At 39.2% G+C, this 71,678-nt stretch overlaps 5 protein-coding genes across 6 annotated transcripts in view; 4 read left to right on the forward strand and 1 right to left on the reverse strand.

Moving 5' to 3' along the window:
* The first annotated feature begins 2,594 nt into the window (after window positions 1–2,594).
* On the forward strand, window positions 2,595–21,529 carry LOC121960207 (calsenilin-like). Of its 2 annotated transcripts, XM_042509825.1 has the most exons (11): window positions 2,595–2,681; window positions 2,814–2,905; window positions 8,455–8,629; window positions 9,511–9,513; window positions 16,357–16,481; window positions 17,591–17,660; window positions 17,962–18,032; window positions 18,141–18,248; window positions 18,342–18,446; window positions 18,600–18,662; window positions 19,736–21,529. In XM_042509825.1, exons 2-11 carry the CDS (start codon window positions 2,900–2,902, stop codon window positions 19,781–19,783), a joined length of 774 nt encoding a protein of 257 aa, XP_042365759.1. In that variant the 5' UTR covers window positions 2,595–2,681; window positions 2,814–2,899; the 3' UTR covers window positions 19,784–21,529. The 2 variants fall into 2 exon arrangements, with proteins under 2 accessions (XP_042365759.1, XP_042365760.1); XM_042509826.1 differs by lacking the exon at window positions 9,511–9,513.
* Window positions 21,530–28,233: 6,704 nt separating this feature from the next.
* Window positions 28,234–30,804, reverse strand: LOC121959836 (calcium-binding protein P-like). The gene is made up of 2 exons (XM_042509348.1): window positions 30,714–30,804; window positions 28,234–29,837 (listed from the first exon to the last, which is right to left on the reverse strand). Exon 2 carries the CDS (start codon window positions 29,831–29,833, stop codon window positions 28,328–28,330), a length of 1,506 nt encoding a protein of 501 aa, XP_042365282.1. The 5' UTR covers window positions 29,834–29,837; window positions 30,714–30,804; the 3' UTR covers window positions 28,234–28,327.
* A 1,600-nt stretch (window positions 30,805–32,404) lies between these two features.
* On the forward strand, window positions 32,405–42,908 carry LOC121960006 (protein phosphatase PTC7 homolog). The gene is made up of 6 exons (XM_042509591.1): window positions 32,405–32,902; window positions 35,307–35,486; window positions 37,431–37,629; window positions 39,445–39,568; window positions 39,687–39,816; window positions 41,019–42,908. Exons 1-6 carry the CDS (start codon window positions 32,701–32,703, stop codon window positions 41,075–41,077), a joined length of 894 nt encoding a protein of 297 aa, XP_042365525.1. The 5' UTR covers window positions 32,405–32,700; the 3' UTR covers window positions 41,078–42,908.
* Window positions 42,909–44,845: 1,937 nt separating this feature from the next.
* LOC121959736 (TBC1 domain family member 10A-like) lies at window positions 44,846–56,916 on the forward strand. Its single transcript, XM_042509208.1, has 9 exons — window positions 44,846–45,470; window positions 47,295–47,394; window positions 48,040–48,147; window positions 48,533–48,639; window positions 48,740–48,854; window positions 49,947–50,012; window positions 50,607–50,796; window positions 52,216–52,370; window positions 52,574–56,916. The coding sequence occupies exons 1-9, from the start codon at window positions 45,292–45,294 to the stop codon at window positions 52,970–52,972; spliced, it is 1,419 nt and encodes a 472-aa protein (XP_042365142.1). The 5' UTR covers window positions 44,846–45,291; the 3' UTR covers window positions 52,973–56,916.
* A 14,397-nt stretch (window positions 56,917–71,313) lies between these two features.
* Window positions 71,314–71,678, forward strand: part of LOC121959990 (apelin receptor B-like) — a 1,917-nt gene continuing 1,552 nt past the window's right edge. The window contains exon 1 of the mRNA XM_042509570.1: window positions 71,314–71,678. This exon is cut by the window's right edge and continues 1,552 nt beyond it. Within this exon, the coding sequence (XP_042365504.1) occupies window positions 71,382–71,678 (297 nt within the window). The 5' untranslated portion in view covers window positions 71,314–71,381.

Genomic DNA, 71,678 nt, shown 5'->3' on the forward strand with positions numbered 1-71,678 from the left:
CAAGTGAGGTGGTGCAAATTGGTGCAGCTCCCTTCTTAAACTTGAAATAAAGACAATGAGAAACTTGGAAAGAAATGTTCTACAAATTAAAAGATTTGGATGGGTTTTTGTTTGTTTGTTTTTTAAAGAAAAAAATAAAAGCTGGATAAAAGTGAATAGGGGAAAAAAGAAAAAAGCTAGAGAAAAACTATATTTATAATTACCATAATAGCATATTTAAATTATGTTACAAAATTATTATAATTTTCTAGACACTTTTCACAGATAATTTTCTCTTTTTTTCCCCATTTGTTTTGTTTTTGTTTTTTACTCTTCCCTTTTTTCTTTTTTTTTCTTGTACTTTTACTAATTTCTTGCTGATTTAGTGTCATTCTTCTTTAGTCGCTCATTACCTTCTTTCCATATTTTTGAAAGAAATCAAGACAACTTGACCAGGTTGTTGTTGGAGAGAAATTTGATAGATGTGGTCAACAGCATACCTGCTCAGCATCTGCATGTACACATTTTATTATTAACGTGCTTATATTACACACAGCCTCTCAGTTCCTCAAACATTGTTGCAGACTCTTATTGACGGCTTGCTTCTTAGAGAAAAAATATAACAGTACATTACTGTATAGTTTTGTTCATTGAGGTAGCTGTGGAGATTTTAGTTTTGGTTTTTATATACTTCTGCTTTGTGTTTTGACCTTTGGAGAAAGACTTATAACCGTAGAGTGTAAACAACCAGAAAGCATGTCCTCTTTGCTATGAGGCTATTTATCCTCATCTGCCCCTTCATATGAACACCTCTTTATCTTGACTCATAATCGGGCTTTAATGGTACATTTCAAGGCTGTGGTCGTGTCTTTATCATACAAAGGGGATGAGAAGCAGTGGGTAGTTGTGTCACAGCTGGAGACAAAGTGTGAATGTGTGCACAAATGTGTGCAGCCATGCGTGTGAGTGTTTGTGGCAAATTCAGAAAGAAAATGCAACATTCATGAGGACGGAGAGAAAATAAAAGAAACTCACTCTCACAAACACACACACACACACACACACACACACAAAGGAGGCACATCTGCACCGAACACACACACACACCCTCAATTAAACCCTGAGCTGATGTGTAAGGCACCGGGGAAACTGGAGGCTCTCTGGAACTTGTGAGGCTAAAAATAACCTCAGTGTCTGCAGGAGTGAGAGAGACCTGTAGGAAGATAAGAGGCACAAGGACGAACGGTACAAAATATTGAATTTCTGCAGTTATGATGATGGTGGTAACAGTGCAACAAATATTATTTTAATTAATGTATACCCTGAAAATGGAAAATTCTTATGCAAATTGGATAGCACACATTTAATGATCTAATTGCACTTTCAAAAAGCTTTAATTTTCACGCAAGCCCTGTCATTTCGCAATAAACTCTCTACCACCCAACCACAATTTATTTATCCTTAGCAAACACTGAAAAACATTTCTTACTGTAGCAAACACATACTGAATAAAGTATAGAACATTTTAATTCATGTGAATCTTAACATGGCAATTTTTTGACCAATATAGATAACATGTTAAGAATAAAACAATATATTCTCTACATTAGAATAAAGTAAGACTTCGGTATGCCCAAAAATCTATATCTAATTACTTCCATGCTTCCAACCCATCTTTCTTCCCTCCTCTCACTTCCCTTCATCTCTGTTTTTTTATTTTTCATATTCCCACTGACGATAAAAAGCCCTCCTCCTTTTCCTCACAACTTTCATAGAATTTGAGAGGAGGCACTTAAACAGATGCAGAGGCAATGTCAGGGAATATTTTGGGCACAGGATGCATCTTCCTGTACTCGTATTCATTTACCTTTCAAGTTCATGTGAAACCATGGACAGAAGCAGGTGCACAGTACAAAGTGTGCTCTAACTGAGGTATAATGTCTCATTGCAAAGGCACATGATGCAGTCTGTTTATTCAATGCTGATAGGATGTTTAGTTGGTGTTTGTGGTTGGAGGACATTTGGCGATTTTTAATATATTAATTCTGTGTTGTTAAAATGAAGAGTACATTATGTTTTTACTCCAAACTCAAAGTTGAGGACTTGGGACTTGACTTGGGACCTGAGTTTGGGCCAATGCTGGACCAGGTCATTTTGGCTTCCCAGTTATGATTGTTTTTACCTAATGTTGTCATTTTTATCCTGCGATTTAAGCATGACCTTTTCAGCAAAAAAAAAGAAAGTGACACAATTCACTTTTCCCCCCAAAATAACAAACTGTGAGATTGTTACAACAATCCTGTAAGATTGTCGTGTCTGTTGTGAAGACAGTAAATCTAATAATACTCTTTCTGTTATTATTATGATGATATCTGAGCAGCATCACAGAGCTATAAAATCAAATCTGTTTGGACAGCATGTGAGTATGAAACACAGCAATCCTCTTTAATTTCCTCAGAGAGTCCGGCTGTTAGCGCCTGTCTGGACTCACACACCATCACTGCAGGTTATAATATGTCTGGCACTTCTAATAATATGTGTCACGATGTGAGCACCTCATCAACACCTCGCTCTTTCTGTCGCCCTATAAATTGTTTGCCTCACTTGTTGAGAGCAGCTCCTGCTTTGATGCTCATTTGAAGGATCACGACATCTCCTGCAGATCACTCACTGACTCATCTTTTAATCCTCTGAATCTTCAGGTTTGTTCATCTGTAGCTGTGCTGATTGTAGTTCTGTAGCGTTTGTCCTCAGCCTGGAGTGTGAGCTCAGCACTCTGCTCTGCTCCTCCTTCATATAGCTGTTGTCTCTCTGTGTCTCTGCTGCTGCTGCAGATCACTCCAGGGTCGTTGGAGGAGCGCGAGCTGAAGAGGATTGCAGCGTTTTTTTCCTGAAAAACAGCTACTCAAATCGAGACGCAATGCAGGTACAATGAACACCGATTACTGTGTGCTTTTATTCACTTATTACTTAGATAGACTGGCAGAACAATTAATGGTAATATTCCTTTAATGTGCTTATAGTGTGGGCTACCTGTGATACTTTGTAGCTAACTTGTTATGATGTTAGTACTTTCTAATTAATCAGCTGCAGAAACTTGAAACTTAAGTGAACATAAGAGCGAAAAAGCATTGGATCCACACATTTTAGTGAGGCATGCATTGTGATTTCCAATGTTGGAGGAAGTATCTGCATATATTTGATACATATATGAAACAGAGGGGTTTGGGTGTCCGATGCCAGAAGATTTTGAGCGTCAAATACTTAATTTCCTTCATTTTGGTGGTTTTTATACTCCACTTTGTGTTTTTTTCTGCATCATTAATTCATATAAATGACTCATTTTGTCAAAATAAAAGTCCTCTGCTACTTTCATGGTTTGATTGAGGAGGACAAAAGCACGTTTTAAATAATGAGGGGGACCCCTGCACCCCCTCTGAAATCTACGCCTATGTTCTTAGGTATATACAGAAGTATTATTAGTAAAACTAATTAAAAGTTTAAAAAAATGATAATAATCTTGCAGTGTGATATACTATATTGTACCATGGGGTTGTATTATTGCATTACCGGCATAAGTGGCATTTTTATGTTGGTATGCTGGTTAGTAACTTTAAGTACTTTATAATATTAATGATAATAATAATAGCTTAACTTTTTAACACTTACTAACCACGGTTTCAAAGACTGTCATGAATTGCATATAAATAAAACAATTGAAAAATTCTGTTATATGTTGATGGGTAATTTGATCAATATTAAATAATAATATATAATTTATTGATCATATGTTTTATATCTAAAATCTGTATAATGGAGTGGTTTTACAAGTACAGTATTTCCCTCCAGAGAAGTGAAAGTAGGTGCTATGAAAAAAAATCAAATATGATTTCTGACATGGATATTGATATTGTAATGATATTGTAGGGTACATCAATAAAATATTAACATAATATTATAATAATAAATATCATCAGCAATGTGGATATAATGACGAGTTGGGTGAAGGCAGATAATAGATCACCTAGAACAGTTTGGTAAGTTCAGAAAATTACACCACTTCACTGTAATGCATCCTTTAAAACCAGAAAAAGACAACAATTACAATATTATGATATCCAAAATCTAAGATGATATCAAGTTTCAAAGCCTTACGTGGAAGTATGAAATAGCAGAAAAATGAAATTTGCAATACAAGTACCTCAAAATTGGAAGTACAATACTAAGTAAATTGGTGATCTCAACCTTTAAATATAATTGTAAAGGGCACATTTATTGAACATCAAGCTAACCTCAAGGCACAATATTCTGAATTTGATCAGTAGCTTCAAGCCAAAACATCAGAGCCATATGGCAAACAGGGATAAATGCAGGTTAGGAGCATCGCAAGTGGTAAAGAGTTGTGTTGGGCTGTGCAGGCGGCAGAACTGGAAGCCAGGATACAAGCAAAGGCAACATATGTGATGATCAGTGGAGGATGGTCGCTCACAGCATTCATGATGACGTAGATGATCACAGGCAGCATCTCGCTACCCAGCACACGCAGCTTCAGTGAATAATGCAGCGCTTTGGATGTTAAGACCCAAATCACCTAACTAAAACACTTCTGAAGATTGTGTGAATTTTGTGGTTGCATGTGTGTGTTCAGCATGTGTGCGTTTGTTAATGTGGCTTTGGGGGGTCCATAAAGTCTTGCCGTTTCACTCGTAGTCATCTTTCACCTCACTGTGGCAGCCAACTCTGATCTTTTATTGATGCAGTTTTAAGGAGTGTGAATTATTGAGTGAAAGTCTTGATGCTCTGTGTGCTTTGGCATCCTTTCATATTCAAATAGGGGACTGGGGGGACAGACAAGCTCCCCAGACAGTAGTTCTATCTACTTTCTCTGCAAACTGTTTACAATACAGCCTCTGAAAGCCTTTTTACACAGGCGAGTAAAAGACTTTGCAGAGACAAAGGATTAAGAAAGGAGACAAAAAGCCAAAAGAAATGTCAAACTTGCTCTAAAGAGCCAAATGACAAAAGGAAGGAGGGAGCCTCTAAAAAGCTGAGTATGTCGTGCTGGGCAGATCAGTATCGTGTGCAATAACAATGACGATGACAGTAACAATGACTCAACACATACTCTTAAGGGACTGAAAAACACAGTCCAACAAAGATGGTGCCCAAGAAAACAACATATTCAGAATGGAAACACAAAAGCATCATCCCTAGATTATTTCGCAATAGATGAGTTTTACTATTTAAATACACACCTTGAAGCTTCATTTTCACTAAAATATTATGAATATAGAAACACTGAGTGTGCATCCAGTATGAGATGAGAAGATGTAATGTGGTGATCAAAATACCTGGAAACTACAGACTATCGTGCAATCTTCCCATTAAAAAGAAGTGACGGTCTTTCCTTCTTTCTATGCCCCTACTTCCAGCACCCTTGCGTGGACCACACCTATCTTCAAACCAGGCCTTCACTTTGATCTGAACCACACGTCTGTAAAGTTTCATGACTGCCCCTTGTACGATTATGATGCTATCGCCCTAACAAAATCTGTTGAGACAGACGGAAAGACTGAAACTCAAAACTCTTTCTGTTTTAGATCCCGCTAGGTGTCTAGAGGATCACATTTTGGCCACGATGACACACACAGACTCACAAGGTGAAAACAATACCAGCCAATCTTTTCCCGACTGGTAACAAGAGAATTAATTTTTTTTGTGAACCAACTGAACTGAAACACTTCTTGAAATGATTCGTTCATTTCTCAGTTCAGTGGAGTTCTCAGACACACTGAGCGATTCAAACCTGAACTGTCTCCAGTCGTGTCACTGCGTGGGAATAGTGAATGTTCAGTGATTCGTTCACTGAATATAGTAAACAGTGAATGTGAGTCCTGAGTGATAGACAGACGCTGAGTCGCTCAAATCCTCACCTCTCCGTCCTTCTCATGTCTTAAAAACCTCAAAGTTGGAAGTAGTACCATTTTTTTGATAATTAGATGTAGCAAATTGTACATACTATGGTTGGACCACAGCTTTTAGTTTTCAAACACCATCTTTATCCAACTGCATTCTCTGTCCTCAGTTCACTAGTTAGTGAGCCAAACTAAACGTTAGGCTTTCATTTCAGTGAGTGGGATACATGTGGTCAGAGCTCCAGTCAAGCATTGACAATTTGGTAAATAAATCTTTTGAACTTTTTTTAACCAACGAAAATCAGCAATTTAAGAAGAAATGGCAAACAAAAAAATAACAAGAAAATTACCTGAAAATAGGCAAAAAACAAAGTAAAAAGACAAAGAGGCAAATCATCTGTGAAAAAAACTAGAAAAAACAGGTTGTTTTTATTTTACTTTTTACTGATTTATTACAATTTGCAGGTCATTTCTTGTTAAGTTGTTTAATTCCTTTTATGATTTTCAAAGGAAACCAATTTTCTGAACTTTTAAAGGTTTAAATGCTTGTGAAAGGCATCTGAACACAACACAAGAATACTGAGGTTTATGAAAGTTTATGAACAGATTCTAATGATTCAGTACACTGAAAAGAACCGCTTTACCTGTATCTGTTTCACAGCCCGGTTCACATGAGTAATCATGTTACAACAATATTTTATTTTCCACAAATATGTATCTCTTTTCTTAAAAATAAGCATATTCAAAACTTCTTTATTTCTTAATAATACACTAGAAAAGAGTATTTCACAGAACTATGTAAACTATTCCCTTTTTAACTGTAATGTTAAAATACTCTTTGCTTGACACAATTGCAGCATTTAAGTACAAAGAGTCTGCAGGACCTGCTATCACACAAACATAAGCAACCCTTCTGTTAGGGTTTGAATATTGTAGTATTGATTACTGAGGTATCGATTTGTTCATCCATACTTACCAGTTGGCTGGATGTCTGAATGTAATTCCAGCTGCAAGGCCAGCTGGCAAACGTTTCATCTTAGAAAGCTTTGAAAGCAGATCAAGCTTGCTAGTGCCAAATCTGCTGTTATGTCATACTATACCACCTTGTGATTAAAAACCTGCATCATTATATAACTTGTCCTTCCTAAGAGGCATTTATGAGAAGTTATGATGGAGGAAAATATGCTTAAATTGTGTTCTGTGTGAGACACCACCTTACATGTAATATGTATCTGTTTCGGGGTCTTCCATTTCAGTAATAAACTCTCTGTAACTATCATCCTATGCCAGAGTGCAGGAGGGAGCCAATAGGAGATGAGCAAAGAGAGAAAAAGAGATGATGTGTAATAAAGGCCAGAGCAACCAGGGAACCAGAGACATTGCAATTACATGGTCAGTTAATTTTCTAAATCAACAAGACTGAGAGTCTACAGCCATGCTAGTGGCTTTGTGAGATTAAATTTAGACACAGTGGTACTTTGACTACTATTCAAGGACAATGCTAACATGTTGTTGCTCAGAGAGTATAAAGTTTGTTATGTTGGCCATCTTAGTTCAGTAAATCCTGTTTTAAATTTAAATTTTCCAACTAGCCACCATCAGCCGAACAACTGCCATTTGCACTTAATTCACAGAGTTAGATGTGAAAATATGTTGTCTTTACATGCTGTTTTCACTCTATCTTTCAGTCGTTGTTGGCTAGTTGTTTGCAGTCCTGTAACATTATCCCCACCACTCTCAGTCGTCATCTTTCTCAGCTCAGTTGCCTGTTCCACCAAAGGAAACTGACCTCTGGTGGCTTGTACTGTGCACTACAATACATTGCCGCAATAGACCATCTCCATATCAGTTTAACATAAAGGGGAGAATATATATTTTCAATGTTATTTAAAAAATAACCTTGGCGGTTTCTAAATATCCATACCAAAATACCACAATACTGCCCAAATTTAATCTTTTCCAAATTATAATTGTTTACGTATTTCAGTCTGAACTCAAGCCTTGGACTGACTGTCAAAAGTCCAACATGGGGTGCCTGGTGGCTGAGTTGGTAGGGCAGGCGCCCCATGTGCAGAGGCTATGTCCTTGCTGCAGCTGCCGTGGGTCTGATTCTGGCCTTGGCCCTTTGCTGTATGTCATCTCATCTCTCTCCCCCTTTCACACTTATGCTGTCCTGTCTGAATAAAGGCAAAAAAGCCCCAAAAACAATATATATAAAAAGAAAATTCCAACATGGTCATCTTGGGAACGACACTTTGCAACACTTTAATCAAATATTTATTCATGAATATGAATTGCACAATGATTACAAAGAAAGAACAAAGGAGGGGAGGAATTTACAGCATCTTTTAAAGTTTAGAAACACATACAAGGAATTTGATAAGGAAAATTAGCTGCCGCAATATGATAGACATGACGTGTGGCTTGTGTGTCTCTTTTTCTAGGCATGGCGCCTTGTTTTATTCTCTCTGCAGGAGGTGTGGTCATGTGAACCCTCTTGTGGGGACTTTGAAAAGTACAGAAGCACAATAAGCAGTCCTTTCATTTCTGTCTTTCTCAGGCGGACGGGAAGGCAGTGGATGGTGGCCTGCTGCCTGATGCTAATGGGAAAGATCCGAACCCGGGTGGACAGACAGATGGCTCCAAGTGGCAGAAACCACGGCTCACACGTAAATCTCTGATGAAGTGTTGTCTCGTCAAGTGGATTATCGCCAGTACCACGCAACAAGGGCCAGGTACAGGCACATAAAGAGGTGCACCACCACTCTAACACAATAAACAGCAACACAGTGTGTTGGATATCTGCATGATTGTGTGTGACAGCAGGGGGAGTGGGACTCAAAGCACAGCAGGCATTCAATTTCCTGCAACTACAGAATATATGAATTTTAAAGCATCTGCTCCATCCACAGTATATATCTGCTGTACATTCTCGCTGTTCTTTTCTTCAATTCACTGTTTACAGCACAAGCTTCTCTCTTCACCAAACGCCACTTCATTTCAGTGGCTAATCTGTCAGCGAATAAACTGCGGATGCTTTTGCTTTCACCTCTTATTCTGCTTCATAGAATTCAGTTTGATCCGCTCTGCTTTTCCTCCCCTTCTAAAACACTTGCTTTCCCTTTCTTTTCTGTCTCTATCACATGCAAACACACACTACCACAGCTTCACCTTCACAGAATTACAAGGAATTATTTCATCTGAAGGTCAAATAAAATAATTTATCATGAAATTAATCAATAATAAAATTAAACAACATAGAGCTTTGTACCACAAAAGAAGTGGCACACTCTTAAGATGCACAATGTCTTCCACTGACTGCCCCTACATGCCCCCCTTTTTTCTTGGTTTATCTAAATTATTGACACCGTCTTCTTGTGCGGGCAGACAGTGCAGACAGTCAGTTGTGTGCACACACTTGACACACAGCACAGACATTCATTTCTGCAGTCTGTTCAAGAAATATCCTATAATTCCTTTAATTTACTGTAAAACAGATTATTGTGATACTTTTATCACAAACACTGTGATGAGTGGACAAAATGTCTCCTGCAGCTTCCAGAAAGCACCTGCTGTTGTCATTTTACTGCTGACTTCTCTCTCTGCCAACTGACAGATGGTTGGCGCCATGAAAAGGACAGTGATGTAAACAGTAACAGGACAAACACTCTGATGGCTGAAAAACCATCAAACAGGCACATTATACAATATAATTAACAATTTATCTAATTTGAACTTCAGCAAGGAAATTGCACTCAATCATTTATCTTTGAGGCCTTTACGTATATGTGCTGTAGGAAATATACTAAAACTTTTATCAGCATTACATTCTACAAGCTCAAATGCATCATTCCTCTTATTTAGTTCAATATTTATCCATCAGGAGTGCTAGTTACATGCTAAAATGGGAATATCTGTCAGGGGTTCCAGCAGATCTTCTCCGCTTTTTAACAACTTGAACGCCATCTACTGGCTTGCAGACATTATAGCACCTGAGTGTCACTGGCACCACTGTCTCTGTATAGTAGAAGGTGGTCTGCAGTCACTCACACATAGATGTAACTCCTGCAGAACCCCCAAAAATAAAAAGTACAAAACAATTAGGTGCTCCCACAGAAAAAAACAACTTTGACTTCAATACTAACATTTTATGCAACTTATTTTTTTTTTTTTAACACATCAGTTTGCAGGATGACAACGGTGCAATCTATCTGGCAATGATGTAATCCAATGTAATCTATCTATTTATTGCTATGCTAAATAACTGTAATATGATTTGTAATTTATTTAAGAAGGGACAATGTACATTAATCCACAATTTAACAAATGTAAATGCACCAGAGTGAGTTTTCATCAGAAGTCCCTTGCCTGATGTTAATAGGCATCCTAAAATAATTTAAAAAATAGAAAACCAGCAGCACTCTATATAGTGATTAATGTGCAAATATAACTTTGTTTTAGCCAAAAACATAAATTCATATACCTATGTAAAACCCCATCTTGCTATGTATTTCATAAATAAAATGTATACATTAAATACTAGTCTAGGAGGAGGAGACCCAAATCAGGATTACTTTTAAATCCTTTCAATTCTCTCCATCTGTTAAATAAATCACCCAAATGTACTTCTGTTTTCCTGCTCCATCACTGTGAATTTTATCTTTTTGTTGTTGTTGTTGTTGTTGTTGTTGTTCTTTAGTCAATTCTTTTCTTTTTCTCTTTGCTGATCTCGCCCCAGTATCATCCACAGTCTTGAGCGGCTCTCGCCTCACACTCATCTAGACAAATCTGTATTTTATGAAAGTCTTCAGTCTGAAAAGGGCATTTTGGGATTGCTATTGTAATTTAAGAACTGTGAGTTGGACTTGGTAATTGCAGCATATTGTATACTTCTGCGAAGTTTCTCTGTTACTGCATTTGAGCTGTTATCTGATTTGGTGCTAGTAAAGCAAACAAGGGGAGCGGCAATGTGTGATTTGGCCAAATATTTTGGATTTCAAAATGCAGAATAAATTCTCATTGTCACTGCTGCTGGGACTCCTTCACATCCTTCTCCCTGATAACTGTATACGGGAGGAGGCCAGCTGTTTTATATATATATATATATATATATATATATATATAATATATATATATATATATATATATATATATATATATATATATATATATATATATATATATATATATATATATAACAATTATCGAGAGTGAAAACGTTTGTGCTTTGTGTCAAATTATATCATTTTTTAAAATGAAAGTTATGGCTCTCTGTGAATGGCCTACAAATGATGGTAATAGTGTTATAAAAAAGCAATGAAGACTTAGAAACTGTGCTTGAAATGCAATTCAAAGTTTAGTGAAACCTTAATAAAAATAGTATGTGAGGGCAGGTGGAATCACCCTTTGCCTGATGCACGGTGTGTGAAGCCTCCAGAGAGGTAATTTCTCGCCAAAAATAAAATGCATCAAAATCAATAAAAGAGCTGAAAGTGTTCGCCATGAAAAAGTCTGAGGGATAGAGCAAAGTTCGGGGTGTTTAATTCAGTGACGAGAGCTGGTGTGACAGCTTTTGATAGATGGGCTTGAGCTCTGAGCTGTAATGTTGCTCTCACTGCAGTCATTAAAACCTGATGGTGAGACTGATGGCTGCACTGTCTGCATCTCTGCATGCTTAAGCCACCTCACTCTTGTCTGTATTTAATAGAAGAATGGGGATAGATCAGCACTTAGGGTGCATTAAACAGTATAATGCTGCATTATTTTTATGGTAGGCGAGTTCCCACATGAGCTCATACATCTTGCATGTTCTGTAATGGCTGAGTGTGTTTCTGTCTGGTGAGGTAGGTTTAACCCACACTTCGAACACACTGCAAAAAAATCCATATTTGTATGCAAAGGGTAACTAGTTGAACTATTTTATCAGGTGGGTGATCCATCAGTTTACACTCTGCTGACTCATATCAGCCAAAGTTAGCCATATTATTAGGGAGGTTATTTTAGTTTGTCCAATGCATGACTCAAAATGACAAGATACCAGCACTCCAAAAACACAAAATAGGGAACTGCACCTGCTATTTCCATGACCTAGGAAAGTTTAATCATTTTTTGTGAACATGAGTTACTCTCTCTGAAAGCCAGAAAGCAGAGAAGTCTCAAACTTGTGATGTGTGTGAAGTGTGATGTCTGGAGCTGCTCCAGGAGCCTGATTTGTGGACTCACAGAGCGTTTTCAGTTCCCTCTTAAAAAAGAACATTTAATTGTTGAACAGCTAAACCTCAAACTTTATTTCACATCAGGAGAACAGGATTAATCCAGTTGGGGGGGCAAGACTTGAAAAAAGTCTGGTGGCTTTGAGATAACAGCTTCAGTTCCCCGTTGTAACGGACTGTCTTGACAGCAAGATAAAGTGGTGGAAGTCTTTGAAACATACTGTGCACTTAAACTGGTGTTTTGGGTGTTTTGTTTAGTTTTTTTAGTTTGCACAGTGCCGTTTGATTTCATGTATGTGACGTGGGGGGTTTTCTAACCGGAAGTTATTGTATACAAACATTATGATTACATCTATTCTTTGAACATTTCCCTATCTGATCTCAGTGTCATCTGTAACATCTTTTTTAATGAATCATCTATGGAGCAGCTCCAGACTTTATACCCTATGACATCACAAACTGGAGTTTTTTATTTATATTTTTTGGGAGAGATTTGTTCATGTTCACTAATATTTTTGGACTGTCTTAGACCATTTGCCCAATATAAGAGAATTTCCATGGGAGAGGGTGATTTGACGTGATGTATCCGCCTGAGTCTAACGTCATTTTAAGTCTGCATTAATGCGTAACAATGCCAACATACCCAATTTGCCAGGATTTCAAAACTGGACTGAGCAAGTAAAACCTCCCTACGATGTCAGCGATATTGAGATGCATGTCGATTTAGAATGACTTCGATAGCAGCATATATGTTGTCTTTGGTTATCTCTTTCTGAGATGTTGATTGTAGGCATACAGTTGCTCTTTAGGAACACTGCAACCGTAGTATCGAATCATTTTGTATTTTTGGAGTGGCATCATCCCAGTTCATTAGTTATCTCAGTAGCTGTTTGAGTCAGACATTAAGGACGAGTCCATTTACATAAACCCTCCCTGGCTATCGAAATGCATTTCTGGCCCGCTTTCTCTCCCTCTTCTAAGACCAATATTTTACCTCTCGACAATTGATTCGCCCTCCGCCCCCCTTTGTACTTTAACTGAGTCCATTATGTTGTGCAGAGTCATCAGCTGTGAACTATACTCATATTCTTCTTCACTCTCATTGTCCTCCGGCACATTATAATCATGCAAACACTCACTCCTGCTTTAACAAAAAGTGAAAAAGTACTTTTAGACCAGCGATGCTCTGCATGCAGAGCATTTTACAGAAGCTCCAAATTGACCTCTGAGGTGTGCAGCTCGCCTTTGCAGCACAGATATGATTCACTTCGACTTTACTATTCTTAACTACAATGTCATAAACGAAGCACCGTTTTTACAGTCACAACGGTCACAGTGTTTTTCAGCTCTGAGTGAATCCTCCTGAGTTATTGACCGCGTGTATGGCTGAACGAGCGAGTAGACACAAGCAGCGCCACACAGGGCAGGGCAGGCTCCTTCATTCTAAGTGCTGTTCATATCCCAGCCATCAGCGGATGTGGATCAATGCTTGGTTTTACAGCTTTGCATCCTTGAAATGACTGAGCAAATAAAGACAGCTCAGACTGTCAATCAGAGACTATTAGTAAAGAAATTCCTTCAGTAACAACCCCTCCCTTACCAACCTCAAACACACACACACACGCACAGATGCACACAGCTCAGGATGGAGTGAGAGGAGATGGAGAGTAGGGGGTGGAGCCCCGGAGTTGATGGAGTTGTGGGAGAGATCCTAAAATGAACTGGCCAGGAGGTAAAATGCCGGCGATTAGTAACAGAGATATGCGTGTGGAGGAAGCTTTGGATCATTCTGGGAGATTAAGTCTTTATGAATTTCTTTGCACATGATGGACTTTGAATCTGTTTACTTAAAGGAGTATGCTTTGCGGGCAATTTTTTTTTGTCTTAACTGGTCAGTGGTTTAAGTCTGGGGTTTCATTTAAGTGAATAAAGCTGCTGATGCCTGTGCAAAAACACTGATAAAAAGGACACGGCAGAAGGAGGTTGAGATTTTTTTGAAAGGGGCTTTTGCACAGGCGATATCTAATGCAAGGCAACAATGGGATTGGATGGCATGGAAGTGATTGCCATTGTTGTTGTCATCGGACTGTTTGTTGTCGTGCTCAAACAGTTTGGGGTTTGGGAACCTTTGTCCCTGGAAGGTAAGACATAATGAGATGCTTGTTTGTGTAAAACTTTGTCTATGGTGTTTGTGCAGCTTTGGAGCAACAATCCTGTTAAATGATCTTGTTATTTGAATTCGTCAATTCGATTAGTGATGCTGAAATAATGAGTAAGTGCAGTCACACAAACTGGCTGTAAAATATTAAAGGATAAGTTCACATTTTTACATTTAATGTACATTGAACAAGTTTTTGGGGCCTGCAATTGGTTATCTTGTTCTTTTGTTGTACTTTTGTTTTTTTAATGTTTTTAAAAATGTGAACTATCCTGTAATCATTTGCTCTCTGTGTTGGTAGATTCTGGTAGCTTGGAGATAGCTTGTAACTAAATATTTTAACAGTTTTGCAACTTTCTTCTTCCCCTCTCATTATTCATCTCTTGCTGTCTTTTTCAACTTTCCATTTGCATTTTTGCTCTTGTAAAGATGGTGAGTATCTCTGGTGGTATCCCTCAGCACATTATTATTAAATTTAATATCTTCCCACCAAGGGCTGGGCAATATAAGGATATTGTGGTGATGTATATCGTCTTAGATGTTGTAATATCATAAGTTACATTCTTTACTGGGTTTAAAGGCTGTATTGTGGTAAAGTTTTGTAATTTTCCTGAATACACCAGACTGTTCAAGTTGTTCTTTTAACTGCCTTTACCATGTGGTCATCATTTCCACATTAGTCGTGTTTTTTGTTTTTTTTTAAATAATTGTGTAAATATTTTTGGGGAAAAAAACAACAGTCAACTCTACAATACGGTCACAGTATTAATATTAAGGTTTTGGTCAAAATATTTTGATATCTGTTTTTCTCCATATTGCCCAGCCCTACATGCCAGCTGTCTCTGTAAAATACATTTTATACTTTTTTTTTTAAATTGAACTTTGGGGTACCCAAGTAGTTCACTCAGTACAAAGTGTACCATCAAGATGAAATCCTTACTGCAGCGGCCTGGGTTTGAATGCGGCCCAGGCACTTCACTGCACGGCATCCCCTCTCTCTCCCCTGCCTTTTCTGACTATCTTTCGTTGTCAAATAAAACAGAAATGCCCCCAAAAATATTATTATTATTTATTTATTTATTTATTTCTACAAAACTTTTTTGTCCCTTTGGCTAATATAACAAACTTGTCAAACACGGGTTTTACTGATCGGGTTAACTATGGCTGCATTAAATTCATGTGATGTGGTGCATAATGATGCAAATACTTCATCAATGTTAATTAGTGACACCTGTGATTATATGGCAAGTCAAGCTGTGGCAAGCTGTGTCTGAAATCACTCCCCAATTGCTACGTACTTATTTTTTTATATATCGGAACTATTAGTGTGAAATTTAGGCCCTAGTGACCTCAATAATGACCACAATTCATCAAAAAAAAGTAGACTGTTTGTCAAATCATAGCTTCTAACCATCCTAACCACCTCTTCTCCCACTGCTGTGCAAAAAAATATTTTCTGCAAAAAAAACAACAACAACAACAACAGAAATGTGGAATTGCAGCTGTCAGTTCAAGAACAAAATGATAATGATTCATGTCAAAAAATCTAATTCCTTACCATGTAGAGTTCATTACTGTGTATTGTTTAGGAACAGGCAATGAGTGACAGAGGGGGTTATTTTGGACACAATTAAAACGGTCTTTTTTTCCTTAACAAACTGCTCTTACCCGCCTATACTGTGTATCTGCATATTTCCAATACCGCTCTTATTTCAGATAGCTTCAAGGTCCTATTATGCTTTTTTCTTTTCTTTCAAAAAATGTCTGCACATCATTCCCTTTAATCTTCTTTTTTCATATTTAACGAATACTGTTCATATTTCTCACCCTCCTTTTTATCTCTGACCCATTTCCTTGTCTCACTTTTCCTTCTTTTCCTTCAAATCTATATTTTGTTTCTGTAAAGATGGTGAGCATTTTGAGTTATTTGCTTTTTTTTTTGCCTCCCATCTAATCTGATTTTCCAGTATTTTCAACTCCTCCCCTCCCTTTGTTTTTTCTTTCTTTCTTGTCTTACTGCTATGTCCTCCCTCTTTTCTTCCTCCCACTCTTTCCCGCCCCACCCCTGTTTTCTCTTGTTTCCCGCTGACAGACAGCTGTGACAGCGACCTTGAACTCTCCATGGTGCGTCACCAACCTGAGGGCCTCGATCAGCTCCAAGCCCAGACGCAGTTCACCAGAAAGGAGCTCCAGTCGCTTTACAGAGGCTTCAAAAATGTATGAAAACAGTGAGCACAGTCAGGGGTAGCTGTTCATTCAAAAAACCTCCCAAGTGGTTTTTATATCTGAACGAATGAGCCCTCATCTTTGCAAATATTGCTGTTTGTTGTATCGTTAACAATAGTAATAGGAGCTCAGGGCTGTAGTTGAGACTAAACAGGAACTAAACCAAAATTTAACTAAACCAGAATTTTTTTAACCTTTATATGATTGTTGAACAACTCCCTCTGGAAAAAAAAAAATAGCATTAATCTGTTGCCTCTACTCTTCTGTAAAGGCTGTCCACAAGATTTGGGGACCTGACTAGGAATATGTAACACAGTATTTACTTGAAGATGTAAAATTATCAGTAATTTGCCTCAAACATCAGAAGAAAGTCTTATTTTACTAAAAAAAAAAAACTTTGTTGGTACTGTTGATGTTTTTCCTCTCTATTTTCTATCTTTTTTTCTGATTTATTTTGTGACATAAGTAAATCATTGGTCTCAGTCATAAATTTAAGAATGGAAGAATCTGTAGATTGTTATGGTCTAATTTATTGTACCCTCCAAGATAGCCACTGACGTTAGTAGACGTTAATATTAGCTGAATGTAGGTTGTGATGTCAGGTGACCAAAATTCCATTTCAAGACATCTAATAACAATTTTACATAGAATACTGATGATAGACGATACAGATGCCAAAGTCGAATTGACTTAGAAAACCGACATTAAGTTGTGAGGTAAAGAGAACAAAACCCAGTGTCTGCAAAATGTGATAATGTTAAGGTCCACGCAACGTGAATTTCTGATTTCATAAAAACCCAGTGTACGAAATTATCACGCCAGCCTATGCACATGTGCCATGAGGTTTTTTTATTGCTTGACTGCTCTGGAGTAACTGCATTGTCGATATTTATAAAGAAAAAGCTCAAAAGTACAAAGTGAAAATTTTCCTTGTGTTGGTAATAAAATTTTTGGATATTCTCCTCCTCTTGTCCTCTAGTGGCCATTAACTTGCTCTGCCAAAACAAATAACACAAACTTTAAAAGCCAATCTCTTATAAATATCTTTTATAATAATGCAAGAACTCGCTTAAATATTTTAAATGTTTGTCTTTCAATAGGAATGTCCCAGTGGGCTGGTGGATGAGGAAACTTTCAAGACCATTTACTCACAGTTTTTCCCTCAAGGAGGTACAGTATGTAACTAATAAACTGGAATCACATAAGCATATTAAAGGCTGCCTCGCTCATTCAGTCTGCTGTTATTTGTTTGTAAGTCTTGCTACTGTTTGACATAGCAAGCTTCATTTCACAAGTTAATTAAAAATGCTGGAACAACCAAAATTAAGATGGTTAATCCTCATTAACACTAATATTTTAATCAATCTTCGGTTCCATAATTACAGTTTGTGTGAAGTGAAAGAAAAAGGTGTATTGCAATTCATCAATTCGAGTTCATTTCCAACGCCGCATATTTATTATTTGTTCTCAGATGCAACCACGTATGCACATTTCTTGTTCAACGCATTTGACATGGACAGAAATGGCTCCATCCGCTTTGAGGTGAATATATCAGGGACTGCATGTTTGTTGGCGTGTAATCATGGCTGGTAAGTTCATTGTCTTTGGTTTAAACAAAGATAATAATGAAACTTCTTTTTGCTTTTACAGGACTTTGTGATCGGTTTGTCTGTGTTGCTTAGAGGCTCTGTTACAGAGAAGCTGCGATGGGCATTCAACCTGTATGACATCAACAAAGACGGCTACATTACTAAAGAGGTATGTCAAAGAAACAATTCTCATTTATGAAAAACCTATTGCCGTGTCTTCTTTCATGCAAATGTATGTATATGTCTCTCTGGTTTCCTGCAGGAAATGATGGCAATAATGACATCCATTTATGACATGATGGGCAGGTATACCTTACCAAGTGTACGAGACGATTCTCCCTCTGAGCATGTAGAGAAATTCTTCCAGGTATGTTATCTCTGCAACCACTAAACCAAACATCATCTTTGGCATTTAAATGCATATTATTACATCAAGATATGATACTAATGAAAAGAAATAATTTTTTTTGAGAGAATAATGAGACAAAGTGTGTCCTTTACATGGCCTGACATTTTTCAGAAAATGGATCGGAACAGAGATGGAGTGGTGACTATTGATGAATTCATAGAAACCTGCCAAAAGGTAAACCTAACGTCAAACTTGCCACATGCTTACTTACAGAGTTCACACAGATGTGTACACTAACAAGACTTTTTTTAACACAATCATCAGAAAAATGCTGGCATATACAGTACATTTCTGCATACCATGGATACAGTGTACATTATTATGTAGCAGAAACCTTACGTTTCAACAAGGCTATAGTTAAAGACATATTACTAAATGAGGGACCTCACATAAAACTGTCTGTCTCTGCGATAGAAAGACAGATATCTTTAAAATTTGTGCTAGAGGTGACTAGAGAAAAAAGAGAAAAAAGACTGCTGCATTCACTTTTGTTCAAGAGGTAGTAAACCTACAATGACCAGAATGCACTGTGCCACATCAGACCAATCAACGCTCCTGTTGCTGGATGATGTCATGCAGATTCATCCATCCCGTACAATGGCAGCCAGCTGGTAGCAAACAATCTCTTATTTCAGTTAAACAGGGCATCAAAATATGTTTCTGGAAACACTTTAGGAGAGGAAGTAAGCAGTGCAGTAACATGATCTTGATTTATGTTCGATCAACACTGCCTAGTTTTACCTTTTGATGGGATTTAATGGGATTTAAAACCCATTTTTGGACTTGCTTTTATGTGATGTTGTTCTTTATTTATTTTCATATATTTTATTTCCTTTTATTTGTGCATTTATTGCTTTTGTTGCTTTTGTCATTTTTGGTCTATTTGTTTGTAGTATTTGATAATGTCATTTTGCATCCTGCATCTAGCATTAATTTTCCTCTTGTTTTAATTTTATACTAGCTCGACCCTGGTGTCCTCTCGCTTGTGTTCAGTAGGAGTTTATGGCTTTCTGTTGTTGTATTGCCATCTGTGTATCCCGTTTCTGCTTTTGCTTTGTTTATCACATTGTAAACTCAGTTTTTTAAGGTGATATAAAAATATATTTGTTATTATTATTATAATTAGTGGTAGTAGTAATAGTATTAGCAGTAGTAGTAATGGTGTTACTAGCAGCGGTAGTGCATGTAACATGCAAATGCAACATTTTTGTGACTGGGCTGCATTTTCTCCTCTGTTTTCCCAACAGGATGAAAATATAATGGCTTCCATGCAGCTCTTTGAGAACGTCATTTAGAAGCTGCAGAGGTACGTGGATCAGTAATGCTGCATAGTACTTCCAGCTAACAGCTTCTGGGCCTGAAAAAACTTAATTCTCCCTGAAAAGAAAAACTGGGTCGTGTAACACATTTGACACATTTTAATACAAAGTGGAGAACACTTATTATTTTTCCTATCAAACAACTGTTCTATGCAGAGAAATGTGCAGAATTCACCAAATCACTTGAGAAAAAAAAATTTCTTTGCATGACAATTTTTGTTTTGCACGGGAAATGTGAGAAATCATTATCAGATGAGCATGCATGCTTGCCCAACATTTAAAAGCATGTAATGCTAACCACATTGACCACAAAGAACGGGATTTACTGACAAACGCTGAAATTTGGGGGAAAAAAGACTTTGTTACTGTATTATACTGTAAAGAAAAAAAATTGGTTTCTAAGTTCTTTCATTTTTTTATGTATCGTTGTCATGTTGACCTAAAACCTGCTGAGATAAACCATCACAAATGATAAATCTATTGAATATCTTCTTTTTTTCCCACATCACACAAGCAGATTTGTGAAAGTAGTGGGATGTCCACTTTCAAAATAAAATACAGAATAAAGTGTAATATTTACCCCCATGTAACTTTTCATATCTATAGCAAATGATTATGCCAAATGTGTTGCATTATATATTTGAAGTTATACTTGTAAAGCTCAAAAAGCAAGAAAGCAAAGTTCTGTTCCACTTTCTGCATCTCGTGTCATGGAAAATTCAATGTGTTAAGGCAAGTGATATGAACAAACGGATAATTGTCCAAAATGTGCCCTCAAGCAGATCTAAAAAAATGTCCACAAAAATGTCATCAGGTCTTTTACCACTCCTGCTTCTCTGAACAATCCTCTCTCTTGTCCTACAGCCTCTGGGCTCTCTAACTTTTAAAAAGCATCACAGGCTTAAACTGTGACACAAAACAGTAAAATTCTTAAGGCAAGCCGTCACCGGCTGCTGTGCTTTGTGTTCAGATAATTGACTCTATTTTTGTTTGACATAATGACATTTCCCATTCATAAACAAGTGTGTTCTTCATACTGATAAATAGAAACTTGCCCCTCTGAACCAAACATCTTTCTTCTTCCCAAAAAGCCTTTGCTCTGGCTAGTCAGGGTTTCTTGGCCTTCCACACACTGCAAAAATTAAGTTTTAACTAAAACAAGTTTGTGTCCAGCCCATGTAACAGTGCTTTCTATCTTAATCGACTTTTTAATTGGAATTACATTGCTAGGCAACAGCCAACCCCCTCTCATTCCTAACTTGTAAGATGATGCCATTTGGTCAGTGATTTCGCTGTCAGACTCAGATACAAAAAGACAGCATCAGTAAGCACTCCCAGTTATTGGGTGTGCCTTTTACAGCAATATTTTAACGCCGGGGTCCAACAAACTCTGGACCTTAACCCAGGAGCCCGCTGTTTGCTCCCTGCTTCAGTTTTGAGTCAAACCATGATGTTTTTTTTTTAACCCTAACCACATGCTTTTGTTGCACAAGGAAATAAACGCAAATACGAGGCCTTTTACCATAGCTGTAAGTTTATTTTGAAAAAGACTGTACACATCTAACAAGCAGAAACTGCACATTTCCTGTGAAATCGGAAGGGTATTTTGTAAAAACACCAGTCTGTATGGTATAGTAGTGACATCACAACTCCATGGAAATCCTGATGATTGATGAAGGCCCCATCTCTTCAAACAAATTGTGTGCATTTTTCTGTGGTTTGAGCATCTTGATAGTTTGATAGTAAATATATATTGCACCTGGGGGGGGGGTTGGTAAATTTGGGTATTTAATACCAGAAAACCACAAAAAGCGCAATCTTCAAAGCAGAGCCTAGTCACTGAATTTAGATTTCTGGCTATTATTGTACAATATATAATATAATCATTATACAATGATGAAAATAGTCATGAAATTAAAGCAATAGTGCAAATTAATCTTAAAAGATATAATATTCCTGTGGTAAATGTGCATTAATGATTCACTGTCTTTTACGAATAACTGTAGTTCTTGCGGGTCATCCATCCAGTTAAACGGACAATTATGGTTACAGTTAAGTAGAAATACCATTCTTTTTCCAAAACAGTGCTGAGCATTATACTCCTATAAACATAAACATGTAACCTTTTAATGAAAATATAGACCCTTGATGGAAGATAACAGTGCAGACAGTGATACATTTGTTTTTACACCAGCCTTTGCATTTGGTGAATAATGGGAGAAAACTAGGTGTTGCAACTGTATGTAAAGTGCCATCATCAGCTAAAATCATTCAGCCTGTACTGTATTATTGATCTTGAACCAATGGCAAAGCAGGGTTTGGTTTGGGGAGGAGCTGCGCTGGCTCTGTTGAGTGGATGTTGGTGTGGAAATAATACTGATACCAAAATGCTGCTCCTGTGTACTGGATGTGTTTTCCGGCATCACGACCTCTTGGTGTGACCACTCAGAAAGGTAAGAAAAAAAATCTTTATTTTATGGTACAAATTGCAGAATTTATGTATTATGTATACACATTTTACTTGTATGTTTTTAAGATGTATAAATAGTATCCCTAAGGTGTGATGCAATAGTGCATGCAGGTTCACACTGTTGGATATTAATCTGTTTCTTAATGTATATTTCTTATCAGAGCCAGAAAACACAAATGCAACATGACGGAGAGAAATATGCATCACACACATAATGCCCAGCTAATCCCGGTGTTGACAGAGCATGTGGATAGTTCTAGACGTCTGTTGTGTTAGTGCTGGTGACCATGTGACTTTGAAAGTGCATTGAGCTAAATCAAAAGCTTTAATGCCAGTTTGAACAACAGCCAAGCCAGTCTCCCTTTTTCTCTTAAAAGAATAATTATGCAATGCAAAAATACATAAGCAGTCATTTTGATTTGATCATGTTCTGATTATTCTGTCTTACATTTATTCATGTTTTTGCAGATCTCCAGTAATGACAGGCCAGCAGAAGCTTCTCTCACTGTGGGTTTGGCTGTTGCTCATGGCAGCTCTGTGCCCGGGTGCATACACTAAACGTGGAGGCATCTTCAAGGGTAAAGGAAAAAGTGATGGTGACAAAGCGCCTCCCTCTCAGAACAGAGGCCTCTCCAAGCAGGGCCTGAAGTGGGCGGGAGCAGCAGCAGCTGGTATTCTAGGAGGCACCGGCACCGGGTACGGGCTGGGGCTGTTTGGTAGGCCAAAGCACGGATCTGGGAATCATCACGGCCATAAGACGGCCTCTTCTGAGCAAGATCAACGGCTTTACCACAATGAAGGCCAGAGCTTTCGCAACCAGTCTCTGTGGAAAGTCATTAGGGCAGCTGCTCCCGCTCCCACGCCTAACATCTTCCTCACGCTTGGACATGTGGTGTCTTTTCTCATAGCAGCCTGGATAAGAGACATTTAATGTAACATCTGATCAGTGGGAGAGCAATTAATTATCAGATGAAATGAAATAAAAGCTCCTGTGAAAAAAAACAGTCCTTTTTGTCTGTTATTGTTTAATACAGGCTAATAGATAGATATACTTAAATTTTTACTACTTTAAAGCCACTAAAAATAAGCTGGATATAAATAAGATGATTGTATTACACCTTGCTACAGAGAATATAAACATGTTTTGACCAAAGGGCTACAACCACAACCTCAATCATATATATTTATATATAGAAATTATGGAGTCCAATTCCAAAAGTGTGAATTTAAAAAATCCTGTAAGAAAATTTCACAATATAATTACTTTGTATCTCAAAATGATGGGTTAATATCTCAAAATGATAAACAATACTAACTCATTATCTTGAGAAAGTCTTTCATTATTTTTTAAAATAGTAAGACACATCCAGTGTGCAGGATTTAGTGATATCTAGCAGTGAGGTTGCAGAGCTCAAACTTGTCTTGTGTCCCAAGCATGTGGGAACGAGTGACTGACACAAAAGAGCATAAAAAAGAATGGCCCAATCTAAAGCCAGTGCTTGATTTGTCCATTCTGGGCTACTGTAGAAACAACAGACTCTGGGGATGAGGACCTGCTCCACATATAAGCAGCTCATTCTGAGGTAATCAAAACAAAATAATTCTCATTTTCAGGAGATTTTACAGAAATAAACCACATTTAGGATTATTAGAAACCAAAATGCTTTTTTTTTTTTTTTTTTTTTACATAAAAAAACATTACTTTTTAATAAAAACAATTGTGGTTTAAAGTTCAAATAATTTTCTAATAAAAAAATGTAAGGAACTGCATATATATATAGTTATCAAAATAACTGCTAGCTAAGACTAAACTGAGAGACACTCTTCCGGTAAGGAAACATTATTAGTTCATCTTTGTTTCATTGTCTTTATTCTATACATAGATGATATTATTCATTAGTTGTCACTGTTTTATGAAATTACTGAAAATAATGGAAGCTGAGAAACCATTATTTAGTTACTGACTTTATTTGACACATAAACATCCATGAGAAACCAGATTAAATCATATAAGTAACCCAAAGCGTTTACAACTGCGAGTCAAAACCAGAAGATCCACACAGATGCCAATATGAGCTCAGTGACAGATACAGAATATCTAAAGCTAAAGGGAAATAAGTGCACTTTACAGATATTCTACAGCCTTTAGATAATATGAAAATGTCAAATTGTTAGTTCAAATAAACTGGGAAGTTTTTTACCAAATTTAACAAATATAAACAGGTAAAACTGTAGAGATTAATAGGAACGAAACAAAACACCATCACTATAATACACTGCATATGATCTCTGACCTGATACACCAGTACTCTGCCAACATAGTGGACTGAAATGAACAATGACATTTTGAATGCAACATTCTCAAAAAGCCTGCAACTTTTAGAGTATATTCAAAACACAGTCACAAACTGCTTAAGAAAACCCACAAGGGAGGAAAAATTAAAACCCTCAGATTAAAGTAAACAAGCTGAAACAATAAAATAATCACAAACACAAAAAAATAATGGTCAAATGTCCACTATAGACAAACTCATAAACCCAGTGGAAGAAAAGGGAGAGCAAAATTTTCGTTCCTGAAACGACGCACACCATGACAGCCAGAGTGAGAAGCAAAAAGAGGTATTTACAGACCAACCAACAATGGACCTGTGACTATCTGACGCAAAGATTCAGGTGATGAGAGAAAGTCGTGGACATGTTCAGACTGACTCAAGCCTGGAAAGCTGCCTGGAAACATTAACAAGAATCCAAATCTGCCCTCAGCAGCATTCATGCACAATGTGACACTAAACCAAAACTTCACTGTTTCCATGCAGTTTTAAGCCAGTGCTTCCAGCTCTCGTGTTAAAGGGATCTGTCTGAGTTTTTTAAAGGGGGTCGTTTTGGGTAGTAATCAATAGTCAGTGTATTACATAAAGTAGATGTCAGTCAGCATGCCTCTAGTTTGGAAAAGTAGGCCAAAGTACGACACAGTAGCTCAGTAATGTGCTGCTGTGGAGGGGAACAGCAACAAAACATACTTCAGCCGCCTAAAATCCTGTTGTGACGGAGAGGCTGTTAATAGCTTCAATTCCCACCAGACTCCATTGACAAAAACAATAATTTTAGCTTGCTGAACACAGGAGCTGCTGGTCTACCACTGCCTCAATCAGTTAGTATGTGTTATTGTGTGTCTTCTTTGAATCCAAACTGACCCTTTAAAATGCCAAACTCACACAAAAACACAAAACAAATGATTTGTTCAAGGCAGTGGTAGACCAGCAGCTCTTATGTTTAGCAATGCTAAATCACTGTTTTTTCTCAATGGAACTTGGCTTTAAAAAGAACTTTTCTTGATGGAGATTGCTGTCTGACATTAAGGTAAAGCAGTAAAAATACTCTTAATACAGTGCACAAGTAATCTGACATTGATATTTTGAAATGGGACTTTTTTCGGTGGCTAAAACAAGTTTTGCTGCTGACCCATCCACAGAAGTAGATTGCTTAGCTTCTATGTTATACTGGGGCCTGCTTCTACAAACTGGGGACTTGTACATGTACTGTGTGTAATGCACTATCTTTGGATAAGTACCCCAAAACAACCCCGCTTCATAAAAACTGAACCAATCCCTTTAATCTTGCCCAACTGATGATAGATACAACATGAAGAAGCTGTGTTGACGAGTGAGAATAAAGTCATGAATTGTCTGTTTAAAACCTCAATCAATTCCCAGCTTTCACCAAACTACTTGTAGCACTGCACAGATTTAAAGCGTCAGGCGCTATCGTCAACAAATGCGCCTCTTGTTTTCAACAGCTGCAGGCAAGACAGCAGCGCCTCTAATGAGGACATTTGCTGCTCATCAAAGGACATGTTCACTGACGCCTCCCTTCTGTCAAGGGCTATTATATGCAATCCTGAATTTTACACGCAACAAACCATGTTGAGTACCATGTACCTGAGAGGGTTTACTTCAAATAGACCTTCAGTGTAGTTTAAATTTTTATCATGCATGTGTTTAACTGATTAGTGTGGGATGGTAAACCACTTGTCCAAAGGAAAATTATTCCCGTTATGGCTAACTGATGTTAAATGAGAGGGTAGTTTGTTTAATATGTATTTGTATCAAAATGTGCACACACCTCCTTTTATGACCATTTTACGGCCTCGTGTTGGCCATTACACACCAACGCAGAGCCAACTATCGCCACAGATCCATTATCATGTTGAGCAAATTGCTAGAAAGCCACATTGTGGACAGAGAGCATTTATTTTTTCCTTCCTCACTGATGACACATTTTCCCCTTCTTTTGGTGCCTTTGTGAGTGGTCCCTAAAAAAACACATCTCCTTTTTTTCCTGGTGCCAAACTACATTATTTGGAACAGACCACTACACCTGCACTGTGCACTGACAATTTGAAAATCTGGTCTGAGCGTGCAGTTTTTAAACGGTTCAAAGTTAGTGGAACCCTGATTTCAAAATAGTTGCGCTGTGTAAAGTAAGTAAAAACCAAATGCGATTATTTGTAAATCCCTTTGGACCTATATTCGATTGCATATAGGATATTAAATGTTCTAACTGATGAACTTTATTGTTTTTTTGAAACTCACAATGAATATGAGGCCAGCAACACGTTCCAAAAAACAGGGGCATGTTAACCCCTTTGTTTACCTTCTCTTTTAACAACACTCTGTAAGCGCTGTAAGAACTGAGGACACAATTGAGGAAGTCTTAAAAGTGAAATTTCTTTCTCAAGATTCAAAAGCGAGCCCCCTAAAATCTTCAAGTTTTAAAGACTGTCTTTGTGGGAATAAAATCCCATTTTAACTCTGTGAGAGATCAGTTTTTCAAAGACAGGAAGTGTCTTGAAGTTTCTGTGGCAAACAAAAGCCTTTTTTTACACAGAGATAATACTATAGGGCCACTATGAAGTCCCCTCTTTGTGCCTCATTTGCATTTTTACACAGAACCAAATAACAGCAGCATCATTCTGCTCCAATGTGTGATTTTAGATATCATGCCAGCATTGCTGAATCAAAAGAGGTGTGACAAGAGTGACCTTCAACACAATAGCATTGATATCTAGTGTGACAAAAAAATATTGCCGTTAGCAGTGCTTTCTAAAAAAGGGCAATTGCATAACATGGCAATAACAATCATTTACCATCCTCTTTTAGTCGGACGGTAAAGATTTCCCAGACCTCTTTGTTTTCTCAACATGTGGACATTTCTTTTTTGAGTTGGCTGCTAACTGATGCTAGCTGCTTTTTAAATTTCTCTTCTTATCTTTGTTATTTCTCCTCTTTCTTTTTGGTGTAGTTTTATTAAATTAATACCAATGTCTGGTCTAAATTTCATGTGAATAGCTGCATTGGAAATATGTTTAGTGGAAAAATTGACAAGCTGAATACATATTTGCTCCACTGTATGTTGAAAAGGATTTGCCAATCATTGCATTTTTTAAGTACGTTTTACACAAGGTCCCAACTTTTATGGAATCAGGGTTGTATTTTATGAAAGCAAAATTTCCCTTTGATTAAGCACATTTCACCCATTAAAAATCAGTCAGTTGAATTGTCCAGCAGAGATGAAAAGTACTGTATGAATGAATTATAAAATGATGTTAGTAGGAACTCTTAATGTCACATTCATAAGTTACACAGTAGCAGACTGCCTCAATAAATTGCCACAAAAACTGAACTAAAATACCCTGAATCTGTTTTATGCATTCAGTGCGCAAGAATGTGGAGTAAAGAAAAAGTGCAAAATAATTAAGATGCAAAATTAATTCTTTAAAGAATTAACAGAAAGAAATGTACTTTGTACACAACTGATGATCTAGCTGTAAAAGTTTAAGCTAACCGCTGCCTCTTAAGACAACTCCTTTAGTTAATATATACACACATCTGCAATTTGTTAATCATTTTCTGTGATAATACAGGATTGACAACATATGAGCCAGACAGCCTGCTATGGAGATAATACACGTTTGCAGTATGTGGACGTGCAGATATAATGGAGGAAGTAGAAATCCATTCAGGGTGTAGTAAAAGGAAGACAAAGTGTTCTCACTGCAGAAGGAGCATGCTGGAAAGAAGCATGAGGAGGGAGGTGAAAATGTGAGCCACACCGTAGCTCAGAGGGCTGCTGCGACTGGGCTGGACTTGTTGTTCAGCTTTTCGTTCCTCCAGAAATCGCTCCGAGTAGACCATGTACTGTTCAACACAGCGCCGCGCCTTCACTTGCTCAATTAGGGCCGGGTATCCAATCTCTTCAATGCTGACTGTGTCATCGTCATCGTTGTCATCTCCTCCCTGACCTTTAGGAGTGGTAGAGCTGCCACTCTGATCTTTCAAAAGGTCAGTCCTGTTCATACAGCGATCCATGAACTTGTCGTAAGGCTCAGCCCGCGGCGGAGGCTTGAAGACATAATCACGGCCGTAGTCTTTTTCATCTGTGGACTGGGTGCCATAACGCCGGTACATGTAGTTGTTGTAGTACTGCTCTTCTTCGTGGTTGCGGAAATTGAAGTGTGGTCGAGGAAAGCGCCCCAGTCCGTATCCAACGGCCATTCCAGCCACAGCACCAACGCCTGCTGCCAGCATGGCTTTTTTGGCAAAACCTGTTGACTTTGGCGCGTAACCCATGCTCTGCACAGAACGAGAGAAAGGAGACCCTCCCATGCCATAACCTCCCTGTCCATATCCATAGCCTCCTCCACCAAAGCGGGGACTGAGGATCTTATTATTTGGGTTCCAGTTGGGGTACCCGCCAACAGCTCCACCCGGGTAACCTCCTGGATACCCACCAGGCTGACCCCAGCCTGGCTGACCCCACCCCTGTCCTGTATTACCCCCTCTGACTGGGTAACCACCTGCTGGGTAACCACCTGCTGGGTAACCACCTGCGGGGTAACCACCTGCTGGGTAACCACCTGCTGGGTACCCACCTGGATTGACACCTCCCCTATTAGGATAACCTCCTGCAGCTGGGTAGCCTCCCCCAGCTGGGTAGCCACCTGCAGGGTACTGGTTAGGGTATCCCGGGTTGCCAGCTCTGCCTGGATATTGATTGGGGTAGCCACCTCCTACTGGGTAGCCTCCAGCAGGTGGATATTGATTTGGATAATTCCCTCTTGCTGGGTTTTGGTTAGGATACCCCCCAGCTTGAGGGTATCCACCTGCAGCTGGGTATCCCCCTGCGGGGTTCTGGTTTGGATAACCTCCAGGATTGACTCTCCCAGGATTCTGGTTGGGGTAACTACCTGCTCCTGGGTAACTTGCTGGATTTTGCCTGGGAACGCCTCCTGGGTTGGTGTTGCCTGTTCCTGGATAGGGGTAACTTCCACCAGCAGGGTATGGATTGGGGTTTCGACTGGGACTCTGTGGCTGTCGCGGGTAGTTTCCTGTTTGGGATGGTTTTGATTGTGTCCCGCCCCTGCTGCTAGAGGAGGATGAGGATCTCCTGCTGCTGCTGCTGCTGCCACCGCCTTTTTTCGCCCATGTCGATTCAGTGTTCAAGAGAAACACAATAAGAAGGGACACAAGAGCCACTTCGCACAGCCTCCCCATCATGGCCCTAAAAAGAAAAGTGTTCAGGTAATAATAATTTTTAAAAAATCAAGAATTACAGAGCATTGCTTTCCCTGTTCTTTAGGATGACATGCAAAATTGCCTTGTGCTACATTTTCTTTAAACAACGACCAACAGTAAATAATTATGTCACAATTTCTCACAGAGCAATTTCATTCTGAAAAGACGTTTGATAAATGGATATTATAGGCTATGTCTATTTGTCTTTAGACGTTTAGATTTCGGTCATTCCTTGTTAAAAAGTAAATGTTTAGTAACGTATAGTCTCAGCCTAGATGAAAGAGTAAACAGAATCTGTGTATATGACAAAAAAATCAACATTCATGATGTAAATGCGGGAGTATGCAGTAAGCTGCTTTTGTTAATTATTTACAGTTTTTAGGCTATGTATTTTTTCATATTTAATGATTCTTATTTTTTTAAAATATAGTCTATAGGCCTATGTAGTCGATAAGTCCTGGCCCATAGCAAGGCTAAAGCTTTGAGACGATATGTAAATGACATCTTTTGCTCGGTGGGACTCTACTATTGGCAATATGACAAAAAAAAAAAAAAAAAATCTATTAAAGAAAACCGCAATTAAGTTGCAAACATATTAACGGAGCACTCTCACCATTATTCTCCCATCATTAGGTCAATCTGTTTTTTTAAGAAACTGGACTAAATAAATGAAATCAAAATACCAGTTATAACCACTATAAGTAAACGATGACCTGTTTTTAATTCTCAGTGAGAACCAATCGTTGCATCATTAGCATCCTGCACATTTGCTTATTCACGTAGAACCATTATATCATATGAGTCGCTTGTTCTCCCACAAAGATATAGCATTATCATCGAGGATAACTTAATTACATCTTACCGTGTAGCGACGTATTTCTGCGTACTTCGGTGATAATTCGGCGATAATGCGTTGTTGTCCTCTCTCTCTCTCCCAGCACCGTTATGGACTCTGGCTCGGGGTGGTTTCTGTCGCGCTGCTGTGCGCTCGTTTTAAAGCACCGCAAGTACCGCGTTGGGATAGAGGTGGGGACAGTTTGCTGTGACGTCTATTCGATGACCATCATTAAACCAAAAACGTCCAGTTAAAACAAACCATTTCATCTAGCTATCGCAAGGGACAGTCGATTATTTATGAAAGGGATGCAAGTTGTGAAAGGGGGAGGCATGTAAAAAAAAAATCATTGGGGAGCAACTTGTGTTTCATTATTATTATTATTATTATTTATTTATTTCATCACCAAGTTTTACAGAAATTTTTTATTTCTTTAAAAACGCCAAAATTACACCATTTATCACAGCCAGAAACTGGAAAAAAAGAATTTATTATTGAATTTTCACATTTTGGATAACCCTTGACCCTGTTATGTGTGACAAATGTTTCCATCAGCGGAAGAAAACATAACCACATGTAAGCTTAAAAGAGTAATATTATAGACCTATCAAAATAATATCTCATTTCAAGTTTCACCAAAAATGAACTGTTTTCACTTATCAGATATTCTAAAACAAATAAAAAGTAAAAATAAATTCTGTGCTTCTTAATGCATGATAATATTTGTTTATGATATTTGTTTTTAACCCAAAAACAAGAATGAGCGTTCGTTCTTTTTTGTCCCACGATATCTAACTTGACCTCTGTATTGTTGCTTGCACCGTGCTTTCTATCCAACCTGTAGAGTATGACACCCCCATTGGTGTTGTCATAGGCTTTTTTTTTTTTGTCTTTTCATGTCCATATTCACCACTACTAAGTACATCTTCAATGGTAATAACACTTCCTAAAATGTACATATTAATTCAGCATACACTTCACCGTGAAAAGAGGACAAGAAATATATGTGTTATTATGTATGACAAAACAGTAATAATAATAATGATAAAATATAAACTAAAGTTAAACAACACTAAAACAGAAACATAAATGATAAAAAAAAACAAGATAGAAAAGGCAAAAGAGGTAACCAGAGCTGCGGCATTGCCCATATTAACAGGGACCAGTGTTTTTTATTGTACTGTCCAATTTTTAACTTTAACCTTGCTGTGATTTTTCCATATTAAAGACATTTTAAGGGAAGCAATAGAAAAAAAAACATTTTAGTTTCTGGAGGGTCAGGATAATAAATAGCTCAATGAATAAAGTCATACCCCAGCCATCCCCCTCCTCTGATAAATACACATCAGTACCTAAACTGTATATTTTCCAGCTTACACAGAGGGCTACTAGGCCTATATTAAATATTTATTTTAACTAAAATGACGGATATGAGTTATCATGTGAGTTTTAATAGGTTTTCACATTCTGGAGCCCTTGTTAAATTTTAAAATCATAAAATAGCATTATCATTATGGTTTAAGGGTTTCTTTAGCCATACGTCGGTTACGTGCAGTTATTTAAAACAAGCGCACCTTTGAGGCCTGCGCAGTTCATCCAAACTAGCGGCAGGAACTGCAGGTCCGTCGGGCTGCTCTGTGATTGGCTAATGCCGGTGAGCTGTGACGTCATTATTGTAAACTGTCAAACCCCCCGTATGTACGCTCAGCTCTGTCCGAGGCACAGTGGAAACATGTCGGGAAGGAGAGAGCCCAGCGGAGGAACTGCGCTCATTAAAGCTACACCTGAGACTTAAACGGAGTCAGCTCAGACAGACGGACGGCGGCGCTTTAGCCGAGTTAGCAGCTGCCGGCGTTAAAATTTCACGTACCGGTGAGGAGCGAATGGACGGTTGAAGACAAACAGCCGGGGCTCGATCAGAAGCAGCAGCCTAGTAGGCAGGCACCCGGGCCGGGTAGAGGGAGAGGGGGGACAGCGTGTGTGTGCTCTAAACAAGGTTGCTGCTTGCTAGGGGATGTTATCCGTACTGTCTTATGGCAGACTGGTAGCCAGGGCTGTCCTGGGCGGACTCTCTCAGACGGACGGTCGGGACTACAGCCTGATCACCGCCAGTTATGGCTTCGGTAAAGACTTTCGTAAAGGGATCCTGAAGAAAGGGATGTGCTACGGGGACGATGCCTGCTTCATTGCTCGGAACAAGAACGCAGATGTTTTGGGTAAGCTTTTTATCAACCCCAAAATGCTGCATTTAGCTTGCAAAACCATCTGTGCTCTGGTGACCTTCAGTTAGCTAGTCTGCACGTGCACAGACCCCTCGGATGAAAACACAACAGCCCCCACCCCCTCCAAAACACAGCCGTAACTTTTCTCCCCTCACCACCATTATGTGAGCTGTATTTGCCTCAGATTAACCCCTGGAAATGCCTACAGAAGCCCAGTGCAGCTGCAAATGTAATATCACGCAAAAAACTGCGATTATGTGCTGTTAGCGGGTAATTTTGAGGTAAAATACCGAATGACCTTTCACCTAGATGAGCTCCAACTGGAGAATTCACGGCGGTAATGCGACATATCAAACACATCAAATTAGGAGACATAGATTAGCTTCATTAAAGGCGGGGAGGACTGAAAACGTCCTTATTACAGCGTCTCAGACTTAACACTACAATGTCTTGCAAAGGTCAGAATGGTTGAGCATGGAGGCGGCCATATTGCTAATAGTAGCCTAGCGTAGCTGAGTGTAATTGCTTTGTCCTCAGCGCCCAGCTGACAGGAGGTTAAACACAGCGAAATGCTTCACCAAGCACGTGTCTTGGTCGACACCTACACGGTGTGTTTTATCGTTTTTCAACCAGTGTGGAGTCTTAAATGTTGAGGCAGCTGATATAAAGTAAAAATAGCCAGAACTGAGAAACAAAATACCCAAACAGGGCTTCACGTGTTTGGAAGGAAGCACAAATGTGGTAGTAAAATCTGTCGTAAACTACCCAGAAGCGGACTAGGATGACCATAAGACCGTTAGAAAAATAGTAACACTAACATAAGGGACAGGTATTTATATATAGAGAGAGAGGGGAAGATGTGAGTTTGTTTATTGTTTTTTTCCCTCCCTGAAGCTACTTTTTTTAGTCTCCCTGATAGACTTGGGGAAATTGCATGACTAGTTGTTGTATGTCCCTCTCCTAAGCCAAAATAGATTTTTGATTTTTGCTTTACAGTAACTGATGATAGCCCAGGGCAGGGCAGATGGGGATTTCAGGACATTCTCAGGGTGTTTTTTCTTTTGAATTTTAGTTTCATTTTCTAGGGACCTTCCACAGGCTGTACAATAAGAAAATGAAACTAAAGCACGGGGTTTAATAGGGACTGTACTCTATTTACTACAGGAGGAGAGTGGTGGGATGTGACCTTTTTTTTTCATATAAATCTTGACCCTCCCCAAAGCTACCAGTATTTTTCCTTCAGCCTTTCTGAGTGACTGGAGAATAATCCATCCAATAACCTTTTTTTTTTAAAAAAAACCAAATGATGACAGTATTGAGCAATGCAATGAGACAACAGCATAGGAGTTGGAGCAGTCATCAAAACAAAGAGCTGATTTCAAAATGGAAGTCCTCCTTAAAAATGATGTGTGTAAAGGCCGTCCAAAATAATATTTGACGTGCCTTCCCCATTGTGCACCACCTTCTACCGCCTCATAATGAACAAAAAGTCCCTTATCGATATCTATGTTTTCACGTGTAGAAACATGCTCGTATGCTCTTTCACAGCGTGATAAACATGGACCTGAAATGGGGTAACTGAGGGCAAAATATTCTAAAAGTATGCTGTGAGGATGCATGTTGTAGCATCATCATTGAAAGCATTTTTTCCTTGTTCTATAGCTTTGACTTTCCAGAAAAATCTATTTCTTGAGAGTAAATAAAAGTATTTATTTGGATAATACAGAGATGCATTTCAATCAAAGACTGGTTGCACTTGTCACTTTTTTTATGGCTCTTGAACTTGATAGTTTGCACCGAGCAGATATGCGGTTGAGTCATCTAATATCACCCTGCCAAATTCTGGTGTATCAGATACCCAGTTTGATCAGATGGTGTTACAGTTATTTCTCTCTGATCCAGTCTGGCATTTTGTAAATCTGGAAAAGCATTATACCTCACAGCAGCTGTGGTGTGTGGTTTGGATGATGATTTTAATATCGCCTCTGGAGCCAAAGAAAGTAACTGCTGCAGTTCATAAAATTTAAATGACATCCGGTGGGTCTGGATTTTGGTACTTCTCATCAGTGTCAATGTGTGTCCTTGTACAATGAACAATTTGTTAATATTATTCATAATTATTAATGTATGTTACATTTTTTTCTAGATATAAAATTTCAGAAAATAGCTTGTTTTGTCTGAGCTAGATATTCCTCACAGAGGGCAAAATAAAAGCAGTTAATTTAAACATTTGCAAAGCTGAAAACTGGACTTTTTGGATGATCACCCTATTGTTTCTGATCTGCAAAGCCTTAATAATAGTCATCACATAGAATGACAAATGCAAGCACTTGTTTGCGGATGGGTGAGTACCAAAACAACAACTAGATGAAAGTGTCATTTCCCTTTTGTTCATCAGGCGTTGCGGACGGCGTAGGTGGTTGGCGTGACTATGGCGTTGACCCGTCTCAATTCTCAGCCACATTAATGAGAACCTGTGAGCGACTGGTGAAGGAGGGGCGCTTCACTCCCAGTAACCCAGTGGGGATCCTGACGTCTGGCTACTATGAGCTTCTACAGAACAAAGTTCCCCTGCTAGGTGAGTACACAGATACAGAACCACATAGAGGTCATGTTATGCAGCAGACACACAGTCAGTGGTGCAGTGAGTCATGCATCCCATGAGACCAGCCGTACTCTGAAAAATGCGTAACACCTATAGGATGAGTCAGACTATGAGTGGTAACCCTACTCAGCGAGATGCATATGATACCATAAATCATGACAGAATGTATCTTCATTTAAATTGCATGTCAATTTTTTAACCAACCTGCCAGAAAGGTGCATGAAAGGATGGAAGAATATTCAAATGAGATGTATAATGATGAAAAAAAAAATAGGTCATGTTATGCAGCAGACACACAGTCAGTGGTGCAGTGAGTCATGCATCCCATGAGACCAGCCGTACTCTGAAAAATGCGTAACACCTATAGGATGAGTCAGACTATGAGTGGTAACCCTACTCAGCGAGATGCATATGATACCATAAATCATGACAGAATGTATCTTCATTTAAATTGCATGTCAATTTTTTAACCAACCTGCCAGAAAGGTGCATGAAAGGATGGAAGAATATTCAAATGAGATGTATATGATGAAAATAATATATATATATATATATAATATATATATATATATATATATATATATATATTAATATATGTATGTTAACAGAACATCAGCTTCAAACAGTAAATTATTTAGTGTGAGAGCTGTAAGCAGGGTGCCAGTCTTTTAAAAGTCTTAAAGAAAGACACTTAGAGAAGGATTTTTTTTTCTGACATTGTATTGTGAATTCTAAAAAAGGCAATACACACTTATTTATTTATTTATTTTTTAATAATGTACCAAATTTAACATCACACAGATCAGGATAGAGGAACCAACATCACTTATTTAACTTAACCATGTCCAATCAAGTGAAATATGAACAAGCTTTTTTTCAAGGCAAACCAAATGTGTACTTTAATAATATAAAATTATATTTTTTTTATGTGTGCCTCTCTAGAAAGTTTGTTGTTTTCTCAGCATTTGAAGTAGATTATCCAACTTCTGACCTTGACCCCAAATAAGCAATGTACTGTGTTGTAAATATTTGGGCAAACTTGTCTCTAGTAAGTGATTGATGTCGGTTCATCTTTTTTCCCTACAATGTTTGTGGTTATTGGTCTTTAATTTTACTTGGATTGGTGATAAAAAGTCTCAAAGAGTCTTAAATCTAACTTGCTTTAAGCTGTAGGAACCCTCTGTAAGTTATTGATTTAGGTTTAGACCAGCATCCAGAGTGATGTAATACCTGTGAGATAACAAACTGTATTGCCGCTTGGAAGTTCAGATTCCCTTTTAAACAGGGTGAACGTGTTGTCTCATATCAGAGCCCCAAAAGGTCAAGAATCCATCTGTAACTGACACCGCGGGAGGGCTGGACAGTCCTTAAAACCGTGCATGTGTCAAACATGTGACCAAGGTCACATTTTTTTCTGAGACTTGGTATCCCTGCGGCCAGCGTGTAAATTTAATGTTAACCTCCTCCCCTCCTTGTCACGATGTTTGTCAAATGGCCTGCTTTTATTTTGGGAAGCTGTTACAAGGTCTGTGCCTGCCCTTCCCTGCTCAAGGTTACTTGGACTGTTGGCACCTATAGATGAAGTCACTGGGTATGTGGGACAGTCTGTGACCCTTGTGTTTGTTTTCTCTCTTTTCCAAATTGCATAATAATCTCAACCACCCACTGTGGGAGCGTGACATTAGTGAGAAAGGTGCACACTGAGGCATTGATGGACTGGTCGAGCTGCATCTTACCTTCCTTAAAAAAAACACAAATTAAGCCTGTGCTTCATTTCAGCCTGTCTGTCAAAACTGAAAAGTATTATTTGCATTTTTACAGCTGTCATCACATTTCTTCACTGTTCTCTCCTCAGATTTTACCATCTCCATATATATATCCATAACCTTGTTGTTTTTTGCTCTCCTTCATTTTTAGGGAGCAGTACAGCCTGTATCGTTGTTCTGGATCGCCGGAGTCACCGGTTACACACATGCAATCTTGGTGACTCTGGCTTTCTTGTGGTTCGGGGAGGAGAGGTGGTTCATCGCTCAGATGAGCAGCAGCACTATTTTAATACGCCCTTCCAGCTGTCAATCGCTCCTCCTGGAGCTGAAGGGGTGGTGCTCAGTGACAGGTCAGTAGCTCAGTGCCTTTGAAAATCATGTCTGAATGCAATTTTAAATACACAAATTTGGTAATAAAAAAAATTATATTGGAAAGATGATACTAGCACATTAACATACTTCAAAGGGCATCTTAAATAAAAGCGGATCAAAAGAGGGGAAAGTTGAATTGTCCTTTCTGTTGCTCTTGCTTTTGAATCTAATCTCTTCATGGGTCATAGTAAGAGACATTTTGCAAAGCAAATGATTAAAGGACAGGTGTGCTTACTTTCACTTTTGCCTCCAAACAATTGTTTAGATGACAATCAAACTGGATTTGCTAAAACATGACGCATCCTCTCATGTGAGCTGTAAACATAGTTTCAAAAGGACCTTTCAGGACGTGTTTGCAGAATAAACAAGACCTGATTTGGCTTCACACTCAAGGCCAAACTGGGCTACACCTCCACCTTGGTTCTCCTTTCTTATATCGCCCACATGGAAAATCCTCTGATATCCTGTTAGAGTTCATTGTTTTATTTTATATTCCAGTATTTCTAAAAGTACACCATCATGTTTATCGTCTTAAAAACTTAGAGTAACATAATAAAATCATCAGCACAAGTCTTGTGATGATGGTGAAGAGGGGCAAAGAAGTCGAGCAGACAAACACAGAGAGGTTGTAAAGTTTGTACTTTGTTAATCTTTCCCTTTTTTTGTCCACCTGTCCTAGAGAATCTCTGAAACAGGCAGGTTATGTCCATCACGTATCTAAATTTAGTTTGCCTTGAAGTGTATTCCAGGCAATAAAAATCATTATTTATAATTGTTACCTATTCATATGTATTGTTTTTCACCTCTTGTACACAACTGTAGCAACCAAATAAGCAAAAAGTACTATCAAGAATATTATTCCAATATGTTCCCCCATGAAGTTATATTTTACATGTAGGACACACGATGCACTAGCATGCATGCAGGCTTACCAGGTTACTCAGATAGGTGTCACAACTTGATACTGACAATAGCAGTCTAATTAAGAGGGGATTAATCTTTTGTAATCCATTTAGAGCAGTCTGGAGGTCCTGTTTTTAAACTCTCTCTCCACCACTGGGGTAATCCTGTTTTCCTGGTGTGAAATCAAGTTTAAGGTGTTTAACAAGTAAATGTTCCTTTGTAAAGGCGAACTATGCCCATTTTCGAAATGTATACATGTTATTCCTGTGGTCCAACACAGCACAGAAATATTGGGCATTTTCTGTTCTGAAATACTTTCTGTGCAACAACTACAATAGAACAAAGCTCATTTGGGCCTGAAGAAGAAAAACTTTCTGTGGGTCCACAAAGACTCAGACTCCCATTCCTTGTCTACGGAGCAGCTCCAGACATCAAAAGTTTGATACATACTGCTCTGGTTTCTGTCTCTGAGAGGGAGTAGCTCATGTTCACGCGTACTGACTTGAACTGTCACAGGCCTTGGAACTAACATATGGGAATTCCTAATTTAGGTGGTGTTCTCCTTTAAGTACATTCTTGGCTCTGCAGTGTGTCACCTTAAAATAAAACCTCTCAAGATGAAGCGTGAGCATAAGGTTAAAGGCTCTGTAAACTTGAATCTTGCGTTTGGCACCAGCAAGCAACGGGACCTCTGCAAGGTCACATCGGACAGCCTGCTTCCGAGTTAGCCGTCAGATTAAACACCCACGCTGCCTCCACTGGCGAGATTTGGCAGAGTGACCTCTGACCTGCTTAATTCCATATTGGAAACTGTTGAGAGCAGCTGAGGTGGCATCTGCTCCCGTTACACTTGTGACTGATCTTTCCGTGTCCCTGTGTGTTTGGTCTAGTCCTGAAGCAGCTGACAGCTCCTCCTTCGACGTGCAGCTTGGTGACATCATCCTGACAGCAACCGACGGCCTGTTTGATAACATGCCAGACTACATGATTCTGCAGGAGCTCAAAAAACTCAAGGTGCCATTATCACGTATACTAGTCGTATCATTCGTCAAGCTGTCACATACTCTGTATCTAGTTGTAAGTGAACATAGGTCTCTCAAACTTTAACGCTTTTTATTTTACATCATTTCAGACTACCAACTATGACAGCGTCCTGCAGACTGCACAGAGCATTGCAAAGCAAGCTCATGATCTTGCCTACGACCCCAATTATATGTCCCCTTTTGCACAGTTTGCCTGTGACAATGGCCTGAATGTAAGAGGTAAGTACACTCTGCTTTAATGCTGTGTTATACCTTTAAAAACAACCTGATTTAAACAGTAATTCAGGCCTTATTTAAATTTAAAAAACCTGTTAAAGCTACAATTAGTAACTTTTATTATTTGCTGAAAATGGCGCTATATTCTGAGAGAAGCATATGACTCATATCCCTCCTCTTCCTACTGACGAATGGCCTTCACTAGAATCTACCACGACACACCGAAAGCAACAAATTAGAGCCGAGGAGTCTCTACCAAAGCTGCCAATCCCTGCCTGTGAACTGCTGTCAAACTAAGCAGTTTGCTATTGCTGCATCGCCTATTTCTCACCTATTATGTTGACTGAACCATATTTTAGTGAACTACTAAGCTGTAAAAGAGTTTGCTCCTGCTGGTGGGTGATGTTTTGTTTTGGCTCCACTCTTTCCAATATGGCGGCCAGGTCATTTTACAGCTAAACAACACACTAAAATATGTTTCTGAAAACATTTTACTTCACTTATATTTGATTAGCATTGGCTAGTTTGACCACAGTTCACAGGCTGTGATTGTCATGATTGACAGCGGCGCTTGAGATTCCTCCGCTTTGATTGGTTATTTTCGTTTCAATACAGTAAGGCCACTGCAAGGCAATTGAGCAGGCAGATGATTATTTCTTTAGAGATTATCTGTCCCATTTAGTGCCGTGTGAAAATGATGACAGCTTTAGCAAACATGACGAAAAGTTGGGTTTTTTTTTTTAAATGAAAGCTACCAACTACAGCTTTAAACAAAATTGGCAATTTTTCCTGATAGATAGTCATCACTATTTCTTGTCAATTTTAAGTGCAATTCCTGAAGTTTGGTTTGGTTGAAAAAATACTTGAGGTTGATATATTATTCTAAAATATATCAGAGACCACTTTATTTTAGTATATGATTGTAAATATATAAAAGGATGCATGTTGCCAATATTTTAAAAAATGTAACCATTAATAAAAAATATCTTGTTAATAATATTAAGATTAAGTTATTCTTGGCTGCATTCACGCCTTTAGTTTGGCGACCCTTCCTGGACCAAAGCTATATAAAAAAGGAAGTGTCATTGTGCTTCCAGCATGTAGTGTCAGCGAGTTCAAAATAGTCTTGCAATTGAAGGGAACAAAAATTTGCATGGCGATAAATGTTGGCACAGTTCCTCACACCCTTTTGTCTTCTTCTGCAGGAGGGAAGCCAGATGATATCACGGTGCTGCTGTCCATTGTGGCTGAATATACAGACTAAAAGTGTGTCTGACAGTGTGTGTGTGTGTGTGTCTGCGCTTCTCTGGGGCTGATCCTCCCTTCCCGTCTGCCTAAAGTCTTCCACCTGCAGCCCCTCCCAAAAATGTACTGCATCCTGTGGGCTGACAGGGGGAGGCTCACCATCCACGACACACACTCCTCCTCGCTGCAGGGCCGACGTCCACCCGTGTACATTTTTTTGTTTTCTTCCTCTTTTTGTTTTGGTGCTTGAATGGTTGAGGGGAAGCAGGCAGCTAGGACGTTTTCATGTTGATCATGATGCAGGAGGAGTTGAGTACGACGGGCTGAGGGATGCCTTTCTGTCTCCTGTGTCTCAGTGTGGCATCAGCACTTCTTAGGTGACTGAGAGACAGTTTAGGACAGTTTTAGGGCTTTAAAACATTGGAGCTCGCGTGTAAAGAAGTGACAATGTTAAATGAGAAAGCCAAGGTTTTGGATTCTTGGGAGCATAGTGATAGAGTTGACTATTGTACCCAGCTAGCTGTCTCTGTTGTTCCAGTTAACGTTCCTTGTTTTAAATGTGTTTGAACAAAGTATATAAATGGACTGGGGAAGCTGATGGTAGGAATGGATGGGATTTCAGAGTTGGCTTTTAATGTCTAGAATGTGAACGACAAAAAGCTGCGTTTCCATCAAGTTTTCGCTATAGTACCTTTGGAACCAAAAGTAACACCTACGAGCAGGTACCTAGACCCTAGATGTGAGAAGCGTTTCCACTGCAGACAGTACTCTTACATGTGGGCGGGGTTCTTGTCACTCACTGCTCTGTCCTGCAGCACTCGCTGTATTTCCTGCAAAATAGGCTGCAAAATATTCTTTCATTTTGTACAGTTAATTAATAAAAAGCTTGTCACAGTATGAATAGTGGTTAAACCAGCCACAGCTCAGCCCTCAGCACAGATTGACTGATTTTCTACAAAAAAAATGAGGATAGTAAGGAGTGGTTCTATTGGTATCATCCACAATGGAAACACAAAAAAATGTATACCAATTTAAACTGAACCGACCTGCTTGATGGAAACGCAGCTGAAGAGCTCCAATCAAAGAAACCTGTAAAGGGAAAAACTTGTGAGAGCTCACATGTGAAGGTTAATCAGTTTGGCTGGTGGGGGGGATCTGTCGGTGCGCACATCCTGATAAGTTGTAAATATTTTTGTGTTTTTGGGGCTTCGTTCTGGCCTTTCTGTTGTCCTTGCTTCAGCCGTTGAAGCAAAGAGCAATTTCGTTACTATCGTGGATGATGCACACATGCATTCATAAATATATTTTCTTGTATAGACGTTAATCTTGAAGTGAGCTTTATCAATCCCACACTTCCACTTGCTGATATGAACAAGATTGCTGAGACTGATCGCTGCAACACTTGTGTGGTAGGAAGGATGTTAAAAAAATGCGTGCGTATGATGTACATGTGAGTTATTGGAATGTGTGGCGTATTTAATGTTAATATTTGTTAGCTCACAGAGCTAAAGCTAGCATCTGGGAATGCTTACTATTGCAATGATAGGTCAGGCATGAGTTTAAAGGAAGATTTGTATTTTTTTAAAGTTATTCAGAGTTTGAAGTGTCTGCTGACACTGTGTGATGGATGACAAAGATCCAGCTATCTTAACGAGAATCAGGTGTGTGTGTTGGCGAGTGTGTGTCAAATTTGTTTCTCTCAGTTCCTTATTTCCCTTTTACATTTGTTTGCTGCTTCTCTTTTGTAATTCAGATGTCTGTATATGACTTGATTTATATGTACATACATGTCCATGATTGTAGTGTGTGTGTGTGTGTGTGTGTGTGTGTGTGTGTGTGTGTGTGTGTGTGGTGTGTGTGCGCACGCGTGTGTGCGTGTGTGTGTGTGTGCGTGTGTGTGCTCTGCATCAAATGACATTAATCAAAGACACTGATAACACTGTTCTGCTCATGATGTCCCTTTTGTCTAACAGCTCACCCAGGTGGTTTGGACAATGTCTTCACAGTTTAAAAAGCAGGTGCACCAAAGATGCATTTTCTTTGTGTATGTCATACACACTGCTTTGTTGTTACAAACATCATGCAGCAATACTGTAAATTCCTTGTGCTCTGAATCTTGTGTGATGGCCAGAGATGTGGTGGACTTGTTCAGAGGGACATTTAAAATGTCTTTTCTATACTTAAAAGTAGTTTTAATAGAGCAAAAGCTGTATCATATTCATGGTTGAAGTAGTACACGAATGGTTGCAACAGACAGGTTTATGAAACCAAAGAAGGAAAGCCATATGTAAACACATGATTGGGGCACTGCTCTGTAAGCCCTGCTGTAAAGATTTCTTCTACATACACATAATGGACACAATTAATTACATATTATCTGTCCTGCTGTCTGCACAGTTCTTTTTGCATGTCTCAGCACCATTTTACAAAGTTAAAAGTCACCTATTCTCGTCTTTTAAGATGGTTTTTATAAATGGTGCACAAAGGTTCAGAACTTGTATTTACTTCAAAGATAGCCCTATATTTGACAGAGAGATGTATCTCATATGCAGAAGGAGACAGGGTGGTGAGATCGGTAATGGTGCTGTGAACTTACACTTTGAGAGGTGAGCACAGTTTCAGCCTTAACAAATAGCTAGACCTGTAATCAAGAGGCCTTTCCTGTCATTGCAAGCTTGTCTCGTGTCGGTCACGTTGCCCGGTGTTTGATGTAAGTGAAAGTTTGCCCCCCGTCTTTCTCTCCTGTGACGTTGTTTCTTAAAGGTGCTTCTGCAGTCTGTATGGTATGATTGTCCTCTTTTCAGCAAGCGATGTTTGTGTGTGTGTGAAAGATACACCTATGTCTACAGTGTAACAATGCAGGTCTAATTTATGTAAATATGTTTTAAAATATGTACAATATTTAAATAAAGAATCTAGTATTTATACTAAATTTGTTTGACTTTTCTTGATGTTGGTCCATGTTTTATCTTCAGAAGCCGATGTGCTGTTCACAAAAGACACATCTAATCTTGCAAAGTGATTGACAGATTGTGTTGTGGTACACTCCAGTGAGGCTGACAAAAGTTTAACTATTTATAGCAGCTGCATCCTCATAATCAGAGGATGTACTGTACTGACCGTAAACATTTTCTTTGACTGTTTGCTCCCATTAAAGCAAATGTTGAAGTAGGTTAGTTAATACAGCAGAGTGTTGTTTTTATATATATATATATATATATATATATATAATATATAACAGTGTAAAATGAGCTTTTTGATCTTTAAAATCCTATCCTACTATATTTTTAGACAAATAAATCTATATTTAGCATGTTAAACAATGCTTAAAAATGAGTTTGCCGACCAGCCAGTGGTGGTATAAAGTAGTATAGTATGCTTACTACAATTTTGAATAACCTTTACCTAAGTATTTCCATTTTCTGCTATTTCATACTTCTGCTACTCCACTGAAGAATATCAACTTTTTACTCTATTACATTTATTTGACATTTACAGCACTTTACAATTTCATTTGTCATATTAAACACAATGGACAAATAAAAGTAGCCTTCATATTTTGTTGATAAATTGCATACTGAACCACCAAGAGTGTATAAAGTGGTTTAATTACCGCCCTCTTAAGCAGCTACAACAGTAACATGCGAATTACGTTAAACGTGATCAGCAAAGTGATGTTATCCAGGTGTTAAAGGGTTAAGCCTGTACCTGACAGTGTGATTTTCAGCAGTAACATCAGATGGCAGTGTTGAGTTAAAGGATGCCATGAATGTTTTGTTTACCAATCTGCTGTAGCTTCTCTTCCTGATAGCAGCCAGCTAACCTACATTCCTGCTGACAGCGGAGGTTCTGCTTTAATAACATTAGGTGTGTGTCAGCTGACAGTTGTGATGCTAGCATGTTAGCTTCGGAGCTAGCGGGCAAATACTCTACTAATTTAGCGTTTTGAAAAAAAAACAGCTGCGTTTGCTTGTTAATACTTCAAGCCTTTTTTTGTTTGACCGGGACATTAATAAGCGTTATGTGACCAAAGCTAACATCATCGTTAAACAAACAATGTAACGCTTAGTTTCTTTTTATAGCGCTAGCGAGCTAGCAGCTAGGAGGCTAATTCACCTAGCAACCGCGGCTAGCTGCGGGAGTCTTCATGGAGAGCTTCAAAGCGTCAGTTGAGCTTTTAAGGTCGGTCGGAAGTTATGTGAACACACTGTAGACGAGGTAAATGTTGATCAAATGGCAAAAACGGAACAGGGCAATGGGGTTGACTTGCGGGGCAGCACAGAGAAGCTGACAGATAATGGTAATGGGACCTCGTATGGCTCTGACCCCGAGGTAAATGGTAGTGTCCCCGGGGAGAAACAGGTGGACAAGTATGGATTCACTGGAGGAGCACAGCAGCACTCCGGAGAGACGTAAGTGAAGTTTTTCTTAATTGTTCTTTTGCATTAATTGGATGAAATATTTGTTAAAATCTTCACATACTGCCACATCGTTTTAGGGTTTCTTCTTGTACTTAACATTAGTTCAAGACAGGTAAAGGTGAACAAAAGCAAGTGGGGTTTTTCGATACAGATTATTAGTACTCAGTACTTGAAACAGATTTTTGGAACTGATATGCATTCACAATAAAAATGAAAATATTTCTGTGGAAACTTACAATTTGTAATATAACACAAACACAAAACTTTGTGTAAATGCCTACAGCCAATGTTTAATCAAAACTGAAACTTTCAGTATCATATACAAGTTCCCAGCAACGTTTTTTTCCCCTTACAAAGTTAGGTGGACATTTAAATAAACAAATGAATGAATAAAAATACTTCCCGGATTTTTTACAAAGTAAAAAAGGAATACAAAGAATAGATCAAGTAAAAAGTTGGCTGTATTTCTTGTCACTGGGGCCTTTAAAGCAATGACATGTACTTGTGACCCCTTGGCCTTGTCACAGGTTAGATAAGGAAAAAGTCAAGGCAAAGCGAATTTGTTTATATGCATACAGAAATCTTGTCAGTTAAGAAGGGCTGGGCAAAATGAAGAACATCAAATGTTACAATGGTTTTGACCAAATACCTTGATATCTATGTTGTGACAATAATGACTGATATTTTGCTGTAATATTGGTGCTTTCAAAAAATATTTACGCAATAATTATGATAAATTATAGGGTCTTCAAAAAATCAATACTCAGTTACTAATCAGTACCAAAAATGAGTATTGGAAACAATACTTATTTGCAACAGTATCGATGCCAACAGTGCCTTCTTCGCCTCCTGGTGCACCAGCACACGCAGCACGTCCCCTCACTAGATTCTGAATACAATAAAATACAGAAACTGAAAAAAATCTTTTGTAACAATATTGGTTGTCTGGAAATGTTTAAATATTTGTATAAGTGTCTTCTAGTTAAACATTCGTGTATAGTACAGCTGCTGACTGTTTTCGTGGTCTCGGTGTGTAAGGAGGATAAAAAGCTTTTTTTTTTAGGCCCCTAGATTTTATTCTTTGTCATTTGGACCTGCATGATGTAGCAGTTTGTGTTCTCTGTCTGTGTTGTTTACACAGCTGATTTATTATTATTATTTTTCACATTGGTGATGACTTGTAAAAGACACTTGACTTGATTTTGACCAACTGGTGGCACTAGAAGAGCTGAGCAAACCAGGCAGCTTGGACTCATCCTCCACCATAAGATATTTCTTGGTGTCTTCTTCTAAAGACGGTCCCACTCATTCATCTGTAGACTCATTAGTTCAGCCAAGTCACTTTGGTATCAAGGGATTAGTGATTAACAACTTGTGAACTTTCTTTAGCTTTTTTATGCAAAAACATGTCAGTCAGCTCTGAAAATTTGTTTAAATTTGTTTGTGAAAATGAGCAGGCAGGAAAGTGTGTGCATATTAAAAAGACAGCTTCGATCTTCGGCAGGACTTTAGTGAAGTGACATATTGGTGTAAGTTTTGTGTAGGCGGTCTTAGGGAACTGAGCTAGGGGAAAGTTCTCCCAGAGCTTCCTGTTTTGCTTGTACTTTGCGGCTGATGGCAAGTGTTCCACTGTTATGTCTGAGGTTTGGTTTCCTGTGTGGACAAGGAAGAGATGAGCCACTATCCCGCCCCCTCTGAAGACAGGATTCTCCTGTCATAAGTAAAGGGAAGTGACACTGTGCAGTGTAGCTGTTGTCGGTCCACATGAAAATATTTGTTTGCTTTTATCAGTGACATTGTCTCCCATCTCCACAGTGCTGAAGAAATCCCCACTGAGGTGCTGAGGCAGCGGGAGGCAAAATGGCTAGAGATGCTCAACAACTGGGACAAATGGATGGCCAAAAAACACAAGAAGGTGTGCTTTATAAACTGTGAATTAAGTCTGACTTCACTTATTTCTCTCATTGTGAGGAAAATGTACACTTTGAAGGAGTTTATGCAGTGTGCGCTCGCTGTTTTGGAGCATGACATTGGTTGTTGTTGCAGTCTTTGAAATAGACTAAACAATATGATGTCATGACAAAAACTGAGCTAGAAAACACGCAATTATTCCGTCACCATACCAGGTTATTTAATCTTTGATGTTTGGGTGCACGTCATGTTGCAGTCTGCAGTATTTTGAACGCTGCAGCCCAGCTGGCACCAGATGTCAGTATGATGTCAGAGAGACGTTGGACTCTTACGTTGGACAGTCTATGAATTTCAATTAAAATTAGAATTGTAAAATTTTAGATCTTAAAAATATTTGATTGTCTAACAACTAGGTTTCCTGTTGTCATTGAAAACCCTGACAATTCATGGAATTTCACAATCATCTTCTCTAGGCCTGGAAAAGTCATGGATTTAGGAAAAATCACTGAAAGTCAGTATGTATGTATGTATGCAGTGTTAGTGGCAAACTAGGAGTATTTACAGCACTGTTTTTTGTTTTTTATGTCTGTGTTCCTTTCTCCTAAAGTTTCTTTCTCTTGCTTTCAACTGTGCATGTGTTGAATAACAGGTGAAAGAACGCTGTCAGAAGGGGACTCCTCCATCGCTGCGTGGCCGAGCCTGGCTCTACCTCACTGGGGGCAAAGTGAGGAGGGAGCAGAACCAGGGCAAATTTCAGGTCAGTCGTATGTTTATGGTTGTTGCTGTCATCAAGTTTTATGACTTAAAAACATGTTTGCTTTTTATGGCTTGGATTAATCACAGTCACTTAAAGTACTGGGGAGACTTTTGCAAAAACGAAATGGATGCAGAATGAAAATGGCTATTTGAAATTCAAGTGTTAACTACAAAGTGCCAAAACATTGTCTCAGTGTTTCAGTTTTAAGCACCCAAACTCCATGAGGGGCTGGATACTCTCAAAGTCCTTAATTTTCACTGAGGCTTTCGGATCCAGAATTGCATGCATAAAAATGCTATTAAAAAATGGATGAAAGTGGTAAAAGATTAAAAAAAATATAGGGATTAATGTTGCAAAAAAATGACACATTATGTCGTGTATTTAGGAACTGGACAGTCAGCCAGGAGATCCCAAATGGGTGGATATTATTGAGAGGGACCTCCATCGACAGTTCCCCTTCCATGAAATGTTTGCAGCGAGAGGAGGTCACGGGTAAGCACAGCTTTCTGAAGGCCTGTCACGATGTGCAGTGTTGTATAAATGTGGATTAGCATAGTTTCTGAATATCATTTATATGTGTTTATACATTCAGCCAGCAAGACCTGTTCCGTGTGCTGAAGGCTTACACTCTGCATCGTCCTGAAGAGGGTTACTGTCAAGCTCAGGCTCCCATCGCTGCTGTGCTTCTCATGCACATGCCAGCAGAGGTGAACATACACTCGCAATTCATCCTTCCAAAAAACTTTCTCTAATATGAAATAATGTATAGTTGATAATAGGGATGATGATGATTAGTTAATAATAAGAATTTTGAGCTGTGATTACTTAAAGTTGAAGAGTTAATCATCTTCACTGGTGGAAAGGATCAGCACACAGTCTGTTGCTGCCGTTACTCAGAACAGTCAGTTCAGCGTCTGCATGAACTAACATTTCAGCAGTGGCAAACATACCAGTGTGTGATTTTAGACAGCTTGTCAGCATCGTGGAATCAAGAGAGGCATGACAGGCGTAACATTAAACACAACAGTGCTGGCTTCTAGTGTGACATATAAGATGCATCGGCAGCGCTTTCTAAACAATAACAACATGGCATGGTATTAACATGGCAATAACAATCATTTACCGCCTCCGTTGTACGATGGCTGATCTCGTCCTCTGCTCGTAGGATAAGTAGCTCCGGCTCCTCATTGTTTTCCCATTTTGCAGACATTAAAAGCCATTTTTCTTCTCATTTGACTTGGCTGCTAACTGCGTTTTTAAAACTCCTGTGGATGCGGCGCACACATAACACGTTGTTGGAACATCACACCTTTACTGCCCATGGTCCCGTCCTGCCTGCTGTCTCTTTTACAGAGACACTATTTCAGTGCTGTTACTAACCTCCGTTGCCGGCTTAAAGATGTGACAAATCTCAGACAGACAAATCAAACAGACAGTGTAAAATGTTGCAGATGTAAAAGAGAGACCGAGAGTAAGGAGGCAGGAAGTGAAGCAATATGCTATGCACAGCTCTACAATGACATTGGATTTAACAATTTATTAATAGTAAAAAGATGAATACTAGTCACTTGTCAGTTAATGATTGATTACAGAGGATCGGCTATTGGTCACAAAAAAATTCAAAATTAGCACCCCTAGATGATGCTGGATACTCACAGCCCTAATGATGGGGTAAGAGTGTTTAAGAATGATATCTTTGCAAGAAATCGCTATAATTGTTCACTTAAGTTCACTTATGTTTTTCATTTGGCATTTTACCCTAATAAAAAACCTACTCTTGTTTTCTTTCTTTGTCCTAGGATGCATTCTGGTGTCTCGTTCAAATCTGTGAGAAATACCTTCCTGGTTACTACAGTACAGGGCTGGTAAGAGAAAACACACTGTCACATGATTTTAAAAAGAGGACTTTAACATCATAAGGAGAACTTGAGAGTGCGACCTGTGACAGGATTACATATTAACAGTGTTCAGCATGTCAATTATTATCTGAACCCTATAAATATTTCTAAAATAAATTTGTTGTTTATTGTAAGCAAAAATGCACTCATGTCCGTAGCAATGCCCAAGAAGACTGCAATCCTGTCACATTACAAGACTGAAACCTTGGATTTATTGATGTTTTTCAGAAATTACGCTGCTAAAGATTGATTTCCCACACAGTCTGTCTCAGTTTCTTAAAAAGCAACAATTGATTTAACACGCAAGACAGAAGTGTTTTGTCAGTAGACTTCAGTTTAGAGATGTTATACGTGGCTGGTGGTGGTGGTGTAAGATTTCTCAGCCAACGTTTCTCCAACTTGACACCGATTTGCTAACGGCCTAATGCCATGAGTTGGTGACCAGGCTGCAAGGACAAGATAATCAGAAAATCAGATTAAGCAAAGAGAAAGGTGTCTGTTCCTTCTCTCTATCGCTCTCTCTCTCTCTCCACTGACTCCTGTTCCTCGCCATCTCCACAGGAGGCGATCCAGCTGGATGGGGAGATCCTGTACGCCCTGCTGCGGCGGGTGTCTCCTGTGGCCTACCGTCACTTGAAGAAGCACAAGCTGGAGCCCATCCTGTACATGACAGAGTGGTTTATGTGCGCCTTCTCCCGTACTCTGCCGTGGGCCTCCGTGTTGCGCGTCTGGGACATGTTTCTCTGTGAGGGTGAGGCCCTACACTCGTGAAATATTCACTGATTTGTTGTTAAAGACATGAAAAAACATAAAAAGTGTTTTCCCCTGACATGACAAGTCACACTCACAGAGATTACATCATGAATTAGAGGTAGGCAATATGCCCCAAATCTTCTATCATAATATATGTAATTAAACATGACAGGAAGGGTTTATATCACAATACAGTAATTGTTTTGTCAATTCAGTTCAGAAATGGTTTAAGATAGAGCTTGACTGCTGTTTGATTTAAAAACAAACATAAAATAAATAAGCTGATAGCCAATCGATCAGCTGATAAAACCCCCACCCAATTCCATGGCAAAAAAATTGAAGTGGGAACTGAACATCAGACTCAAAGTAATTAATAAATAAAACTGGAACTGAACATCAAACTTTCTGTTGATAAATCTAGGAGGGGGTGATTTTTATTTTTGAGTTATTATATTTCCGTAGTCTTGTATATTTCTGTGTCTTGTATTGGAAATATGTAGTTTAATTACTTTTTAGTATTTTGCAGATGGTATTTGCTAGGGCCAAAAAAATGAATAAAATGTTCAATCTGACTCTTCAAATCAAGGTTATTTAACCCTACTCAAAATACTCATTTTTTTTACTCATACACTATCATTATAATTAATAAATTGTAAAAAGAAAAAAAAAGCAGGTCAAAATCTAGTATATGGCTGGATCTTGTATGAAATGCTGGAGGGCTTTTAATTTGAAATGGGAAATTGTGGCATAAAATCAGTCACAAATTGCAAACTTCTGATTCAGCGCTAAAAGGCTGGACCCTCTGTTGTGGTCCAGCAAATCAATGAATGTAAAAACATTTTTAAATGAAAAACAATACACTAGGGTAGAAACGATATTGCCAAAACTCTACGAATGGACACATCTCTACCGTTGCACATTATACACCCTCATCTCACCCAAGCCTGCTATGGGTAAATGTTTATCATAATGTGTTTCATTAGCTAGAAATAGAAGTGAAAATATTCCTTTGAGCCTATAGACAGCAGCTGTGTTTGCACAGGTGGAATCGAGGATCATTTTACAGGTGAAACACCAGAGTTAAATACACAAAAGCAGTATTTAATTTTCCTCCAGGCCCTGTCATGTGCTTATTACCCTCCTGTTTAATTTACATGTAAAACACCAAAGCATAAAGCAGCACAGCACTTGTTGTTTTAGTTGAGGCTGAAAAAAATATGAGAATATGTTTGAAATAGTTCACCAGGCTGCAAAATTGTTGCACCAAATCCAGGTAGCAACACCATATTTTTCTGAATCTCTTCTTAAATCGATTGGTCCTCAGCCGTTATGTGCAGCTCTCAGATGGTCTGCTTTCTAAAGTGTAAGTACAGCTGGTGCTCTAACTGCATGTTGTCTGATGTGATGCTGTTCTCAGGAGTAAAGATCCTGTTTCGAGTGGGCCTGGTTCTCCTGAAATGCATGTTGGGATCCCAAGAAAAACTGAAGTCCTGTCAAGGTCTTTATGAAACAATGGAGCTGTTGCGAGCCATACACCCACAGTACATGAGAGAAGGCTTCTTGGTGCATGAGGTAGTTATACTCTTCATGGTTGTTGTCTGTATTATCCATTTTTATTGTTTTGACCTTACTGCACACACTCTTTCTCTTTGACTTTGCCCTCCTGTTGTTGTGCTAGCAACAATATATAAAGACTTAACCTGTCATGTGCTGGAATACTTGAACCAAAACATCCAGGCATTACTCACGTGATTCATTCTCCGCTTGTGTTTCAGATTATCGAGTTAGAGGTGTCTGAGAAAGACATCGAGAAGGAGCACCATGCTCAGCTGCGGCGCTGGAAGGAGACTCACGGAGATCTGCACTGCAAGTCCCCTCCCAGGATGCACGGCGCCAAGGCTATCATGGCTGCCGAGCCGCCCAGTCGACAAGACCTGAAGCAGAGGCCCACCATCATTGTGGAGTCTCCCCTGGCACCCCAGACAGATGGCGTGAGAGCAGTGGACGCCAAAGATCGTGGAAAGACTAAAAAGGGGAAACAGAAGGAGACAATCCTACCGCCACAGGAGACTGTAAGCCTTCCGACCAGTGACCCCTCACCTCTCATCAAACACATCGCTGTACAAGGGTCCAAAGAGAGTCTGAGCAGTGCAGAGCACGACACTTACCTGTAGCGGGGTAAGTTTAACCAGTTCACTAACATAAATCCTTCCACACAGCTGTCACTAACTCACTAACATGTCACCGTTGTCAAACATGACAAACTTTCCATGACTTAGTGTGTCTGTAGTAGTCGTGACAGGTTTTAGTAAAATGGCTCAATTAAGGGAAAATGTAATCGAATTTTCAAAGCTGGCAAAATACCTTTACTCAGACTACCATGTAGTCACTGTAATACCTTAAAACATTGTCTCTGTCATTGCTTTTATTAAGCATGTTATTGCTTTGAACTAAGTACAGTCATTGAAATTTTGCATGAAAAATATATTAAATCAGAAATTAGAAATTGCCAAGGAGCAACAACAGATGGCGACTGTGTGCCCCTTTTCACACGTCTGTGAGGTTTTAAGGCCCAGACACACCAAACTGACATCAAAGAACTGGTGATGACCAAGGCCGACTGCGTCTCTGCCAAAAAGTTGCACGTGAATACACTGTAAAGACGACAGCCTGTGGCCATCTAGCATGTATGTTCTGCGCCTGTGGAAGCGGAAATAACTCTCCATACCAGCAGGCGGTGGTAGTCCGTATTTGTCATGCGAAAAGAGAAGCCATAAGACTGACAGGTCACATTCAAGATGCTAGTTAGTAAGTTAGCACATTTACAATACAATCTGATGTTGGTAAACCAATGGATATTACCCGTGTGCTAGCAAACAATAACACAAACAAAGACTAGCTGCCTGCAAGCTAGCTACTAGCTGCCAGGCTTTTTACACATATTTCGACATATTTTATTTATTTTTTTTTTTTAAAAAGTTTAAATTATAATTAAGCATAAGTTCAACCAAAAAAATGAAAAAAATGTTGGTTTTCAGTGCTTTAGGGGCCATTGTAACTGCTAATAATTATAATACCATATACTGGTATACTGTGAAACTGGTATTTTCTGAGACAGTTGTCGTACCATAAAAATCTTATATCTTTGCAACCCTACCCACGCCATCTCGACTTTAGGCGTTTGGTTTCCTCACTTCCATTTCTCTTCTTGTGCTTAGAGTAGACTGCCAATAAGAGTGGTTTCGTTCACTGACAGGATTCGCCATCTCTGATACAGATTCAACACACTGAATCAGTCAAAAAGCCATCAAGTGCCGGTGAGTGCAAACGGTGCAAAACACACCACAAAAACTATGGCGACAGACGCTGATAGACGGCCGACCGACAGCTTGGCGTGTCAGGACCCTTAGCCCGGGAGCCATCAGAGCTACTAACTTCATATGACTGAACATCAGGGGATTAAAAAAAAGCTAACTCACTGATAACAGCTGCTGCAGTTATTTACCTCTTAATTTTTTTGTTATAAATGAAGTCTGATTTTGTCTTAATTGATGAGATCTTTCCCAGAGCACTTTGCCTTCATAGTCTTCCTCTTTGCCTTCGTTAGTCACTACGTTGCCAACGCACAGGTATTTATCCTGCTTTGCTAGACTGGCACTATTTTGCAGACACACAGTTTATCAGTGTGTCTGTTAAAGGAATACTAAACCAACAAAATGGCCATTTATATATCCGCAACAACAACAAAACAATATTGAAACATCTGTTTACAAACTTTCAAACTGGTGCAGTATATAATAAAAAGTCTCATGTATCCAGCCGCATGCTCAGTGCTCCCAAAACACATTGCATTTCCTTGCCTTCAGGCCCTTCCTGACCGTAACTAAAAGTGAAACATACCTGTGCTTTTACTTTTAGTTCTGGTCAGAAAGGACCGAAGACAAGGCGATGCAGCGTGTTTTGGCAGCACTGATTATATGACTGGATACATGAGACTTGCATTACACCGCGCAAGTTGTGTAAGAGCTTGTAAACAGATGATTTGACATAGTTTTGCTTTTTTTAAACGTGGTTCCCATTTACTTTAATTAATCAACAATATTTGCCGTTGGATTCTTTGTCCACCATGCAAGAAAAATGTTTTCACCAGGAATTCAAGGTAACACTGCATGAATAACTGATATGTAAATGGTAATTTTGTGTGTCAAGTATTTTTTTTACGCACAGTCACTTGACTGTTATGCTGCATACAGTTTGTCTTTGCTCTTGTTGAACACTTGAGGGCGCCCTGAGTTTATCTCACCGCCTCAGCAGTGACCAGCAGAAGTCTTTGTGAGAGCAAAAAAATGACACAATGAAGGAAGATGTGTACAGGGACATTTTTGCCACCAAGCCAAAGATTTGTAGTGCATATTTTTAAGGTATATGTTGTCTGAGAAGTTTATTCAATCATATTGTGATACAGTATTTGGGAGAGGATGAGGTTTATATTTATGTCATGAACGAGATATGTTAAAATTCCATTTTGAAGAACGCTAATACAAAGCTGTTTTTTTTCAGTCATGCTGAAAGGTTTGTGGGGGCTTAGATTTAAAGTTATCTAACGTTACTATAAAAGAAAAAGACGAAATTAGAGACTATTTCTCTGCAACCTCAGAATCTAAACACCAGTCCAAATCCTTAAAATGCTTTTTTTTCCCCAGATTATATTTTTATTTGTTTATAAAGTATGTGCTATTGCTCATTTTATCTGAAATGTTTTAATGAAGAAATTGTTTGGAAAAAAAAAACTCATTATGAATTTTGAAGGAATCGACATTTAACTCCTAGTCCAGGAAATCCTCTATTAGCAGTTACATGTGTAACCGTACATCAGATTATTTGCTGTAGTTTTTATAATGGAAAATGATTGTGGGCATATGTTGATTTTTAAACACTGTGGAGATCTGATTTTTTAAGTACATGCTACGGGTTTGTTTTCTGATGATTAGGAAGCACTGTTTACCTGCAATGTCTTATGAAGTTTTTAATGTTTCGATTTGAAAAACGTTTGAATTTGTAGCAAGGACAGATCAAATTTAACCAGCATGCATCTGTAGTGGGAGCACTGTCATGTAGATGGAGCTATTGAGCTTCATCCAGGGATTCAAACGATTCAGTTCTCTCAGTCATCCTGAGGGATACGGGATATACAGGATGCAGTTCAGCATCTTTAAACTTTATGTTGAGTTTTTAAAGAGACCAGTTCAAAATCCTTCAAAACTATATATTTAGGATGTTGAGAAACTTCATATTTCTTAATCATTTCAGCTTTTATGATTAAAGAGACCATTGCTGAAGCCTTGGGCTTGTAAATGTGCAACTGAGGCCTAGTCCACACCAAGACAGGTATTTTTGTAAATGCAGCTTGTGTTTACATGTTTTGGCTGCACTTTGTCCCCATGCAAATTGTGTTTCATATCACTAAAAACAACTTCATGTAAAACTCTGTACAGGGTGAAGATTTTCAGGAATTCACTTATCAGTGTTGACGTATAGATGAAGAAAACTGAGTTTGGGATTAGTAATGTCATAATGTGCCACTATTTTTTTGTAAAGCATCACAAGTGAGGCGGCATTTAGTGCAATGGTGAACGTGACCAAAATAGTGCTGGTTCTTATATTGCTAACAGGACTTCTTTCACTTTTTTGAGGAACAGAGGCACCAGGATACACCACAGAGGTCGCTGCTCCAGGTAGCCTTCTGATAGTAATGTTAAGTTTTTTTTTTTTTGTTTGTTTGTTTGTTTGTTTGTTTTTTTAAGGCTTTTGATTGGATCTTCTTCATCTTTCCATGGTTTTAGGGTCACGATTATATTGCCGCCTTTTCGTTTGACATTGTCTTGTCAGTGCTTTAGTGGTATTTCTGTGTTTTCATTTTTTTTAAATGAAGGAGGAAAAAAAATGCTGTTTACAAAAATACCATGTCCATGTGGACTTAGTCTTATCCTGCTGTTTTTATCAGTTTATAGTGCTTTATTTCTGATCTGGTGGATCATTTGATTTAGAATCAAATACTCATAGCTACAACTTGTTTTATACCAAATCACATTTAAATCAATAAAATTTTAAAATTTTGGCTTTTGCAGATATGTCATGTTTTTCCATTTTATTCCAAATCCTGCTTCTTGTACCTACATTTGATATGAAACAAAAGAAAACGAGACAAGAGAAAGAAGTGCCTCACAGACTGGACTGAACAAGTAGGATCTCAATACACCCTGTGTTATCATTCAGCGCCCTCACACCCGCCCTCCCTCGCCCGCGCAGCAGCACACTTCCTCGGACACCTGTTTCTCCGGCTCTTTCAGCTCTTTTAGGAATTTGCATCTCAAATGGGGCGAATTCCCACAGCACCGTCCAGAGCGCCTCACCCAGCCATTTGCCTTTGGTCTCTGAAAGGCATCTTCTGCGTGCATACAGGCCTTCTTCTTCTTCTTCTTCTTCTTCTTCTTCTTCTTCTTCTTCTTCTTCTAACTGCTTCTGCTTATTTTAAGTGGAGCCGTTTTCCGTCATTAAATAATACACTTGGTGTTAAAGATGAACACCCAATAACCCATGACATGATTGAGATTTTTTTATCCTCCTCATGCCACATTCCCGAGTTTCCCTTCACAGCAGCTTTTTCTATTTCTGTGAAACATTTTCGGGCTCTTGCCTGATGCCTGTCATTAGAGCATTTTTGCATTTCGGGCTCCTCTCATCATCTCTTTTGTGCCTTTTTGCTATCTGTAAACAATGCAAGCTTCTCACCCCAACTCCACCCTTCACCTCAATCAAATCCCACCCGACCCTACCGGACCCCGCCCCACCCCCCGCAGTTTTTCTCTGCCTGTGCTGGTGCTCAAACGTTCGTAAGATCTGAGCCTAGACCGAATAGGGTGTAATGGGAGACTGGCTTTATGGCTGCTAGTCTGCAGAGGAGGAGATGTGACCCAGACGTGCCTCCATAACCGCACTCTCAGAAAAGAGAGAGCAGTGTTTGTGGCTTTCATAGTACACAAGCTTGTTGCTAGGGCAGCGTTGTATACAAGAATAACTTAAAACGCTCAATCAAGTCAGTTTTAATGCTCCGAGCATTCGTACCTTTAAAAGTTCAGTCATGAAGGTACGCATGTTAATGTGCATTTTTCCTTTTTATCCCAACTTGTAGCGGTCATCCCAGTCCATGCTGCTGCTGACGTTCAGATTGAAAATAGTCTGTGTTTAAAAAAGTCTCGAGGGCTATGTTGGTGTGGACGTGTTGCTACAAGTACTGGTGAGAAGATGAAACATGATCTTGGTAGTCCAGTTTGCGTGATACACTTCATCCATGAGCTTTAAGTCTCGTCAGAAGCACTTTATGATACTGTGAGACAGGATTTTTCCCCTCTGGAAAGCTGTCGCAGCAGCGACCATTTAATCCTCCATCTCGATGACCGCAAGCTTCACCTTACAAAGTAATCCACCAGGAAAGTGCTTTTGCACATATTTGAATTGCCAGTACAGTCCATTGGATTGCTTTGTCATTGGATGGTGTTGCATTGTGTTGCAGCAAAAGTTGACCCATTTGGGGTGGCATTATGGCTAAGCTAACCATGCAACATCCCCAATTTGAATCCAAACTTTATTACATCTTTCTCTGCCTATTTTCACGTCATCTCTCCACTGTCACTACTTCCAACTAAAGCCGCTTTTCCATTGGACAACACCAAAAAAAACCAATCTCTGGCTTTTGTCATTAGTGGGAAAGGTCACTACTGGCATTCATTCCCGGAACAAATGAGGTAGTCACAGGTATTTATCGGCTCCAGCTCCAAGTCCGTACATACATGGACCCATACACTGTGCAGGTTGGATTTTTTTGGTTGTTGTTGTTCGAGGAAGACTGTCTTCTCTGCCTCTGAGCTAACCCTGACTTAGCTAACCTCTAACCCTGACTTCCTTACCCTAACCAATCCCAGAAACCACCTGCTGCCACAAATTCCCTTTATCTCCATCCAAGCAGCACCCAAACTTCATTCCAAATTAGTCAAAACAGAGTTCAGCTCTGGTCTACTGGTAGTGGGAAAGAAAGCCGCCTATCACCTTTTTAAGCATTTTTTTTTAAAAATATAAAACATTGCATATACATGCAAAATTTGGTGGAAAATGGGTAGAATATATAGAATATATATATATATATATATATATATATATATATATACAGTGGTGTCATTGCAGTGACTGCTATTGTTGGACCTGTCCCTGCTTCATAAGACATAAGAACGCCGTGTTGACAGAACAACCAGTCGGCTCAAATAACACTTTCCCCGTTCACATAGCTGCAAAGGTCTGCATGGGGCAAATTTTGTTGTCTGCTGTGTCTGCAAGGGTCTGTAGTGCAGACGGTATGCACTGACTGCACATGAGTGAAGCATTGAAGTTTAACTTGTCTTTTGCATGCCTGCTTATAGTGAGCATATACTGAACCCTATGGAGCAAAAATGCATCCACTAGATTTAATGACGCCAAATCTCCACCATTAGGCAGCAACAGGTCAGCTGAGCTGGTACAAATTTGTCCCTGGAACGAAATATGCTGTAGCTTTTTTGGTGGATCAAAATGTTTGCGTCCAGGTCAGTTATGTGACTGTTATGATTTCCTTAAACTTCTAGGCTGTGATAAAATAGTCCAGAGTCAAAATTATACTCCACACTCAAGTTTTACTCTTTAGTACAAAAACATGGTGATGTCATAACTATTTTTTGATTGTGCAACTATTATCAATGCTCATATGCTGAATGTGAGTGTAAACAGATACCCAGCCTTGTGATATCTGTTTATACACTGTAGCTGTTTATGGGGGGGTGGGTGAGCGTAGTGAGGTGGATGATCTCATGGGAGCATATGTGTGAAGCGTCTGGAAGATTATAGTCTGGCTTCATGAGCTGTAAAGCTCCTCTAAAGCTTTTTGGTAACACGGACCAAGGGTCTGCACCTTTATCCCCTAGCCTGCCACCCCCCACCATGCCCTCTGCCCAAAGAAGGGATTAGGAGGGGTAGAGGTCAGGGGCACAAAACAAAAAATGCAACTGTGACCTGCTGATAATGGTTTAATTGTTAATTGTTCTGCAGCTGTCAGGCCTTTTCTGCAGTTTGAGTTTGTATGAATTATGTGATTTTTTTATTATTGAAATATAATGCAATAAACACACCAGTGTTCCCCTTATTTTGTCGACACCAGGGATACTCAACTTGCTTTTTTGCAGGGACATTTCTGTAAAATGACATGAGGCCAGGAGTCTCAGTAGCCCCATACATGTTCACAGGATTGTAGAACGTTTCTAAGATTTAAGGACATTTCTTGGATTTTTGGCACTTTTTTGATGATCAAGCTCTATTTTTATGCTGTTTAATGCAGTCTGGTACCTTATGTATACTAAAAGCACAAAAATAATTCCCAGTATGAGTCACTTTATTTGTACTGTAAATAAGAAAATGGTTGAGGGGCCACCTGGCATCCTATTGGGGGCCAGATTTGGCCCACGGGCCGTACGTTGAGTGTCAATGGTCTACAACCTGTTTATGTGAGTGAATAGAGGGCTGCTCTTATTTGAGACTTTTCCATGTTTTGGGGGAAAAGCTTTGATGAAAAGTTTCAAGTAGCAGAGCTGCACGTGTGGGACAGGAAGCAGAGTCTGAGTGGAAGGTGTCAGGGGTCAGACAGATGCTCGTTCAATGGACAGTGGACAGGATGTATGCGTGTCCTTTTATGGTTCTCCTCAGGATAACAGTAGCTCGACATGAAGCCCTAATGATCTCAGATCCATCGGGGTTTCTGACACTGGGCTATGATTTGTAATGGGAAGTGATAAGGCACACCTGTTTTGTTCCAGTCTGGGATCCCCCTGATCTTCTTCAAGTTAAAGTCCGAGCAGAATCGTGAATCATCGTAAGACTGATTTATAACGCTCAGCACACGCTGCACAGCAACTTCAGATCCACATCCAAGTTATTGTTTCTGTGCAAGGTCATTGAAAATATTATTCAGTGCAAGTTTCTTTCTATTTGCAAATATATATTAAAGTTTATTCTCTCATTTAAAGGAGCCCTATACAATATTGAGAACATTAATATAGCAGCCAACAGCTGTTTGCTATGTGAAGATATAGTGGAGTAATGGCGTCCTGAGCAGAGAATGAACTAACACTACCAAGCTTGATTTGTTGTTTCAGTATATGCTCCAACTGTGTGTGAATGTTGTGTGCATGTGACATCAACGTGGAAACTAGTGCCCTCCCAGAGACCAAAAGCAAATGGCTCCCTTTTCCCCTCGTTCAACACCGTTAGCTTTGTCAGCACTGTTGCTGATGCTAGCACTGTTTGCATTGTTAGCGTTTTAAGCTGTTCGCTTCCAGCAAGGAATGCCCATTGTTGCGAACCAGTGCAAAAAAATTCCCATTGGACCAGAAACCCATTTGGGTCTTTTGGTGTTGAGCAGTCAGTTTTTTTCTGTTTGCAGACGATCCAGAATAATGCAGATGAACGTCTGGCTGTTTTCCCCTTGATTTCATGATGTTTGAAGTTTGGCAGGCTCCTGGTTACACATTACACAACTTCCAGACCTATCAAGTTTTCTGTTTTAGGGACCTCGCTGTGACCTCTGAACTCGTGAATGGCCTTTCCACCTCTCTGACTACACCCACTGTTGACTCTTTAAACTTCCTGCAATTTGCTTTTATTTTGGAGGTTTCTTGTTTGTCTTAGTGCTTCAGTTAAGACTTTTTTTATATTTATATGCATTGTGCAGCATTGTAACTCACTTTGGGTTGTTTTTAAATCCATTTTAGTAGACGGGAATAAATAACCAGGCCTTTTAGTTGTTGCTTTTAAAGCTGTCAGATCATGGTGAATTATTAGTTGGCACATTTGAAATACGGAGCTTTTCAAAAATAACCACAGCAGCAATTCTGTGTGGTTAAACCATTTAGGACTCAACATATCATTAGGGTAATCGAGAGTATTTACAAAGTGGATGTTTCATGGATGTTTAACACAATTAAACTGTAAAACAGATATGCAGAGAATATCCTCACAAAATGCAGAAAATGTTGTCAGAGCCTTATTTGTTGGTAATGTAACGGATTGCGAGTGAAGCTGCTGCCGTAAACATTTTATTTGGCACTGTTTCTGTTGCATGTTTATCTCTTCAACGGGGATGTTTGTTAGCTCGGTGCTTCTGTGTCAGTGTGTGTGAGCACTAATCTGTATTGATCTGAAGTCACTTCCTGCCATTGTTGTGTCACATCCCCGCTGTCTCCTCTCTTCCCGTGGATCTATTCCCCTCTTTCCCCATCAAGGAAGCCAGAGGCTGAGAGAGGATACACAGGAGGGGGGAGGCAGTGCTGTGAGTGTGTGTTTTGCTGTGTGTGCATGTATGTGTGTGTGTAAAAGAGACACACACACACACAGGGAGTGAGGAGAGCCCTGCCCTGATAAACCTAGGCAAGACTTAACTCGGACAGACTGATATAGATGGCAAGCAGGAGAAGCACGAGCGGCCTGTGATAACAGCCAGATAAAAAGACCACCAAAGTAAAGAAATAGAGGTTTTCTTCTTGTAAGAGAGATGATAAGTCAGCCACTGTGAAAAATATTAAGCTTGGAAACAGTCTGTGAAATGGCGCATGACTGCAGGAGAGGGACACCAATAGCATCAAAGTTTCCTGCAAAAATTAGTACAATGTGGATCTCAGGCTGCAACAAATTAGGCAGAACCTTATTTTTGCATCAATATTTGCAGTGTGTGTGTGTGTGTGTGTGTGTGTGTGTGTGTGTGTGTGTGTGTGTGTGCGCGCGTGTGCGCACACGCGTGTGCGAGTGCAAGCAAGCGCGTGTGTGCGTGCTTAAGAGAGAGAGTAAGGGATGTATGTGTGACCTCATTGCCTGTTATAATTGAGACTAATGACAAAAGCACATGGGCGTCAAGACCTTTGGTTTAAGGTTACAATAGCTTATTGTATTGCGTCCAGCGTTGTCATGGGTGTTACTATAGTGTGTGCGTGTGTGTGTGTGTTATGTGTGTGTGAACTTGTAGGAGTGTGTGTGTGTGTGTGTGTGTGTGTGTGTGTGTGTGTGTGTGTGTGTACATCTCTCAACCTTGAACCCAAAGTGGAGGCTTGTGTTTCAAAACTCTGTGAAGTTTGGACAGCCATAAAAATCAGTAAAACGGGTTATGTTGCATGTGAGGGATAAAAGACTTCGTAAATCCTGCAGTGCATTTAGAATAATTCACGCAGTTTCTAGACTACCTTCTGTTCTCTGACCCATCGCTGTTTCACACAACTTTGGGAATAATATCAGGCTTACATTCAGGAGGAGGAGGAGGAGTGCAGCAGGGGGGGGAGTTTTTTGCCTGCTGACGCTCATCACAGGAAGAGGGAAATGTGGGTGCAGGTTCTACTGTAGCGTTCTGTTTGTTGAGCATGAGATAGAGGTCTAAGATCAGTATCTGGTATGCATAAAGCATGCTGTGCATGCAAAGAGTTTGGCATGTGTGAGACAAAAAAAACATTGGTTGAAGAAGTATTCTGATTCTTTACTTAAAAGGACAGGTCACCCATAAATTAAAAATGCATATATTTCCTCGTATATTATGTGCTTTTTATCAATCTAGATTGTTTTTGGTTTGAGTTGCTGAGTGTTGGAGATATTGGCCGTACAGATTTTTGTTTTGTTCATCATCTTAGTTTATTGTATTAGCATGCTAACATTTATTACCTGAGCGGAAATAAATACCTAGTCTGGTGCTGGAATAAAAAGCTACACACTCATAATACAAAAGTCTGCAAAGCTGTCAAGTCTGGTGCTCATCACAATTTGCAAAACTTTAATTAAAAAAATAATGTACACACTTACCAATATACAATGCAGGATTTTCCTTTAAAAAATGTGTAGACTCATACAGAAGTAATGAATTTTAATCATCACTTATGATCCTCAAGAAGTATTTGGCAGTCTGTGTTTCTGCAGAGATTCTGCCCTCTGCCTATATTTTCTTGTTTTCTGTTCAGAACATTCATCATGGTTCCCACAGATCCTTAAAAAGCCTTAAAGTACTTTAAATTCATCCATCAAAAAAGGCCTTAATTGGCAATAAAATGTATTATATCTATTCTTAAAAAGTCCTAAAAATGCTAAGAAATTAGATGTAGGATATAATGAATTATAAAATCTTAAAATAATTGGTAATACCTGTTTTTTAAATAATTCCTCTCACATTAATATTATGTAGATCAGGTTAGAAGAAAGTCTTAACTATTTTTTTTCAACATTTGAAATAGATTGTCTGATTTTTTTATTTTGACATGTACAATAAACATTTGCGTGAAATTGTCCATAACCCTGAAATTTATATCAGTTCATTTTTTCCCCTCAGTTTTGGTTGTTTAATTTCATTCTAAGTGGCATTAAAAACATCTTTAAAAAGCCATAAATCTAGCTTGCCTTAAGCTGTAGGAACCCTGGTTTATGGCGACAGCACTCAGGTGATGTCAGACCATAAGTAACAAGCATCCAAGAAACACATCACCAAAAAAAATGCAGAAATAGTAAGGCAAGTCTTCAATTAAGAGCGAATCTGGCGTTGACTTTTACTTTCACAGTAACCAACAATCCAGTACCCTATACCTTTATGACAACTTTTGTAATACCAATAAGGTCTATATGTGACACCCTACAGAGCCTTAATATACAGGTGAACTTCAGTAATGGAGTCAGAAGTCATTGTGGGTCATAATGCCATAACAAGCTGGTTTACTTCACTCAGGGTCACTAACAACAATTCTATTAAAAACATATAAAAGTTGAAGTGTTGCTGCCAGGGTGTGTCACACCAATCAGGCCAAGTACACTGTAGTACACTATGAATGGATACTCACACTGCAGACAAGATAAAGTGTTTTTTTTTTCCAACAGAAAAACACCCAAATTATCGCCACAGCCAAGTTTAAATGATAGCACCACATGTCAATACGTGCACTCCCACTGCACCAGCTGCAGCACCAAAAAAAGATAAAACTATAAATAATTATGTTCAGTGTACTAAAGCATAATCAAAACAATGTAAAATGAACAATGTAACGTAAACAGCAACCGGCACGTTGCCTGTGAACAGTGCATGTCAGTCTTTCAAAAGGAACAAATTCAAGATTTAAATAAAAGTGACCAAGGGGGCCAAAGTGTCAGGGGGCCTCCCTGGCCTTCACTTGCCAAATATCACTCAAATTAGCACGTGTCAACCAGAAAGAGAGCCAAAAAGCCCATAAAGAGATCCAAAGGAACTGCAAAGAGACACAACATACCTACAAAAACAAGCAACACAACTACAAGGAAGCACAAAATGACTACAAAGAAACACAATATTACCTGTTAATACTTCTTCTACTGAGTTAATGGCAGAACAGTACCTCTCATTCCATGTTGGTGTTTTATTCTGAACAGTGAGGCAGAATAACGGCGTAACATTCAACTTGACCAGGCTGTAAAATGGGAGCTGATACAGTTCTTTGTTTGTGTAAACAAACAACAGTTGTCATGGTGACTTGCAGCAGCAGTGTCACCTCCCTGCTTTTATAAATGATAACCTCTTGTTTTTGGTCCTTCTGGTTTAAACTGCTGCGTGACAAAGAGGAGGTGCCCTGCCTTTCTCTAATAGTTATAATTTCACTGGTGGCCCTGAAGTCGGTGCTATTTATACCTGTTCAAGAAAACTGTTAGGGATTTCCCTCTCCTGTCACATTTATGTTTGATAAACATTTGGGTTCAGCTGCTGCTGGCACAAAAAGACGTCAACATCTTGAGAGCAGGAAGATTCACATCAACAGAATCATCCGGTCATCTGACCTACAAACAGAGGACAGAAACTGAACATCTATCTGTGTGTATCTGCTAATTCAGATGAGCTGTCGCTGCTCTGGGTGTGCGAGGGACTGCAGTGCAGCGGGGTCAGCGGGGTCGTACGTTCATGAAAACATCGTGAATGTGTGTTGAGTCGGGTCAAGAAAGCTCCCTATTATCATATTATAGATACAAACTCAGCAAGAAGACTGCACCATCGTGGTTTCCTGACCTTTCAAATGGAATAATATGTAGGACTTAGATGCTTTTTTCCACAATACTCTACTACATGACACTCAACAGGGGAAGCTAAGTTGACAGTAATAAGTGAATCTATGATTTAAGCCTTTGAAACCTGGGCAAAGTGGTTTGATTTCTTTCAAAAACATGAGGAGGCACCAAGTAACTTAATAAGATATGGCCCAAAATGAGCAAACAAAAAAATGCAGAAATGTATGTAAACAGAAGGCAGATTGTCTACTCTGCGGTTGGTTGATCAGTTTCCGAATGTACTACTGAGATGGCAAAAAATTCAACCAGAGATTCGTTGCTTGGACCAACATTGAGGTGGTGCCATGGTGTGGTACAGGTGTTGTATTGAAATGTTCTCCCCAGTGTTAATGCATAATGAAAAACTCAATGGCTCGGGATAGGGCTATGCATCTGAGTAAGGTCTAAGTAGGGGCCAGCGTGAGATCTCTTGAAAAAGAAAAACTAGACTCATCTTTTGCCATAATGCCACATGACATCATCAGCACGGTCGTGGTAGATTTTCACCAATACCTGAAGCAGCAATGTGTGATGCTGTTTGTTGTTACTACATCTCCCATAAAATGTGTTAGGTATTGTAAGGTGTTGTATTCTGTTCTATCTTGCTAAATCCCAGTCTTTGCCGTCTTGCCCTGCTATCTTGTCCCATCCTGTCCAATCCTACCCAATCATGCTCTGTGCACCAGCCTCAGGAAATACACTGCAAGAGAAAACACTGTCAGTTTTAGTCACTTCACAGACTAGCTCTGAGCTGTTTCAGCCTCTGTGTTGCAAAAGGCTGTAAAACTCTGGCTGAAGCCACATTAGTCCTTACTGGAACAGTAACAAAAGGTGTGAAGTGTGAAACTCATCCTGGTGGCCTTTGTGTCTAACAAGCTTGTGTCAATCACCTCGTTGTCTTTGCTCAAAGGAGTAAAGGCAGAGTGGAGAGCAGGCGGTTACGATGCCCAAATGTTGGAGCTTTCCAGCCGGGCTGGAAGTGTTAGCTTTGACGGCATTCAGATAATTAAAAGTGCAGATCAGACTGTTGATGCGATTGGTAATGTAAATGGTGCTGATGGAAGGTGTTTGCCCGAGGGTCTGTTTATCATCGGGGCTGTCAGGCTGCTATCAGGTCAGACGTGTGATATCATGAATTTCCATAAGAGCTCGAGGTTTGACTCAGAGTTGGTGAGATCTCAGAGCCTGGGGGAACCAGCTGTGTCAGCACGGGGGGTTGTTGCCGCCGTGCATGTGTTCTGTGACAGCTTAACACACACATCAAACAACTGTCAGACCCCCACACACACACCCAAACAACAAGAACACACACCTCATGCTCTTTTGGCGCTGTAGGTATCACCTAAGGCAGACCTATAAATCACAAACACGCAAGGTCACGGTAAAAGATGAAAGAGACACTCTGCAGCCGCACAGACAGACAGTCACTGTAGTGTGTGTCTTTGTGTGTATTTTGAGAAGTTAGTAGTCATCTTGATGTTTCTTACTCAACGCTGATGGATGGCAGTCAAACAAATGATGGATGAATTGCCTTGGTGTGGTTAAATAAGAGCACAAAAAAGCAAGGAATGTCTTGGTGCCTTCATGGTGTGTGGTTTACAGCACAAGGCCACACATGAGAGGACAACACTAACAATAACAACAATCAATTTGCGGCACAGGTGGGCTGTTACGAGAAAAAACACGAGCTGGAAATGGGTCTGTGGTATGCTGAATGAAAAATGGACACTCTGCAAGGAGCTTCAGACTTAGTCTGATTGGAACCTGTCACTCCTTAAAGGGGGACTTGATTTTTTTTCCCATCTTGGACCTTTTTTTTCCCATGTTTTATGTCTGAGTGAATAATGGAGACAATTGGCCTGATTTTGAGCAAGTGTGCAATAGCTGTCAGCTGCGAAAGCAAAGTAACCACTTGGGACATTTGCACACCGTCAATTTAGGTCCACTAGAGGAGCCTGTTTTTGCTACCAACAGGCACACGTTATTATTCTAAGTGTCTGATAACACGATGGAAAGATTTCCTTCAGCGATGTTCTTGTATTTAAATAACTTGTACTTGCATTTAAATAATTAGTCATTTTAGTGTGTATAGAGACAGAATAATTTCACATTTAACTGGCTAGATTAAGGGTTTTTTTTTTATTCAACCAGGTTGATGATTGTTGGAACAGAAGAGAGACAAACCAAGACAGTTATTTGGAGTTTTATTTTGCTTATCTGCTTATGTCGAGTTTGAATGAAGTGTTTTACAGTGATAAAAATACTGTATATTTAAATGGAGTCTTGTAGGATTAATGATGGCGATTTGGGGCTGTTTCTCTTTTAAAAAAGGATCTCACTCTTTGACAAAAATGTCAGCCTCTGTGATCCTCACATTATGTTGTCAGAATGACAATCTGAGCCACTTTAAGTGTGTCAACAGCGTACAATTACCTATTAATTTTGCCTTGCAAACTACTCTCCTCTACTACTACTACTCTTGCAACTATTTTTGAAAAACAGATTTTAAAATCTAAAATGAGGAAGAATTTGGACTTCTTAATAAAACCTATTTTCTTGTGTTTCTTATATTTTCTTCTGCTTCATAAGGGCAGAAGAGGGGATTTTGGGGGGAAAGTGAGTGGGTGGATTGATGTAATCATCAAGGCCTGTTTTATTTAGCTGTATATTCACATCCCTGTTCAGCAAACACAGCTAAAAACAGACCTTAGTCCCAGCAGAGCACAGATAGGAAGTCCTCTTTATGCTTCTTTTCCTGCTCTGCTGGACAGACAAAGAGCTGGACAGACAATCAACTAGTGAGTGAGGATTGAGTTCAGGTGGAGGCACACAAACAGTTTAATTAACAAACGCCACAAGATCGCATCACAATAATTAGCATCAACAAACAGTTCTCTGAGAGTAAATGACGTCGGTGAAAGCAGAGGAAGACGGGAATAAATCCTCATCTTCATAATCAGAGGAAGGCGGAGATGAGCGGGGAGGGGAGAGGAGGGGGAGGAGGATGGAGCGGTGGAGGAAGGGATCAGCTGAGGAAAACATTGTTGAGTGATACAGTAGTTGTGTCTAAAGGTCGGTGCCCTGGCGCCACGGCTGCCACTCTGCTGAGAGACGGAGCTGACTGAAGACTGAGCTGTCCCACCTGGGCCGACAAATACACCCAAGGGACAGCAAAGAGAGAAAGACAGAAGAAGAGTGTTACTTGCTTAAACTCTTAACATGTTGTTAGTTTCCCTTAAGTAGCAAAGTTGAAAAAAGTCATCTCATTTTTACACTGTCCAACAATATCTCACATATATTCTGTATAAGCTCGTTATAACTTTTTATTGAAGCTATGCAGACAATATTTACAGTTAAGTATTCAAGCCCCAATGCTTCATGTTTAATGGCACCACTCATAATGAAGTATCTTGGGCATCATTTTGCAGCAAAATCCAGCCAGGCATATTTGGAGTGTTTTGAAATTCTCGTCACTAAAACTGATGTGAATTTTTGCAACCAAAAACATTGTTTGGCTGCACAGCATGAGTTTGTACTGGCTGGCCCAACAGACATCATATTTGACATAGAAAAATCCCTTCATGCGCTTCTAGCTATTATATCTATAATGTTTTGATAAAAGTTTTGTTCTGTTTTACACCATACAAGGCAATTTGTAATATTTGTTTTCATGTGTAAATTGAGAAAAACTGAGAAAAATGTGCACAAATATTTTTTAAAAAGTAGTGATTTAATTATTTCCCTTAGGAGTGTCGTGATATTGCACAGTTGAAAATGAGGGTTCATGATATACCAATAGTTATGTGATATTTAAAAATGAAATAGGCTAAGGATATTGTGTTAAAATGGTGTAAATAATTTAGGATCTCTTATATTATTCCTGTCTCCCTCCTCCAATGCTGTCTTGTCGCCTTATCACTGTCCATTAAGTATAAATGCTGTTTTTGTGCAATTTTTCAGTTATGCTAGGGTTGTAGACTCTCTTTTCCTCCCTACGCTCTTATTTTGAGTATATTCTTGTTTAATTTTTATTTTGTATCATACTGGCTGTACTGGCTATCAGTTTATAGAAACTTTATGTTTCAACATTGCTGTGCTTAACATGTGTTCAGGTTTAGGCATAAAAAACCCTGATTGGAAAAGAAAAAAATCATGTTTTGACTTAAAATGCCAGTTTGGGGAGCACAATCCCAGAGGCAAAAGCAGCAATGTCTTAGTAAAAAAAATCCCTTTTTGTGTCACACAGCAATGACTCACTGAAACACAACTGCTTTGTTTTTTGTTTTTTCTTAAGCACGGGTCTGCAGCTTGGCAGGCATCTCGCCCAGCTGACATGCCATCCACCGTCCCCTCTACCCACTGATGATAAGATCAGCTTGTACAGCGTACAGTGTCACTTTTAGAGACATTCATATGATAAAACATGCAAATATAACATATTTGTTGTTTGCAAAAAACGTAATTCCACCATTTTTTTTCTGCCAATTGGGCTGTCATTTCACACTTTAAACATTTTTATCTGACCTAAATTCCACTATTACTAAACCTTGCCACTTTGTGCAGTTAGATCTTAAAAAGTTTTAATGGAATGGAAAATAAAAATATCTATTTTTTTAAACTAAAGGCTATTAAACATGTCAAAGCGTCTTACTGTTTTAATACTACGACTGTCATTTTTTTAGTTCAAGGTCTGAAGTCAAAGTTTTGTTTGTCCAACCTGAAGCTTACATGTCTTAATTTTGTCTTTAGTTTGTGGTTGTACTTGTCTGAGCATGTACAGACGTGAGAAAACAGACATAGAAATGTAAATAGTGCAGCCCATCAGGATTTCGGCAGAGTGCTGGACTCTCAATTGATATTGAAATTGACTACTTCATGAAACTTGTCATGCCCAGACTTGACTCATGGGCTACTAGTCAGCTTTCATTTCTTAAAGTTAAACATAGTGTTGCAATTATATTTGTGGCAAAATTTAAACTTTGGACAGAAATGTTTAATTTTTCCCCTGGATATGAAGTCCTGCAACCATTTTGTGAATCAAAAACAAGGAAAAATAAGACATATCCTGGAAACTACTGGTATTACTTGCAAACAAAAAAGTGCTTGAATTTCCAACCTATTTTTTTCATGAACTAAAGTGACTCCACTATGCAGTATGTTTATCCACACACATCAAATGAATGGAGAGAGAGAAGTGGGTGTGTACACAGTGAATGAGTGTGTTCTTCAGAGCAGAGAGGAGGAGCGCAGTGGGAGGGGAGGAGGGGGCGTTCTGGGAGGGCACAAGTGTGAAGGGGTATATAAGGGTGGGCAGATCTTATGTGTAGCAACAGACTTCAGACAACTGTGGATCTATCTGCACCAAAAAAAGAGTTTTAATTTTTCCCAAAAACAAGGACAAGTAGGGAAGAGAACATGGAGCTGACTGAAGGTCCTTATGAGTACTACGACTACGATGAGGCAGATAACTCCACCATGTGTGACTACTCCGAGTGGACACCGTCGTACTCCGTTATCCCGGTGCTGTACATGCTCATTTTCATCCTCGGCCTCTCTGGAAACGGGGTGGTGATCTTCACCGTGTGGAGAGCCCAGGGTAAGCGGAGAGCTGCTGACGTCTACATCGGCAACCTGGCCTTGGCTGACCTCACCTTTGTGGTCACTCTGCCTCTGTGGGCCGTCTACACCGCCATGGGCTACCACTGGCCCTTT

Source organism: Plectropomus leopardus, chromosome 20 (genome assembly GCF_008729295.1).
Source record: "Plectropomus leopardus isolate mb chromosome 20, YSFRI_Pleo_2.0, whole genome shotgun sequence".
Classification (NCBI taxonomy): Eukaryota; Metazoa; Chordata; class Actinopteri; order Perciformes; family Serranidae; genus Plectropomus; species Plectropomus leopardus.

Bases quoted from the DNA above. Each gene is read 5' to 3' on its own strand.
- LOC121959736 (XM_042509208.1), top strand. From the start codon at position 45,292: ATGGCAAAAACGGAACAGGGCAATGGGGTTGACTTGCGGGGCAGCACA. The intron at 48,855-49,946 runs GTGAACATACAC...TCTTTGTCCTAG, and splicing joins TCATGCACATGCCAGCAGAG to GATGCATTCTGGTGTCTCGT. The intron at 50,797-52,215 runs GTGAGGCCCTAC...TGCTGTTCTCAG, and splicing joins GGACATGTTTCTCTGTGAGG to GAGTAAAGATCCTGTTTCGA.
- LOC121960006 (XM_042509591.1), top strand. From the start codon at position 32,701: ATGTTATCCGTACTGTCTTATGGCAGACTGGTAGCCAGGGCTGTCCTG. The intron at 35,487-37,430 runs GTGAGTACACAG...CTTCATTTTTAG, and splicing joins GAACAAAGTTCCCCTGCTAG to GGAGCAGTACAGCCTGTATC. The intron at 37,630-39,444 runs GTCAGTAGCTCA...TGTTTGGTCTAG, and splicing joins GGGGTGGTGCTCAGTGACAG to TCCTGAAGCAGCTGACAGCT.
- LOC121960207 (XM_042509825.1), top strand. The intron at 18,033-18,140 runs GTGAATATATCA...TTGCTTTTACAG, and splicing joins ATGGCTCCATCCGCTTTGAG to GACTTTGTGATCGGTTTGTC. The intron at 18,249-18,341 runs GTATGTCAAAGA...GGTTTCCTGCAG, and splicing joins ACGGCTACATTACTAAAGAG to GAAATGATGGCAATAATGAC.
- LOC121959836 (XM_042509348.1), bottom strand. From the start codon at position 29,833: ATGATGGGGAGGCTGTGCGAAGTGGCTCTTGTGTCCCTTCTTATTGTG.